Source organism: Cupressus sempervirens, chromosome 11 (assembly GCF_028749045.1).
Source record: "Cupressus sempervirens isolate cs-2001-9-10 chromosome 11, ASM2874904v1, whole genome shotgun sequence".
Lineage (NCBI taxonomy): Eukaryota > Viridiplantae > Streptophyta > Pinopsida > Cupressales > Cupressaceae > Cupressus > Cupressus sempervirens.
The window spans coordinates 698,418,499-698,490,587 of record NC_143128.1 but is presented as its reverse complement, the minus strand read 5'-3'; the positions used below and the strand labels follow the sequence as shown (position 1 = coordinate 698,490,587).

At 37.6% G+C, this 72,089-nt stretch overlaps 2 protein-coding genes and 1 long non-coding RNA gene across 12 annotated transcripts; 1 reads left to right on the top strand and 2 right to left on the bottom strand.

Moving 5' to 3' along the window:
* Positions 1-33,671: 33,671 nt before the first annotated feature.
* Positions 33,672-40,262, bottom strand: LOC149531607 (uncharacterized). Of its 8 annotated transcripts, XR_016358765.1 has the most exons (7): positions 38,694-39,691; positions 38,310-38,575; positions 37,865-37,953; positions 37,659-37,724; positions 35,996-36,418; positions 35,824-35,898; positions 35,188-35,249 (listed from the first exon to the last, which is right to left on the bottom strand). XR_016358765.1 is itself a non-coding variant. In XM_089810064.1 (6 exons), exons 3-5 carry the CDS (start codon positions 37,919-37,921, stop codon positions 36,041-36,043), a joined length of 501 nt encoding a protein of 166 aa, XP_089666190.1. In that variant the 5' UTR covers positions 37,922-37,953; positions 38,310-38,575; positions 38,694-39,695; the 3' UTR covers positions 35,823-35,894; positions 35,996-36,040. The 8 variants fall into 8 exon arrangements, 6 of the variants coding, with proteins under 6 accessions (XP_089666192.1, XP_089666193.1, XP_089666191.1 ...); XM_089810064.1 differs by lacking the exon at positions 35,188-35,249 and having other exon boundaries at positions 35,823-35,894; positions 38,694-39,695; XM_089810066.1 differs by lacking the exons at positions 37,659-37,724; positions 37,865-37,953; positions 38,310-38,575; positions 38,694-39,691 and adding exons at positions 33,672-34,705; positions 35,576-35,627 and having other exon boundaries at positions 34,976-35,249; positions 35,996-36,219.
* A 7,166-nt stretch (positions 40,263-47,428) lies between these two features.
* Positions 47,429-56,193, bottom strand: LOC149531606 (uncharacterized). Of its 3 annotated transcripts, none has more exons than XR_016358763.1 (2): positions 54,928-56,193; positions 47,429-47,913 (listed from the first exon to the last, which is right to left on the bottom strand). It is a non-coding gene; the product is annotated as an uncharacterized LOC149531606 (long non-coding RNA). The 3 variants fall into 3 exon arrangements; XR_016358764.1 differs by having other exon boundaries at positions 55,556-56,193; XR_016358762.1 differs by lacking the exon at positions 54,928-56,193 and adding an exon at positions 48,769-50,952.
* A 380-nt stretch (positions 56,194-56,573) lies between these two features.
* On the top strand, positions 56,574-57,035 carry LOC149531605 (F-box protein MAX2 homolog A-like). Its single transcript, XM_089808370.1, has one exon. The coding sequence runs from the start codon at positions 56,574-56,576 to the stop codon at positions 57,033-57,035; it is 462 nt and encodes a 153-aa protein (XP_089664496.1).
* The last annotated feature ends 15,054 nt before the right edge of the window (positions 57,036-72,089 follow it).

The following is a 72,089-nucleotide window of genomic DNA, read 5'->3' as shown; positions in this document are numbered from 1 at the left end:
CTCCAAGGAAGATCTAAAGTTGTGCTTGCAAGCCCACCAAGCAATCTCCTTATTTCCTAAGTCTCGGCTACTAGCCCTTCTCAAAACTCGCTTCTACACTTCATCCTCTTCTCCAAGCTAGATGATCTACTATCTCATGCCTTAAGACTCCACAAAATACCCCTACTTATACCCAACTAACCCACAGGTCAACCTAGCCCATTACAAATTAAAATCAACCCTTACATTAAATGTTTCCATAAGCCACAAGTTGGTTGCAACACAAATTAAATACTCATACATTAAAAAATGTCAAAAGTTGGCTCACTAACAACTCAAGCACCACAAGAACAAAGACCAAACTGGCTGTCAAAGAAAACTATGCCAAGTGTTAGCATTCCACTAGACATGACCAATTTCCTTCACTAACTAAGCTAACTTGGGAAAAACTAATGTTGAGCTTCCAATGCAAACTGAGCTCCCAATATCTGGAAAGTGCCTAAGCATCACCAAACATCTTCATTAATCAAGTCACTTAGGTAATAAAACAACCAAACTAACTCAATATCAACCTAGTCATCCTTCATTCTTTGACTTAGTCCTCCAACTCCAAGGTCAATTCATGCCAACATGTAGGATTTCTAGCAAACCAAGGATGCTCCTACATCACTTTCAGTATGCTTATGTGGAAGAGAAGAAAGTAGAGAACAAGTGTGTGTTTGAAAGAGTTTCAAAGATTTGAAGCTATTATTGATGTTTTTGACTAGCAAATCTAAGTAGAAGGCTAAATTGAGTTGTGAAGAAGTGAAGGGTGATTTCTTGAAGAGTTGCCAATCTAACATTGAGATGATAATGGAGCCAAAAAATGAATATGTATGAGGAGTTGAACATAGATTTGAACATGCAAAGTTAGTTGTACTAAATATATCAAACCTACTAGTACTTTCTAACCATTGTGAATAGTTTTTAAAATCCTTTAATCAAGGTTAACCTAACAATCATAAGGATTGAACAATCTATGTAAATCCTTTAACCAGGTGACATTCTAATGGAATGTTTTAAATTCCTCTAACAAGGCCACTCCTAATATGCTGATTAAATCCTTTAACAAGGTTACATTTAATAGTATGTATTGTAACCTTTAACAGGGTTGGCTCCTAACCAGGCTCACTTCAGAAGAGTGAAAATTGGTGACATATTGCTGATGGTTTTCCCAAAATTAGGTTTTCATGTAAAATCTTAGTGTCAAATTTGTGTGGAAGTTATGTAGTGCCTCTCGTGTTTGCATTTTGTACCTTGTTTATTTTTTATTTGAGAGATACTTGATACTCTTTTTTATGTACTTTGAGATGATCTAAGGGTTGAATGTTATACTTTGATTTAGTACCATAAATGCTTTACTGCTATGTTGTTTAGTTATCATATTTGCATGTTGATGCCATTTTGAGATGACACTAGATCTATGATGATATATGATTATCTAGTATTTGGACACATTTTCTAATTATGTTATGTGATGGATTTTATGTTATGGTTATTTACTTCATTCTTGTCTCTTTATGCTTTATTCAAACATGAGTGATGTAAATGGATTAATTAGGTATTTAATACATTATTGCTTCAGCTATGATATTATTATGCAATTGCACTTGATAGTGTGTTTTAGTGTGTAGGAATCATATCCTTGGTAGTGGCACATGGAGTTAGTGATTCAACTATTCATGTTTTACCAATGTCATCCATATATGGTTGACGTATCCTTATTTTAATTGTTTAATTAAACCTTTTGGTGATTATTAAATCCAAACTCATCTACATTATGTGATTAGACTAGTGAGCACGTCTGTGCATTTAGAGGTTCACATTGTCACAAAAGTTGTTAAGTGATTTTCTGTGATTTTGGGTTTTTGGGCTTTAAATCTTTTCAAATTTAATTTATGGTAGCTTTTCCTTAGGTGAATTCCCATTATGAGGAATAAGTTGTTTTCATGGGTTGATTTAGAGTCTAGCTAATCTAACTGGCTATTTTCCCTAATTGACTATTCACTCAAAAAAGTGAATAAGTATTGAAAAAGGGATTTGTACTCTCACTTTTCTATTTTGCAAATTAGAAAATTGAAGAGCTTTTATGAAATCCTCTTTCTGAAGGATTGGTTTTCTTGTCATTCTAAAAGTTGTAAGCATGGGATTTTCACAAGATCAAACTTGTTGGATCCAGCTCAGGGATACCTTGTTTTGCTATGATTTCTAGCAATTTTAGCAAGCAGATTATTTTATTGTGTTGTTTTCAATTTCAATCCCTTTTTCTGTCAGGTAGGACTTTCCTATTTTCTTGTTTTTGTTTTATTTCAACTTTTGTTTCTGGTAGCAGTTTTTTAGGAGGCTAAGAACTAGTGTTCCCCTCCATTGCCATTTCTTGGTTCTGCCTAGTTGGTTAGCTATGAACATTTTCCCTATTTTTAGGATTGGGGTTTGGGGTTTCGCACCGTTATGCTGGCCATTTTTGCATACTATGTTTAAACCTAAATATTATTGAATATTTGGAGTTTTTGTACCGAAGGACCAAATGGTTTTTAATTTTGAAGTTTTTCAATATTTTGGGGTTTTTACCTCATTTTGTGTGTCAACCTATTTTCTTAGGTCTTCTTGGCATGAGTTTGGTCATGGACCTAGATCATCTATTTGGATGTTGTTCAAACCTTTATTGTACTTTTATGTTGCATTGGGATGTGTATTACATCCATCCTCCTGAGCCTATTTTTGGTTGAGTGACTTTCTGCTTTGTGTTCTTGTCCAGTCCTTATGTTACGATCTTTGTGATGGTTATGTGCCACACATTAGTACATTTGTGTACATTTTTTGAGTGACTTGCAAGTCTTGATCTTCCATGGTACTTTCAAAAGTTATGATCATTTGGGTTGGGTTGGGAATTTTCATGCCTATGGGCACTCATCGTTGGATGAGCTTGGATAGGGTAGGGTAGCACATGGAGGGGCTTTTATCTCACAACCTAGTGACTATTTCCCACTAGTTGGCAAAGGAAGTTTTATATAAGTGATAACTAAATTAAAATATTGGGTGGTAATAAATATAAGATAATTAAAAAATTGGGCTCATGTGCCTTTTGTTGGGAAGAGCTACCGCCTAGAGTGTGCATTTCCTGTTTGGGAGTTCAGTTGCCAATACTAGCTTGGGCTTTTCGATGTTAAGTGACTCTCCATGATATTAACCCCTACTTAGTAGCCCATTGAGTGTCTAACTAGGACCTGTAGTTTATGCATTGTTTATGTTTTTTATTTCAATCATATATTGTCTAGCATGTGTGTTAGCTATGGACATTTTCTTTCTATGTGTTTGTGGTTGGATCATTATCTACATCAGCATGATGAGAGTGGGCCTACAGGTTCCATGTGGTTGGGAGGTCTAACTACCTATATCACTGTTAGGGACTAGTGTATAGAGATGGTCTATTTTCCTAGTACAATTGTTGATGGATGTTTTTACTTGGTACTTTAGGTTCTAGAGTATGCTTTCTTATGGTTTATGCTTTCATTGGAATGCTTGTATACCATATTTAGATGTTATTAGTTATTGAAGCATTTCTTTATTATGTCGATTAGCATATGATAGATAATGTTATCTAGATTTGTAGGATTATCTTATGCTTTACTTTTAGCATGTTAGATTTCCTTATGCTTATGTTATAGCATGTTTTAGTAGTGATGTCCTTATATGATAGTACCAACAATCTGATCAGTAGCTTGGGATGTTATACATGGGGGATGGCTAGGGTCCACAATGGTCTTATGATGCTATTATGGTTGGGAGGAACCATGTACTTAGTTTGGTTGTATTTTTCATTGTGATGCTATTTTAGTACACTACAATGTTACCTTTTGTACTTTCCCTTCAATGCTATGTTTACTCGTTAGATTAAGATTTTGGCTCTCCATTTTTCAGTTATTGTTTGAGTGTTTATGCCTCATAATGTGGATCTAATACTCCCTAGTGTGGAGGAACTTCATTCCTTAGTTTTTTATCTTTTTGTTTTCTAGTTTGGTGTCTTGGGATCTCATGTTAAATCATCCTTTCTCATGTGAGAATGCAAGATCTCACATAGAGTGTTGGGTTTCCTTGCATGGCCTTTGGCACTTTCTCATGCAAAACTCAATAATAGTTTTGGGTATCTTGGTTGTTTGGTCAAGTACTTTCTTGATCTGTATGGTGGACATCCTTTGCATGGAAAATACTTCCTCACATGGCATGTTGCACATCTTTGCACAAAAATATGTCAGTTTGTGGTCCTCATGCGAAAAAAGGAGGCATCTCCACTAATTTTTGGGATCAATTTTTGGTGATTCTAGTACCCTTTGGGTTTACTTAATTTTCCATGCCTTAACAAATCTTAGATTCTTTGTTTTATTTTCTTTTTGGGTTTCTATTTTCTATTGTGTGTGTGTCAATTCAGGTAGTGGCATTTTGAAATTCATTATTGTCAGGATGGTGGTTAAGTCTTCCATTGTGATCTATGTGATCTGAGTACGATGTTGTCATGTGGACTCATACTTGTTAAAAAAATCTTGGCTTGTATTTCATCCTTGTTCCAAGGATCTCCAAGTGGGGCATTACATGTTATTATGATGCTTTATTGTTTAAATGTTTACATTCAGCAAGTCTGTTATTTTTAAAAACAATGGATAGCCAGTTAATGTTGCTAATAGTTTACAGTAAAGTCTAAGCAATGGAATGATAAGATATGAAATTGTATGTTTTTTCAATTGGTACATTTGGAACTCCGATAACTAATTCAACCCCCCCTCTAAGCTATTTTAAATATTTTAACAATTGGTATCAGAGTATTGGTGCATGTAAAGAAGAGTTTTAAGGTACTCAAAGTTAAAGATCATGGTTTACAAGAGAGAGGACCCAAAGTTGAACAAAGCTAACTTTTCTGCATGGAATAAGTTGATGAGATTACATATAGCCAACATTAGTGATGTTGCACTGGAGTTTCTGGATAATGCATATGTAGACATTACAACAATCCCTCTGACTACCCAACAACTGAAAGATAAGAAAGAACATAATCACTCAATGTTGGAGATTGTTTTAGCCCTAAGCTATAATGAGTTTGATGACCTAAAGGAATGCAAAAATTCAAAGGAAATGTAGGATAAAGAAAAGACTATATATGGAGGAGATTATAATGTCTTGAGAGCCAAATTAGAAACCCTAAGAGGTAAGTTCAATGAGATGAAAATGACAAAAGGTGTGAACATAGTACAATATTGTATGAGAATCAAAGAATTTGTCAATACTATTAGAGGAGCTCATGGAAAGATTGTAGATGAAATAATAATCAGCAAGATATTGAGAACTCTACTTAATATTTATGCTATTAGTGTTTCTTCAATACAAGAGCTAAGATGTACACCAAGTAATAACCTAACTCTAGGAGTAATTAGTAGGCTTGCTACTTTTGAGATGTCACATATTCATAATTACACTCTACTACTATTGAATATTCTTTTAAATCGCAACTGGTTCTTAGAAACAAAGGAAAAAGGAAAATATGTGAAAAATGATAGTGATACTTCTGTGTGCTGGAAAAATGTGCAAATTGCTGGAAGCCTAAGGAATCAAGCTAATTCAAAAAAAAATCACAAAAGAAACCAACAAACCAAAATTCCAACCACCTCTAATACTCAACAAGGGCAGCTATGTGTAGCCATTGTTGGTGTATCTCTGATGGAGGGTATGTTTGGTATGCTCTCACAAACACAACAATAAGTAAATCCCTTGTGTGGAAGTGCAAATGTGAATGTGAGTGCAAAATGGATGTGCAATATGATCCTAGACTATATGATAGGACGAATACATTCAAGATATGACTATAGAAGAAGTCACACTCAAAGGTACTCTATGATGCAATGAAATGACGAAAACTATCTATGAATACAAGCTAATAACTAGAATGCAAACTAAAACTAGAAGTGAATGTGTAAACTAAATATGAATGCACCACAAAAACTATAATGCAATACAAAATGTAAACCTTACCAACTAACCAATCACCAAGATGCAGCCTATGAACTCCATATGGAAATGTACCTATAATGCAAGCTCTCAATGTGGTGATTCTAGACTCAAAGCGACAGCGTGTCAATGCAATCCAATAATCCTCTCTATATGCAATGCTTGAGACAAGGTTTCTATTTAAAGACTCTCAGGAAACATCTAGAGGGTGTCTAGAAGATAAGGATAAGGATAAGGATTAACGATTAAGCATCTTATCTCCTTATTTCATATCCTTGGTTAGGAGGATAAAATGATGAGGTGGCACATGTGTGTAGAAAGTTCTCAAGTTGTAGACACCATGTGCTTAAAAAGAAATACAAATCCTTATGATGACAACTCATAAGAGTACACGTACTCTTAGGCTCATAAATTAGGACAAAAATTAAATTAAATAAAATTTAATTTAATTTAGGTCTAGAAGAAATTAATAGGATATGGAGAATTTTAAATAAATAATATTTATTTAAAAAAGAATATGTGGAGAATCATGTGTTAATTTAAATTAACACATTAGAGCTAGGAAGTATTTAAATTAAATTTAAATACTTAGGCAAAAAATGAACTCATTTAATTAAAATAATTTTAATTAAATAAGTAGAGGAATGTGACTAGTATTAATTAAATTAATAAAGTCATTCAGGACAATTTTTGGTGTATACATTTTGCCCCTCTTTGATGTGATGTCAAGACGACATCATATCAAGAAAATAAAATGTAGGTTGCCCCAGAGAAGGAAGGAGAATCCTGAAGCCCCCTCACAAAAATTGAGCAAAAAAAATACAAATTTGGGTAATTTTCGTGAAAAGGTCTTGGAACGGAAAGAAGGGAAAGAAAGAAATGAAAAAAATAGAATGAAAATATGGAGGAATCATGGGACAGACACGACTCAGAGCGGAGAAGGGTGCAAACGGGGTCCATGGGGTCTACATAAGCCTCCAATGGACCTATAGGAAGGTCATTATCACACCACGAGAAGAGCATGCAGAGCAGCTATGGACCCGATTGAGAGATTGCAGCTTGGTGAGCGCGTTCGGGAGCACTAGAGACCAGCCGCGATGGGGGCACCAGTGAGTCATCTGATCCTTCTGATAATTTGATAAGTAGATTAGGTTAGAAGAATTTATGATGTCCTAAATGCAGTGAAAACTGATCTCGGGCGGAGACGACAATCTCCACCTTGTCGTCTGCATAGACGACAAAGAAGGGATACTGGCGCCTGCAGAGATGACAAGGAACATCTTGTCATCTGTGCAGACGCTAAGGCTGCGATAAGACCCACGAAGACGATAGACCATAGTCTGTCGTCTACGCGCTAGGTAAGTGGCCTCGGAGACAACAGACCTTAGGCTGTCGTTTACACGAGCAGAGCAGAGATGAAAGACAGGTTTTGCGTAAGCGCAGACCAGCGTCTCTGTGAATTGGCGTTTGTGTTGATCAGCGTCTCCACCGATCAGCGTCTTTGTCGGACGCAATAGACATGAGAAATGGCAAGCATGAAATGCCCCATTCAGAAAATGAAATGACTGACTTACTGCATGTCAATGCTGCAGGAGGGCACGGTGTTGTTTAGGTCATGGGAGCACTATCCACCGACCATGGTGATACAGGAGAGACTTACAGACGCGGATTGGGGACACGTTCGACTATGTGGACTGGAGCATGTCCACGAGTGGCTAGACTTGAGAGCTCACACAGCATAGCTATCGGCTCTCATAGAGCGATGGCACACACCTACAGGGAGCTTCCATCTATTGATAGGGGAGGCTACCGTCACTCTCCTGGATGTATGGAAGATCCTAAGAGTGCCTATCAGAGGCACATATCTAGAGTATGTAGTTGAGGGAGCTGATCCCTTCCTAAGAGAGTGTTTTGGTAGGCGACGACAGAGACTACCAGTATAGCGATCCTGGTTATTCTGGTGGGGAGCCTTAGAGCAGAGACTATCGAGACTGGCGGTATATCTAGCCTCTTTGATATGGCAGATGCTACCAGATCATGCAGGACATGGGTGGCCTATTGGCTGGGCACGGGTGTTGAGCACCCTATTATAGGAGGACGGCGAGGTCTACTGCTGGGGACATACCATCCTAGCAGAGTTATACCATGATCTACACATGTGCGCATACCAAACACAGTGCACTATGGGACCAGGACTGACACTATTGATGGTTTGGTCTTGGGAGCACATCGGGGTTACTCGACCCATCACACAAAGAGAGACCAGGCAGCCTAGAGAGCCATACGCATGTAGATATCGGCCTCCTATCCAGTATACATCGATAGAGTCAGTAGGATTTTGGCGCAGGTGCCTAGATGAGATCATCATGTTTGACTGGACTCCTTATGATGGAGTGGAGCACTGGGGGAGAGTACAGGCAGCAGAGGGTGAGGATGATACAGAGGATCAGATGTATCTCCCATTTACTCAGATTGATTACTGGATTATTGGTCGATCCGTGCACGTGATCATGCGATATATGCCTTCTTGGGTGCGACAACAGTTTGGGCATAGCCAAGATGTGGTTCTAGATAGATTCCTGTATCTTGTAGTGACCCGCGAGTATGGTTGGCTGTGGGGTCAGGGGATGACACTGCAATTTTCTCGGACATCATGGTTACTACTGGATAGAGTGCCATGGGTGCATGGTCATGACAGGGGCGATGCTGGTATGACAATGGCATATGCACAATGGTGGGCAGCACACCAGCCAGTCAGACTGATAGTGCCTGGAATAGTTCCACCAGCAGAGCAGGCACAAGGAGAGGGAGATGGTGCAAGAGATGGGGAATAGGCTACTATGGTAGCAGTGCCAGCTCAGGGAGCACAGCAGGGACCACATGGTCGCAGGGCAGTTGCTAGGAGGGGTGTCGTAGCAGCACAGGTGCCGCCATATAGGGGACCTCAGATACATGCATAAGGACAAGTACCACCACAGAGGGGACCTAAGGTGCAGGCACAGGAACAGGTACCACCACAGGTGCCTCCACAGAGACAAGTACCGAGAGAGGAGCCAGACATAGTCAGAGCTGAGCGGGATAGTCTATGGGCAGAGGTTGCCAGGCTACAGGCAGAGGTATAGTTGCAGAGAGTCAGAGAAGATAGCACATAGGAGGCATTAGTAGCCTTACAGGCACGAGTGGATGCCAGGGATTTTGCGGATATGGCAGTGTGTGCTGATGTTAAGGAGCGAGCGAGGTTACAGGGAGAGGTGGCTACCTTGCATGCCGAGCGAGCGACATATCAAGCTCAGGTCGATGAGTATTGCAGGCAGCGAGACATAGCGAGGCAGATGGTTATGCTGGGGCTAGCATGATAGTGATGCAGGAGGCCATCTCAGCCAGGCGATTTGAGGCACGGGCAGTACGAGAGGCAACCTATTATAGGTCACTGTATCATGATGTCGTGCCTGCCGACCAGCAATAGCCTAATTTTGAGAGAGGGGCTAGTTCCTGGACTACTGGTGGTAGAGCCAGATCAGAGCAGTCAGTAGGGCAGAGCCGACCACCTCGAGGGGGTGACATAGGAGGAGCAGGACCCTCATAGCATGGCTCCTGGATTTTGTATAGAGATCCAAGATTTTGACAGATAGATGCAGATGATGCATTTGTACTATATGATTCTATATGTATTTGGACTATACAGACAGTGATTCTTTTGTGATATATATACATGACATGAGTTGATGATTCTATATGTGTATGAGTGTTTATGATGCATATGTATGGATTTTATGTGATGCTTATGAGACTAACGTTTATGATGCAGGATGTGATGTATCTTTTCTATTTACTATATGATGCTTAATATGTGTGATGCAGATTGGCTGGCGATTATGAAACTTATGCATCATGATATGTATGTGCCCCTAAATGTAATGCTAATGCTAAAATGAATTGGACTATGTAATGAGCATTAAGAAACTTAATTTGACGAATAAATTAATGCAATCTATACTAAAATATAACTTAAAAGGATGAAAAATGAACACTCCATCTAAAGATGCAACCTAATGAATATCTGTCAAAATCATCGCCCATAAAGATCCAGGAGCATAGCATAGGAGTAGGACATAAATAGAACCTTGTCTCAAGCATGACTTGAATGCAACCCTATACTACATGGACCCTAACTAAGTGAAAACAAGGGATTCTATTGTATTTATGTGGAGAGCACACCATTGTTTTTATTTTGCAAAAGAGTACATACATTATATGCTATAGAAGCATAAATGTTAAAAACTCCTTTGCGTAATTGCCTCCATTGTGGAAGGCATTAATATCCGAGGCAGACACACAGTAAAAACCATAAAAGACATAAAGAAAATATGACAAACCAAACAAAAGAGACCTCATGACCAAGTAGTCATTTATCTCACAGTTCCTGCCAAGAGCCTTAAGTCTGGAAAAGTAAAAGTCCCCATATTGCCTACAGGAAGGACTCAACCTATGGGGAAATGTTGAATCAAGTGTTTTATGATAATATGATTGTGTGATTCCGGCAGGGGTTTGTGAAATAAACAAACTTCCCGAATCATTAAGCCTCCAAAAGGTGATTTTATGTGTATCCAACTGTGGTCACTATCATAAAAGTGTGCAACAGAATGTGATTAAACAACCATTTGATAGGAAGCATGCAAGAATGGAAATGAAAATGAGGCCTCGCAGACAAGAGGTCTTTTGTTGGATTGAGCAACAAGCGAAAGACTAAGTACTACTTCTGCACAAAAGGAATAATGAAAGAAATGGTTTGAATAGACAATGGATTGGCATTTTCCTTTTTCTTTTTCTTTTCTTTTTTTTTCTTTTTTTTTTTAGGACTTTTAAAGACTGTATAAGATCTACAACTGCTCAAGCATAAAAGCGCTTGAGATGCTGAATATTTATAGGTTCAGGGAGCGGATCTCCCTCAAGTGTAGCAATCTGATATGCCCCAGAACCATATTTTGCTGTAACAACGAATGGACCTAGCCAATTTGCCTCAAATTTTCCTTTCTTTTCACGGTTCTGCAGGTTCCTCATATTATGTTGTAGCACTAGATCACCCACTTCAAATTCCCTCGATTGGACCCTCTTATTATATTGTAGTTGGAGGCGATGTTGATACACACGGAGGTGGTTAAGGGCATGGAGGCGTCTCTCATCAAGGAGTGCCAACTCTTGCAAGCGAGCAACTCGGTATTCTTCATCAGATATGAGGTTTTGTAGAGAGACTCTAAGGGAGGGTAACTCAATCTCAATGGGTAAAATGGCTTCAGAACCATAAATGAGGGAGAATGGAGTGGCTCCTGTGGGGGTGCGAATAGAGGTTCGATAGGCCCAAAGTGTGGTAGCAATCTGGAGATGCCAATGACGGCCAGCTGCATCAACAGTTTTCTTTAAGATTTTCAGGAGGGTTTTATTTGTGGCTTCAGCTTGATCATTGCCTTGAGGGTAGTATTTGGTGGAGAAATGATGGGTTATTCCAAATTTCCAGCATAACGTGGCTACCTCTTGGTTTTTAAATGGGGTTCCATTATCAGAGATAATATCTTGAGGTATACCAAAGCGGAAAATAATATAGTTTAGGATAAATTTAGAAATTTTCTTGCTGGTGATTTAGGTTAAGGGAATGGCTTCAACCCATTTCGTGAAATACTCAGTTGCGGCAATAATATACTTGTGGCCATTAGAGGAATTAGGATACACTTGACCAACAAGATCAAATCCCCAGCAAGAAAAGGGCCATGGTGTGATGGTAGGTTACAAGTCTTGGGCAGGAGTGTGTATCAAATCGCCATGTTGTTGACAAGGGATACATCTTTTCACAAAATGATATGCATCTGCTTCCATAGTGGGCCAATATTAACCTGTCCTAAGAAGCTTTTTCGCTAACATAAAGCCACTAGAGTGGGCACCACAAATCCCTTGGTGAACCTCTTCTAAGGCCGTTTTGGCTTCATCTGAATTGAGACATCGGAGGAGGGTTCCATCAAAGTGTTTTTGAAAAAGGGTATCACCTATAATAGTATAGCAAGCGGCTCAGCGAATAAAGGTCTTACTTTGGTTTGGAGTGAGGGTTATGGGAATAGTTTTATGACATAGATAGGCAAAGATATCGGCATACCATGGAGACTCAGGACCAACAATCTCGCACACCACTTCAGAATCATTCTGTTCATAAGCAGGAGTAACAAGATTCTCAATGAGAAACTCACATTTTGGATTATATTCTGGCATGGCAATCATAGAAGCAATAGTGGCCATGGCATCTGCTACTTTATTGTTAGCCCTTGGAACCTGTTGAAAGACAATTTTTGAAAAGTGTTGCTTAAGATTCTCAACTATTCGGCGGTAGGGCAACAATTTCTCATCTTTGGTGTGATATTCATCAGTCACTTGTTTAATAACCAGTTGTGAGTCTCCAAAGACAAGAAGAATCTTAATATTCCATTTAATGGCCTGACGCATTCCTGTCACTAATGCTTCATACTCAGCTATGTTATTTGTGCAAGGGAATGAAATTTTGTAGGACTTAGGAATTAAATCCCCTTGTGGTGTTACAAACAAAACTCCTACCCTCGATCCCTTTTGTGTAAAGAATCCATCAAAAAATAGTTTCCATGATATACTAGGGGCTATAGTCATAATGGTATCATCTGGAAAGTCTGCCACAATAGGGTGACTGCTTGGAAGAGGTGCTTCAGCTAATTGATCTGCGATTACTTGTCCCTTAATAGCTTTACGATCCTTATACACAATGTCAAATTCACTTAGGATTAAGACCCACTTTGCTGCTCGACCAGTGAGAGCAACTTTTGACAATAGGTATTTGAGTGGATCAATTTTGGCAACGAGAAATGTAGTATGATTAAGCATATAATGGCGTAGTTTTTGTGTACAAAAGACTACGGCCAAACATTCTTTTTCAATAGGAGTGTAATTCAGCTCATAACCAACTAGTGTTCGACTGAGGTAATATATGGCTTGTTCATTTCCATTATCATCTAATTGTGCCAGGAGTGCTCCTAAGGAAACTGAAGTAGCTGAAATGTATAAGATTAATGGTTGTCCTACTACTGGAGGGACTAAGACTGAAGGATTAGTCAAATATGCTTTAATTTGTTCAAATGCTTTTTGGCACAAGCAATCCCATTGAAATTGATTTCCTTTACAAAGTAAATGTTGAAGGGGATGAACTTTATCAACTAACTGTGACACAAATCTTCTGATTGATTGTAATCTTCCTTGAAAACTGCGAAGCTCTCTTAATGTGGAAGGAGGAGGCATATCCATGATGGCCTTTACTTTTGCAGGGTCTACTTCAATTCTTGTTTTGGATACATTGTAGCCTAATAATTTACCAGATTTGACCCCAAAAACACACTTTTTTGGATTAAGGTGCACTTTGTACTTTTCCAATCTTTCAAAAATAGTAGTAAGGACATCAATGTGGGCTTCTCTAGTCTTTGATTTTCCTAAGATGTCATCAACATAGTCTTCCATTATGATGTGTAGAAGATCATGGAATATGGTAGTCATTGCGCATTGATATGTGGTGCCAGCATTTTTCAAACCAAAGGGCATGACTTGATAACAAAAGGTTCCCCAAGGCATGATAAATGCCGTCTTATGTTGATCTTCTTCTGCAATCTTGATTTGGTTATAACCAGAAAATCCATCCATCAAAGACAACATCTCATGTCCACCTGTCCAATCCACTATGATGTCTATGTTGGGTAGTGGAAAATCATCCTTAGGACATGCGAGATTTAAATCTTGAAAATCAGAACAAATGTGAATGGCCCCAGACACTTTTCCTACAGGAACAATATTAGAGATCCACTCAGGATAATCAATGGGTCGAATGAACTTTGCTTCTAGCATCTTTTGTAATTCTGCCTTGACTAGAAGTGCTACCTTAGGATGCATTTTACGCAACTTTTGTTTGACTGGCTTGATTTTGGGATCAACTGTCAAATGATGTACCACTAAATCTGTATCCAATCCAGGCATATCCTTATAGGTCCAAGAAAATTTGATCTTTCCTTTTTTCAAGAATATTGTCATCGCTTTTTGTTCTTCAAGACTCAAGGTGGCAAAAATGTAGGTAATCTGTGGATTATCTTCTGTTCCCAAGTTTATTGCAATGGTGTCTTCATTTTAAATGGATGACTTTTCTGGCGGCAAGGATCTGAATGGAAAATTCAACTCTTTCTCTTCTGGTGCCTCTACGAGGTTTTCACCAGAAGATGCATCCTTTATTTTATCTTTTTCATCATCCAAAAGCGCCCTAGAAGGGTTTTCACTAGAGGATGTTTCTTTGATTTTTTTATTTTCATTTTCCTTTTCATTTTTGCGACTAAGAGAGTTGATTTGGCTACCAAAGTAGGCTTTTTCATCATATTGGATCTCATGCTCATAATCTTGGAGATTCTTAAGGCCAAAGAGTGCCATCACTGCCTCATTAGACTTACAATGTCCAAACTTGGTGGCGTATCTTGAAGGTCCTAGTCTATCATGTAAGGGTTAGTGAGAGGCAGATCAACAGATGAAAGGTCATTTATGGTAATGGTATGGACATGATTTTTTAGGTCATCTTCAACGTATTGGAAAGGCACTTCGAAGAATTCCTCCTCTTCAGTCTCAAATTCAGGTTCGGCCAAATAGTTGTCAGCAAAGGTAACCTTAGGTTTGAGGGAACCAAAACCACATCTTTTAGGATAGCTATTAGCTTCTAAGGGTTGTCTAATTCCATTTTCATTTGGGCCAAGACCAGTACCATGATATCTCATGTTTTCAACAATGGGAAGTGTTTTGACATATTTGTCCTTAGGAAACTCCACAGGTTCGTCTTTGCCATCATAATATAGCCAATCCAAAATGTTATCTTCCATGTGTTCATCACTAAGGGAACCCCAATGTTCAAATGTCATTTTGTTAACTTGCATGGTTTCCTTATTAGTAGAAGATGGAAATTGTGAAGGCTTTCCATGGGAACGAGGGGAAAGTAGTAATTGTCCAATACACAAGGCATTTTCGAACTTATACTCTCCCATTCCCAAGTCAGTAAAGGTAGTCTTTTTCCCTGTAGTGCTAACTTTAACATCTTCAACTTTCTCTTTTCCTTTACGGGAATTTGAACTCTCATGGGCTACTTCTGGTACTGTATGGGAAGCGGTTTCTTTAATGACAAGAGGCTTAGGTATGATTGCAGAAAACTCACTTATGGGACAAAGATTTGCCGGAGTACCTTCCAATCTTCTACAAAATTCAAAAGGTGTAGGATCCCCTAGAATTGTAACTTCTCTCCCTTGGTGCAGGAATTTCAAACATTGGTGATATGTGGAAGGCACTGCTTTAAGAGTGTGTATCCATGGTCTACCAAGCAAGATGTTATATGGCAAATCTAAATCTAGGACATGACATTCAGTATTGATAATGGCTGGTCCAACTTTGAGAGGCAACATAATAGCTCCTTTTGATTCCGTTTCTCTTTCATCATATGCCTTTATAGTAATTCTTTTGCTAGAATCAAGGAGATCCTCTGGAAGTCCCAGGAAACAAATCATCTTTAATGTACAAAGGTTTAGACCGGATCCATTGTCTATGAGGACTCTTTTATTTTATGTCATTGTATAAGGACTTCAATATGGAGCGACATATTATGGTTGGGAGCTTGGAAATCTTTATCTGTAAAGACCAAATGTTGTTGAGTGGCAAGGTTTCCAATTATGGCAGTGAATTGGGCGGCATTAATATTATCAAGGACATGGGACTCTAAAAGGGCCTTTTCCAAGATTTCCTTATGTACAGGCGAGGTGGTAAGAAGCTCAAGGATAGATATTTGTGCAGGAGTCTTACCTAGTTGGGATAATACATCATAGCGTGAAGCGGGCCTTTTTGGAGTGGATGGCGCAGCAGGCGCGTGTGGAGCTGGTGAATTACTGTTATTAGGAGTAGCTTCTTGCAAAGTGAGTCTTCCACGTCGAGTGGTTGCATCACAATCAGTTGCTTGTAAGACAAGGGTATTCACATGAGTTTCTACCCTTTCGATGTGACCACACAAGGAGTCAAAACCACATATATCGTTGGTATCTATTTTACCACACAAGGAGTCAAACCCTGATATGTGGTTAGTAATCACAAGGTACAGCATTTGATGTGGAGGCTTGATTCGTATTATTGTTACCATCATTGTGATCGGGAAATGGCTTTTGAAATATTTTCAACTTAGCATTTTTAGAGGAAGGACCTCCTTCCACTTCAATTTCTCCATCATCAACAAGATTTTGGATAAACACCTTGAGTTTGAAACACTTATTGGTATCATGTCCTTTGACGCAATGGTACTTGCAATATTCATTTTCTTGATACCACCTAGGTTTTGGTCGATTTTCATCAAAAGGATGTGTATTAGGAAACACCATCAAGTTATGATCTACCACCTTTTGAAAGATGGCTTCCAATGGTTCACAAAAGTTGGTGAATGTCCTATTTTGATCATAATCATGATTGTAATTGTTACGCAGAAAGAATCGAGTTTGTTGATTACCCTGGTTGTCTTGATTTGAGTTATTGTTGTTACGGTTGCGGTAATTATTGTTGCTACCTCCTCGAAGGTTTTTGACATCCGTAACACCATTGTGTGTAACACCCCTATTCTTAGACCATGATCTAGGCTTGTTATCATTGTTCGATTCATTATGGGAAGATGAAGAACTATAATGTTTGATGGTGCCTTTTTCTAAAAGTCCACTTTCAATGTTTTTACCATTTTTAATTAGAGTAGGAAAGTCCTCAGGACTCATCATTTTCAAGTGAAAAGACATTTCAGGTATCAAATTTTTGATGAACATATCTACAAGATGAGAGTCCTCAATTTTGTATGGCATACGACTAGCAAGATGTCTCCATCTTTGCAAGAAATTGGCAAAAGTTTCTCCATTTCGTTGCTTAGTATTACACAAGTCACTTAATGAAACCTGATTGTCTATGTTGTAAGAGTATTGTGCTATGAACTTATTTGCCAATTCATCGAAGGTAGTATAAGAATCCTTAGGCAGATTTATGAACCACTCAAATGCAGGGCCTCCGAGACTTCGTGGAAAGAGTCTCTTAAGGTAATCATCACTGTATGCCACTTCTTGACACAAAATATAGAACTCCCTTACATGTGCGACAGGGCATGTTTTTCCCATATATTTGTCAAACTTTGGAATCTCAAAACCAATCGGGAATGGAGTAACAAGAACAGATTTATCAAAAGGACAAATCTCATCAAGAGACAAGTGTTTTACCCCTTTATGGTTTGTGTTGCGCACCTCATTTTGTAGTTCATGAATCATTTGAGTGAGATGTGTTACGTCAGAGTTTGTTTGGGCTTGTGACTGTTGGGGTGGTGGAGTTGCTCCATTTGAACCACCCTGTCTATATGCATTCGTTGCATTTGGCGCTGATGTTGTTACCATGGTCGTAGGCACATGCAACTGAGGTGAAGGTGTAGGCTTTGTAGAAATGACCATTGGTTGAGTTGGTGCTTGACTAATACCAAGGCCTCCTACATTTGAAGTTGTTGATATGTTTTGTGGAGCATTAGCATATGTGGCAAAGTTTAATAGAGCATTGATGAATTGTTGAAAGATATCAGGGTTGGTTTGAAGCGTTGGTTGTGGTAAAGTGCTAGATGTGGGCATTGCACTAGTTGTCACCGTAGGTCCTTTTCCTTTGCTTGATATTGGCCTTGCACTTGAACTAGGTGCTAAGGGAGCACCACCTTTCTTGACTTGGGTAAATAGGATGTTCTCATCAAAACTTGTAGGAACATTAACACCATCCTTGATCCGATTTAAGAATATGTCGGTCTTGTTTGCCTTAATGGATTTCTCCATCATCTCTACATTGTAAGGGTCTACAAGGAAGGTCTTAACCTCACTAGAAATATCACCAAAATCAATAGGGTCTTCATCTTGGTATACTTCTTCATCATTATCACCTAGATTGCTATTATGAAAATGTTGTGGCTCTTGGATATTAGGCATACCAAGGTTCGGATTAGAGGGAAGCACATCCCCTAATGAAGTTGCTGCTGAAGGAGGAAGATTCTCCATTTCTGATTGCTTTTTTGATTCCCACAAATGTGTTTTGGGGTTGAATGTAAACCTTCCTGATCATGTGTTTACCATACAAGAATGGCCAAATGATGAATGAAGGCTTATGAGAGAAATAGAAAATGAAAATGAGAGCTCTTAACCTTAGATGATTAGTGGGTCAACTACCCAAATTTGAACAAGAGACCTTAGTTTAGCAAACAAAATGATATTGAAAGATAATAGTATCCTTTTCTTACCAAAGATGGTCAAATATGATCTTGTAGGAAAGATAAGACACCAAATGGATCACTTACTATTTGGAGACTGACTTGTGGTCCCAAATAAGCAAGGTAAAGTATTGAGTAGACTGCTTACTATTTGGAGATTGACTTGTGATCCCAAATAAGTAAGACTTAAGTATCTTTCTCTTACCAAAGATAGTCAAATATGATCTTATAAGTAAGATAGGACACTAAATGGATTGCTTGCTATTTGGAGACTGACTTGTGGTCCCAAATAAGAGAATGTGATTAGGATAAAGTGTTTGCTTATGGATGTAAGGTCTAATGTCAGGATAAAAAGATGTTTTTTAGATTTTTAGCTCTCTTAGAAGAAATTTTGGAGATGGAAGAAATGGAAATGAATAAGAAAGATGAATGTATGATGGCCACTTGTACGGTTGATTCAATTTTCGTTGACAGGAAATAAAAACCTTGGGTTTACACCTGGGAAAGCAGACTAGTTCTGAAGTTTTCCGTTATAGGTGATCCTATCATAGCAATCTTGCCTAGCTTCTTCTTTTTGAATGTCCTTGATCGCGTAGCTAAACTATTTGTCACTGTGGGTTAGTCTCTTCCTTTCTTTGTAGACAGGGGGTTTGGACAGTTTCACTTTCTTAAAGCTTGATTGGGTTGACTTTTTTTGGTCATGGCAAGAACAAAACAAGACTCAAACTTTTTGACATCAAAAATAAACTCAACCAAAACTCAAAATGTGACTCTAGTGCAAAGCTTCCAAAAGATGATTGTGTGTCAAAGAGACCTCACCTAACCTATCTTACTGTAAAAGGCTCCCTCACAATTTCACTCATTTTTTGGCTTGTTTGAAGTTTTTGTTTTGTGTTTATTTATATATATATATATATATATAATTTGAACAAACACACCAAACACAACAAAAATCCTAATAAGGCTGATACTAGGCTGTACAAGGCTTAGCTAAAGGGGCATCCTCGATATACACTAGGTACGTGAGGCCCAATTTTGTAGATGAAAAGAAATACTGCCACACAGCCGGGGGGAAACAGTAACCCAATCTCCTCCTTCACTTTCCAAAGGTATAAAGTTCTTTGGGGCTTAGCTAAGAGTGACAATATTTACACTTCCAAGAGAGGTGTCTTTCGATTCACCTCCCAATTTTTATACTCCGCCAGAACGCTGGAGTTGAGGTCGTCCCAAGTGGTGATGAAATCCCCAAGCAGGCCTCCTAATAAAATGAAAAACAAATCCACTTATTTCTTGTGCACCCAAGGTCGCCCAAAGGCACGAGGGGAGAGAATACGTAAGTGGACTTGGGGTTTAAAAGACACTTGTTCGTTATCCACAAAAATTTAAGTTTGCTATTCTAATTGAAGACACGCATGTTTAGAGCATACAAGGTTCTTTCCAACTTTAAATAGCAGAAAATAAAATACTAAAAGAAAATGCTGAAACGAAAATGTTGAAATGAAAATGCTGAAAGGAAGTTAATTTTCCTTAAGGCTTTGAATGTGAGTTCATTTTAAGGCCCAAATCCAAATGTGCTCTATACTAAATGTACCCGTTTAAAATGCTCCAATTTCAAATGTGACCCAGTCTTTTGCCCTTTAGTTCGTCCTCTAACACAAATCCTTGACCTGATTTTTTTCGGCAGTGGCGCAGACGATTGTTCTCGGAGACGTTGACCTGCGGAGACGCGCAACGTAGACGACACTATGACTATCAGAGACGACAAAACGCTAATCTGAACTGCAGGAAATTATATTAGCAGACTTCTGAAGCGAGATCAGGGACGTGGGTCCCACCGGGTGTGCCAAAATGTGTGCTGGAAAAATGTGCAAATTGTTGGAAGCCTAAGGAATCAAGCTAATTCAAAAGAAATTCACAAAAGCAACCAACAAACCAAAATTCTAACCACTTCTAATACTCAACAAGGGCAGCTATGTGTAGCCATTGTTGGTGTATCTCTGATGGAGGGTATGTTTGGTATGCTCTCACAAACACAACAATAAGTAAATCCCTTGTGTGGAAGTGCAAATGTGAATGTGAGTGCAAAATGGATGTGCAATATGATCCTAGACTATATGATAAGATGAATACATTCAAGATATGACTATGGAAGAAGTCACACTCAAAGGTACTCTATGATGCAATGAAATGACAAAAACTGTCTATGAATGCAAGCTAATAACTAGAATGAAAACTAAAACTAGAAGTGAATGTGTAAACTAAATATGAATGCACAACAAAAATTAAAATGCAATACAAAATGTAAACCTTACCAACTAACCAATCACCAAGATGCAACCTATGAACTCCATATGGAAATGTACCTATAATGCAAGCTCTCAATGTGGTGATTCTAGACTCAAAGCGACAGCATGTCAATGCAATCCAATAATCCTCTCTATATGCAATGCTTGAGACAAGGTTTCTATTTAAAGACTCTCAGGAAACATCTAGAGGGTGTCTAGAAGATAAGGATAAGGATAAGGATTAACGATTAAGCATCTTATCTCCTTATCTCATATCCTTGCTTAGGAGGATAAAATGATGAGGTGGCACATGTGTGTAGAAAGTTCTCAAGTTGTAGACACCATGTGCTTAAAAAGAAATACAAATCCTTATGATGACAACTCATAAGAGTACACGTACTCTTAGGCTCATAAATTAGGATAAAAATTTAATTTAATTTAATTTAATTTAATTTAGGTCTAGAAGAAATTAATAGGATATGGAGAATTTTAAATAAATAAAATTTATTTAATAAAGAATATGTGGAGAATCATGTGTTAATTTAAATTAACACATTAGAGCTAGGAAGTATTTAAATTAAATTTAAATACTTAGGCAAAAATGAACTCATTTAATTAAAATAATTTTAATTAAATAAGTAGAGGAATGTGACTAGTATTAATTAAATTAATAAAGTCATTCAGGACAATTTTTAGTGTATACAACTTCTAATGATGAAATTGATGAACTTGAGGCAATGATAGCTAGGAGATTTGGAAGAGGCAAAGGAAAATACAAAGGTAAGCTTCCTATAATCTATTTTCATGCAACAAGGCTAATCATATTGCTACAATGAGTTCTAATTGATAAGACAAGGATGAGAGCAAGTAAAAAGGAAGAAGATATGACGAAGACTTCAAGAAAAGCAAGAACTACAAGGACAAAGATAAGAAATCTTATTATATTGCTAAAAAGAAATTGATAATGAGTCTAAAAGTAATAATGAAGAAGTAGTCTATGTTTTCATGAAAGAAGATTCTTATGAAGATGAGAAAACTACTTCAATTTCTTATGTAAACAAAAGTAATAGATTGATAATTGATAGTGGTTGCTCTAATCACATGACTGATGATAAAAGTCAATTTGAGGACATTGGACCATACAAAGGTGGATGTGTAAATTTTGGTAATGATATTCCATGTCTTGTAAGAGGTAAATGGACAATTTAACTAACTGATAAAATTAAATATGTCAATATTTACTAGGTTGAAGGACTTAATTATAATTTATTGAGTATTTCATAGTTAAACAATTCAGGTTACAGACTTGAATTCTATTACAGAAAGGCCAAAATATTTGATGATGATGGTAAACTGATTGAAAGTGGTGACCAAACAAGAAGTAAGTTGTTCTACCTAGATTTATCTAATGAGACATGCTTTATTGCACAATATGAAGATATTTGGTTATGGCACAAAAGGTTATGTCATGTAAATTTTAACAATTTGGTTAACATTTGTAAAATGAAAAGAGTAAGAGGATTTCCTAAACTGAAGAAACTTAACAATGTTGTGTGTAAAATATGTCAATTGGGAAAAATGACAGTCTAGTTTCAAGAGAAAAATATATTCATCCGATGACATTTTGGAATTGGTTCATACCAACTTATGTGGATGTATTGGAGTTCAAAGCTACTATGGAGACAAATACATCATTTTATTTGTAGATGAATACTCTAGAATGATGATTGTGATATTTCTTAAATAAAAATATGATGCTTTTAAGATATTTAAGTGGTTTTTGGCTATAGTTGAGAAGGAGACAGGGAATATTTTGAAGTGCTTGAGATCTAATAGAGGTGGTGAATTCATTTCCAATGAGTTCAACATATTATACAATGACAGAGGAATCAAAAGGTAGATGTCTGCACCTAGGAGCCCTCCTTAGAATGGAATAGTTGAAAGAAAGAAAATATCAATCATGGATTGTGCTAGAACACTAATGATGGAAATAAATGTGTCATAGAAATATTGGAGAGAAGTTGTAAGTACAACTATTTATACTCTGAACAAAGTGCAAGTCAAGAAAGGTACAAATGCTACACCTTTTGAATTATGGTATTGTTATGCACCTCATGTGAAATATTTCAAAGTCTTTGGAAGAAAATGTTACATACTTAAAAGACAATAGGAATGGAAAACTTGATGCTAAAAGTGATGAAGGCATATTCTTAGGATATTCTACAAAGTGTAAAGCTTATAAGCATTTGAATTTTAACATTAACAAAGTTGTGGAAAGTGCAAATGTAATAATAGATGAATTTATAGAGAAAAATGAAGTTGAATGTAAGACATAACCTAAATATTACAGTTCATTCATATATGTGAATGGAAGTGCTCCAAGCAGTCCACCTGAACAAGAAATCAAAGTTGTAGATCCTTAGCAGACTAGGAATACTGAGTTGCAATAACTAGTTGTCAAGAAATGGAATGTAGGTGTTGAGCAATAGATAGATGATGTTGAGTCACAAATAGAGGAAGTTGAACAATAGGAAGACAATGTCAAGCACACATAAACTAAATCTAAACCTATGTAAGGAAGAGATGATGAGTTTGAGATTATTTTTCAAAATGAATCCATTGAAGAAAAAAGAAGAAAAGAATCTGTGTTAGCAAAATATGCCAGAAGACATCAAGCACTTGAACAAATCATTGGAGATAAAGAGTTTGGTGTTATGACAAGAAAAAGACTATGAAGTGATACATGTTTACTTTGTGAGTTTGAGCCCAAATCTATGAAATATGGTTTGGGGAATGAAGATTGGATATAAGCTATGAATGAAGAAATTAAACAAATTGAAAAGAACAAAACTTGGTCTCTAGTACCCAAAACTAAAGACAAAAATGTTATTTGAACAAAGTGAATATTTAGAAACAAGTTGAATGAGAAAGGTGAAGTTATAAGGAATAAAGCTAGATTGGTATGCAAAGGATATGCATGAGAGGAAGATGTTGACTATAGGGAAAAAATTTCCCTTGTAGCAAGATTAGAAGGACACAGATCTATACTTGCATATTCTACTTATAAAGGATTCAATGTATATCAAATGGATGTCAAATCTGCATTTTTGAATGGAATACTAGAAGAAGTATAAATACAATAGCCTAAAGGGTTTATGGACCCTAACAAGAAGAACATGGTATGCAAGTTGCATAAAGCTTTATACGGTTTGAAATAAGCCCTAAGAGCATGGTATGAAATACTTCATAATTATTTGGTAAAGATTGGTTTTACAAGGAAAAACGATAACATCAATCTATATTTAAAGACTGGAAAGAACAATGAGGTATTGTTATATGAAATTTTTATGGATGATATCATATTTGGAGGAAAGCAAGCATTATGCAAAACGTTTTTTGATGAAATGAAGAAGGAATTTAAAATGTTAATGTTTGTTGAGATCAAATTCTTTGTTGGTTTACAAGTATATCAAATGAAGCAATGTATCTTCATTACACAATTAAAATATATCAAGGAGATATTAAAAACTTTTGTGATGGAAGACTTTAAACCATTAGGTACACCTATGATTACTAGACACAAACTATCTAAGAATGACAATTATGCTGATGTGAACTAGACACAATATAGATCATGATTGGTAAAATGTGATTTTTTTTCATAGCAGACCAGATACTCCATTAGTTGTTGGGATAGTTGTTAGATTTTCAGCAAGTCCTAAGGACAATCACATGATGATATTAAAGAGTATACTAAGATATCTAAAAGGAATAGAATTCTATGGATTATATTAAATAAGAATGATAGGTTTTAACTAAAGGTATTTACTAATTCTGATTGGGCAAGAAATGTTGATGAAAGAAAGAGCACAAGTGTTGGTGAATTATTTCTAGGAAAGAGACTAGTTTCAAGACAAGCAAGAAGTAGAACTAAATTTCCTAATCAACTATTGAAGCCAAGTATGTGGCAGCAACTATAAATTGTTCAGATATTATGTGGATCAAGAAATTGTTGAAAGGTATGAAGGAAAAAATTACGGATCCAGTGATTATCTATTCTGATAACACAAGTCCTATTAATATATCAAAGAACCATGTTATGCACACAAAGAAAAAACACATTGCTATAAAGTATTATTACTTGAGAGAGCTAGCTTAAGACAAAGAAATGAAATTAGAATATGTGAATATAAAAGAGAAAATTGCTAACATATTCGCTAAAGCTTTACCTAAGGATGCTCATGAATATCTTAGAGCTAAACTAGGGGTGATTCCCCTAAACAAAGTTTCTATCAGAGAATAATTGCATCAAATGTGTTGAACAAACTATATTACACATTGATGCAGATAGTTCTACTTTGGGAGTTGACTAAGGTAGTGGTGAAAAAGAAGAACAACATAAAAGATCAGTCATATGAAGGTGACAGATGAAGAATTGAGACCTAACATGCAATTACCTACATAATCAAGATGTATGAAGTAAAGAGATAGTGTCTTTGGCATTGTTGTAAAAGAGGGAAAGATTGAATAGAAATATAATAAAGAAAGAGGGAGAGATTGATTGCACAAAATACTTGAGGAAGATATTGCAATATGGGATAGATTATCTTCAAAGAGGGAGATCATTCAAGAATGATAAATTGATTACTTAGAGGGAGTTCATTTGTACCAATTGATTTTTCTATTTTTTATGTTTTTTTACTCACGTGAATTGAATATGCTCAATAAAAAAGTTCATGACCACTAGCTCACATAAATTTTGGGGCTTAAATTTTTAAGCCCTGATGAGGGAACAACTCAAGACAAATGAATACAATAGGAAAGGAAAATTTTATTATCTATATTAAGAAGCTATTACATATATTCAAATAACAATAGGCTCTGCTACATGTCTTATGGGCTATAATTTTATTAGATTCTAGAGAAAAACCCTTCCCACAGTACCTTCTCCCAAACTCTATTAAAAAAAAAGAAAAAAACTTTTAAACCTCAAGAATGGGCCTTAAGTAGCCTATTTTAGGTTTAGGATTAGGAATACATTTTATATTGTACCATTTGGTGGCCACCACAAAAATAGGTTTTAGAATTCAATTTAGAAGTCGGTGCAACATTACAAGATTCTAGAAAAGGTATTCCAACTTCCTAGAGACATAACTTTTCATTTGAGACTTCAATTGACAAACTATTTACATTTTTGGAAAGTTCTTTGAGAGCACTATAGTCATTTGAGAAACTTGGTGTGCCCCCGACTTTATGGGACCTTACAAGGTTTTTTAGTGCCTCAAATTGGACTACAAAGAATTTTTAGCAGGTCTCAGGGAAGCTTAAAATTATAATAGCTTTCAACTTGCAAAAACTTTTGACCTGATTTTTTTTCTAGAGCACTTGAAATCTTAATTCCAATCATATCTCCAACTTACACCCCATAACTCTTGATAATTATGGATGTATAAGAAATAACCCATTTTCTACACTTGCACTTATCCTAAGGTGCACAAAAAAACTACCAAAAAACTAGAAATATGAGAGTCATAATCACTATTTGGCCCAAATGGGTATCCATAAATACAAACACATTACATAAAACTATAACTAAACATATTTTTGGGTGACAAAGGATTTCCCTTACACCATTGGATAGACTTGGATTAGACACCTAGAGTTGTTTGAAATGTGATCTAGTCACGTTTGAGCTGGATGAGGAAAACCCAAGAAATCAACCTCTACCTTAGATAACTAGGTTGAGTCTTCTATGAGTCATCCTTTCCACTTCAAAAGATACTCCTCATAGTGTCTATTTTTAGTACTCCTTATGTGGTTTTCCAAGATTTCTTGAATCTCCTCCTTCTTAGAGGTAGGAATTGGCCATTGTTTAGCTATCGGTTCCTCCTCTATACCATATTCATGATATTCTATTAAATCTACAATATTGGAAAAAATAGAAATGCCAATTCAATCCAACAACTCCACTTCCTGAATCATGATTCTTTAAAATCTTATAGGAAACAAATTTCTTTCTTTTAGCTTGTTGTAAGTGCCCACTAAAAATTGTCCTTTTTCTCAAATACACAATAACCAAATCTCCAACTTGGAACTCCTTTATGTCTCCCCTTTTGATTTACCCTAACCTTAAACTGCATTTTCATCTTGATGATATGCTCACACACTTCCTCATCCAAGTTATTGACATATTCAACAAAGTTATGTGCCTCAACACAGTTATGGCTCCTTGCTCCATCTTCCTCAACTTTGGTGCAGTCCTTGGACTACTCACATACACAATTTGGAATGGTGACCTACCAACACTCTTGTTCATACAATTATTGTAAGAGAATTATGCCTATGGTATAATCAAATCCCATTCCTTGGGCTTATCCCCTACTAAACACCTCAATAGATTACCCAGACTTTTATTCACTACTTCAATTCACCCTTCGATTTAGGGGTGATATTTAGAATTTAACTTTAACTTTGTCTTCAACTTCTTCCATAAGGTTCTCCAAAAGTACCCAACAAACTTTGTATCTCGAACTAAAACAATACTCTTTGGAAGACCATGTAACCTCACCACCTCTCTAAAAAATAAATTTGCAATGTAAACAACATCATAGGTCTTGTGGAAAAGAATTAAATGAGTCATCTTCAAAAACCTATCAACCACCACAAATATTGAATCTTTTCCTCTTTGTGTCATTGACAAACCATGAACAAAATCCATACTTATGTCTTCCCAAGGATTTGATGAAACATGCAATGGCTGATAGAGTCTAGTATTTTGACTCACTCCTTTAGCTATTTGACACACTAGACAACTCTGCCCTTAAATTCTTCACATCTTGTGAAAATTGAGACAAAAAATAATATTCACTGATAATGGAAATTGTCTTATCTCGATCAAAGTGTCCTTTCATTCCTCCACTATGTTTATGTTAGAATGTAAAATCCACCAATATAACTGAGGGGGTGAGGGGTTTGAATTAGTTATCCAACTATTATAACAATTATCAACTATATTAATACTTAATCATATGAGAAATCAGCAACCATAACAAAATAATCATACACAATAACACCATATAGGTTAACTAGGGAAACCCATGATTAGAGGGAAAACCTCGGCGGGGATGGTACCCACAAAATGATGTGCTAATATAATATTCTTTGTTAAAGGATGGACCCTGTTAAGATCCAACGAAATACATTCAGTACATATCAGTTTCTATTAGGATACTTCAAATCCTTGTTAGGAGATTCCAACACTATTAGGATTTGTAGAATGTAGATGAACCAACTGTCTAAATAGCTTCAGGGGCAAGATCACTAAACTCACTATGCAACTGATCTTTGTATTATTCCTTATGCCACAGAATAATAGAATAAATTGTACTCGTTCTTCCTCTTCCTCTATCTTGTCAACTAGACTTCTACTCTTGATCTTGATACTAGATCACCAACTTTGCATCCAATAATCTCTTGGATCACTTACTCACGTTTACCAAATACTCTTCTCTTTCTCACTCTATCATGATCACAATGCATACTTACAATCAAGGAAAATGCCTTCCTTTATACCATGTCCTCAAAACAACTCCTTGAGTTAGCCTTGAGGCTTTCCTAATTAATTATAATTGGACCACATCAAGATACTTAATTATATTACAATTACACAACATTGTCAGCTCACAGTCTTTTCAATTTTTCACACATGCGACTCTAGACCTTGTGCACTCACTAACATCATCATCAGAATGTCTTCTATCACAATTTAACTTCACATATCATGATTCTATCTCAATAAAGATACATAATCAATCACTAGAAACTACTTCTTAGATACTTTGTATGTATATTGCTCTTTGTATATCAAGTATATCTTCTGCATATCTTCTCCTTACTTGATGTGAACTTAACCTCATCATCACGACATAGTTTAGAATATGTCCTTAACAACACTTGATCTAGCCACCAAACCTCTACCTGTACGATCTCATTCTCTATCTTCTACTCTGTCAGTCTTCACACAATTAATGCTATGTTCACATCAATGACAAACACAATCATGACTGCAACATGTCAATCATGTTAACAATCTGAACATGCTCTAGTAATGCTTGGGATACTCCCCCAAAGGGATAATATCAATATTCATGATAACAACTCCCCCTTTGGCATTGATGGCAACAAAATCTAAGTTCTAAGAATACCAACAACATTATGTTGCTATTGTTGTTGTTCTCATCTTTTCAAATCATCTTCATCAATCAAATCTGAGCCTCACTAGAACACTACTCTATTTTATATATCTTTCTTTGGGATCGACATCAATTTTTCATATTAAACAACTCTCAACTTCTCCCCCATTCAATGTATCTTCCCATTGAAATCTTATACATAGGAGATATCAATATCTCCCCCATTCATACATAGAGATGTTTTTCATGCATATTCTCGCCCATTGACATCAATGATAAAGGCTTCATTAGGTCAATCATTTGCTCCAATTCTTCAATCAGCTCAAGTGTCCAAAGAAATTGTTTTAGACCAATTACCAAGAGTCATAGATGACTCTACTCATCTCAAATACTCCCCATACAAAAAGCATCAACATTCACTCTAGTCAAACGATAGTGTTATGTACCACTAGACTAATGCAACCTCTACATCATCTACTCAAGAGTAAGCAGAGGCATAACCCCAAACATACCTTGCAAGTACTAAAATGTATCTTTAGGAAGAGGCTTCATAAAGATATCTACAATCTAATCCTTTGTACTGGCATACTCCAATCTGATTTCTATTTATGCAACTTTCTCTCTCAAAACATGATACTTAATAGATATATCTTTAGTCTTAAAATGCAATACATGATTCTTGGACATACTTGTTGTACTTGTGTTATCACAATGTATGATAACAGATTTTGAAAACTCTATCGCAATATCTTTTAGCATCTTCTTCATCCACATAATTTGATTACAATTGTTTGCTACTGCCACATACTATGCTTCAACTATACTCTATGAGATGCAATCGTATTTTTTGCTTAGCCAAGAAACCAATCTTCCTCAAAGAATAAATGCTCCACCATTAGTGATCTTTCAATCATCCATACTGCTTGCCCAATCCACATCAGTATAAGCACATAAAGTGAAATCACTTGATCTATTATACCATAATCCATAATCAGGTCTAACCTTCAAATATCTAAATATCTTGTTTAATGCTACATAATGAGATTCCTTAGGATCAACTTGAAATTGTACTACTATCCCAACTACATTTGTTATATCTTGTTTGTTGTGAGTCAAATATTGCAAACCTCCAATCATTGACCTATACTTCTTCTTCTCAATGATATGTGTCTCATCTTTGCTAGATAACTTGTGACTAGTTACGATAAGTGTACCAATAGGCTTACAACTCTCCAAGCCAAATCTTTTGAACAAGTCTTTCAAATGCTTAGCTTGTGATATGAAAATACCATCATTGTTTTGTACAATCTGTAAACCCAAGAAAAACTTCATCTCACCAATCATACTCATCTCAAATTCATTCTTCATTTCTTCAACAAATTTATGACATGCTTCATCATTACCTCCAAAGATTATGTCATGAAAAAATATCACAATGACCAATAAATAATTTTTAATTTCTTTCAAATATAGATTACTATCTGCCATACCTTTCACAAATTCAAGTTTTGTCAAATACTTATCCAATCTTGCATACTAGGTTCTAGGTGCTTGCTTTAGTTTATACACTACTTTCTTCAATCTACATACCATATCATTTTCTTCTGTCAAAAGAAATCCTTCAGGCTACTCAATGTAGACATCTTCTTCAAGTTCTCCATTCAAAAAGGCTAACTTGATATTCACTTGATACACTTTAAAAAAATTATTTGTTGCATAATCCAAGAACATTCTTACTGCTTCCATTCTGACTATAGGGGAAAATGTTTATTTATAATCTATGTCTTTGTGCGGTGAATATCCTTTACATACCAATCTAACTTTGTTCCTCACAACTTCACCTAATTCATTCATCTTGTTTCCGAATACCCATTTAGTTCCTATAACATTCTTGTCTTTAGGCCTGGGAACCAATTCTCATGTCTTGTTCTTCACAATTGGATCAAGTTCTTCCTTCATTTCTTAAATCCAATGATCATCCTTGCATGCCCCATTTGTGCTCTTACATTCAACTTGAGAAAACTTCGATAGTCTCTCTAAAAAATCTAGGATTATCTTCTTCCTCATCAGAATTATAATCTATCATCATTTCTTTAACTCCAAACTTTTCATCCACTTTTAGATTTGCACACACAACAATTATCTTAGTTTGTATGATTAAAACATCTATAAGCTTTTTTTTCAATGAATAACCAACAAACATACCTTCATTGCTTCTTGGATCAAACTTACCAATATCATCATCTCTTTTTATGTAACACTTCCAAAAATTCTATTCACTGAAGGTGTATGACCAAATCACAATTCATAAGGAGTCTTGTTTGTACCTTTTCTGATATGTACTCTATTCATGGTGTATATTGTTATATCAACTGCATCCCTTCAAATTTTTTTGGATACATCATTGGACTTGTTGCCTCTGATACAAATCCGTTCCTCCTTTTTGCTATCCCATTTTGCTCATGGGTCTTAGGTGACGATAATTGTCTCTTAATTCCATTTTATTCATAAAACATGTTAAACTCTATAGAAGTAAACTCTCCACCTCTATCTAATATCAAACATTTAATCTTTACTCCAAATTCATTCTCAACTCTATTCTTAAATATCTTGAACTTCTCAAATGCTTCAGATTTTTTCTTTAAGAAATGCTACCCACATCATTCTAGTGAAATCATCAACAAAAATCATAAAGTACGTTTCTCCATAGAAACCTCTTGTTCCGGTAGGGTCACTCAAGTCTATATAAACAATCTCCAACTTCTTTGTAGCAATGAACTTCTTGTTGGGAAAGGAAACCTTCTTCTTCTTAGACATTATACATTCGTTGCACACAACAATAGCAAGCTTCATAATTATAGGAAAATCTTTGACTACAAATGTACTACTAGCCTTCACAATGTTATCAAAGTTTATATGATAGAACCTTCTATGCCATAACTAACTATTATCCACTTTTGCAACCAAACAAGTCATCTTAGTAGGATTCAATTGAAACACATTACCTCTGGATGTTGTACTGGTTCAAATCAGCTTACCATCCTTATCTTTGATAATGCAGTCTTCTTTGTGAATTTCAATTGATAACCTTTGTCAACCAACTGTCCAATGCTCAACAAGTTATGTCAAACCAACAACAAAATAAACATCATCAATGTTAGTTTTTCCATCAAGAGTAATAGATCATATCCTTGTGATATGACAAGGCACATTGTTACCAACTCTAACAGTACCTCCATCATGATTTCAAAATTTAAAAAATTTGTTCATATCACCAATCATATGATGTGAACATCCACTATCTATAATCCAATCATATTTATTTTCAACTTTATAAATTAGGGCTTTTTCTTCTCTAATTTCAATTTCATAACTTTCTTCTTATATAGCCCCAAATCCTAGCTCATCATCACTTTCACTCTGAACTCTTTCCTCAGATTCATCATCTTCAATTGCATACAAGCAATCTCTAAGTCTTCTAGGCTTGAAATTTCTCTTATACATTTTCTCTCTTTTAGGACACTTAGAAGCATAATGACTAGATTCATTACAAGTCCAACATTTAAAGAACTTCTTACCATGTGGTTCTCTTCTCACAAGCAAGACTATACTTTTTTCAATCTTTCTATCTTCTTCAGATCTGGATCTGCCACTACTAGCATAGTCTCCATGGGTGCTTGCACTTCTGGATAAACAAGGACAAATACTTAATGCACTAAAAGTTGTTTCCAACTCTTGTCAATTTCCAAACTGCCTCCAACTAGATTTTGTTGCTTCCAATATTCCAAGCAAAGTCTCCTTGGTGAACTTTTTAATGTAGGGCATCAAAATTTCAATCATCTGTGCTACTCATTTGAATGGTGATGTCAAAGTTTTCAAAATCTTCCACACAATCTCATCTTCCACTTTAGATCCTTCACAAGACTTAATTCTTGCAACAATCTAAGATATTCTACCAGTATACAAATTCATCTTCCATCATTTTAGCCTCTTGAAACAAACATATCCAATTTTGTAATCTCATTCTTTTAGCATGCTTATCTCCATTAAATATAGATTCTAAAGATTTCCAAATTTTATGAGATGTCTCTAGTGATTAAATTTGATTGTATTCATTTTCAGGAACAGCTGACGGTAGTGCTTCTCTGGCTCGCATGTTACACAAACAAATCTCTTTCTGGTTCACTTCATTAATCAAGCTTGCCTTCTTCCACAATTGCTTTGTCACTCTTTGTGAAAAGCCAATATCCTAGACCCACACATAGCAAATGAGTCTTCATCTTTTCCTTCCAGCTGTCATAGTTAACTCCATCAAACTTGGGACTTTTTTTTCTGAAGTGACTCGTCATTGATCTCCCAAAGCTATTAAGCTTTATCTTCAAGGACCTAAGGCTGTGATACCAATTGTTAGAAAGTAAAGTCCACCAATATAACTAAGAAAAGGGGGGGAAGGGAGGGGTGAATCAATTATCCAACTATTATAACAATTATCAACCTTATTAATCCTCAACCTTATTTATTTGTTCTAAAGATGGAGGCCAGTACCAAAACTAACATCTGTAGCAACTACAAAATGATGATTTCCCATGAAGCTCTCACAAAATTCAGTCTTAAATAGAACAAGTCAGATAGAGAAGATGCAGCACATGACTTCTGAAACCAAGGCTAGGGATGTACAACAGAAAATGTAAGATTTGCAAGTCTAAAGAACTGAGTTCAAATGCATGTAGATTGTTCAGCTTGTAAGAGATGGCTAGATCAAAAAGCATGATAAAAAAATTGTTTATGACATGGAATGAATGTCCTATCCACTTTGCCTCCCATTCTTGTTTAAAAGCAAAGTCCACGATGGAAAGCTTGTCATAACCTTAGGTATTATGAAAAGTTCACTTGTACAGATCAAACTAAAGCTAATGCATTAACAATTTGCTACTTTGTTACAATGCGACCAATTCCTGTGATGACAAAAACCAATTTCGCTCCTAGTTGCAAAGCTAACTTGTACAAGAGATCTTTAAAAGAATTTAACTACTTGAATATGATACAAGCATCCGAAACAAAGATAACTTGCATCAGTGGTCAACTTCTGAGAACCACTTTAAAAGGTTTCAAGTTTTCAAGAATACACAACAGTAGCTCCACAGCTTCATTTTGTTCTCAAAACATGTTCAGGCCATCTACATCATCATTTGGTACAGCAAGACCCATGTAATCAGTGTCAGCATTTGGCAAGCTAATATCCTCATAGTTCAACCAATTTGCAAAGTCTTCTGCACTAGGAAGTTGCAAATGTGACAAATCTATGGGGATATTATCACCGGATGTATCATCATCAGCAATGGAATTCTGTAACACAGGCATTTCAACATTCACTTTCACCACTTTATCACTAATTTTTTCCCAATAACTTGAGGCCAATGATGGTGTTTGTTCTTTAGATGGCCTGCCAAGAAGGTCATTTTCTGCAGCAGACAACCAAGCAGTTTTGTGCCTTGGTTTGAGCTTGTTTCTCATCTCACCCTTTGCATTGGCCAGATCTGGTTGACAATTCCTAGTACAGCCAGATCTGATTATGATCTCTTTGGCCTGCACCTTGCCCTCTCTGTCTCTTTTACTGCATTTTCTTTTAGCCCCCCTAGGTAGAGTAGTCCCAACAGCTGCGGTACCCCTTAGAGTGCCACTTTTGTTAACTTCTTCAAGTAGACGTTCTATATTTTTCCCAGGTGTTGACCATGTCTCACCTTTCAGAACAGTTCACATTGAAAAAGAAGCTGTATCTTGCCTTGTGTTACATAATTCCCAATCTCCATTCTCCAGCTTCTGCATATGTTGTACAACAATATGAGAAGATTGTCCTGGAGGGACTATAGGATCAGCTGCAAACACAACAAGGAATGAATGAATTTAATTGCTATACAAATTGACTAATTTCAGACTCAACCCGCTACCTGTGGCCATTCAAATAATACAGTTCCTGAGGCCAGGTTAACAAGACTCTGAAAGCTTTAAGTGTAAAGTAACTTTAAATCAATTATCTATTAACAAAGGACTTTATGCCATTAGTACTAAGATAACAAGCACTAAAAGAGAATATCTCCCACAAAACAGAAAGAAGTGAATATACTCAGCACATGAATGTACAAAACCTGATGTTTTGATATCTGAGAGAGCATGTGCACTATCAGAAAGTGAATTTGCAGTGTCACCCTTGATAGCATCACCAAGTAACTTTGTATCCTTTTCCTTCAAGGATATTGAGAACATTCCTTCTTTTAAAGATGCATCTGAAAGGCACCTCCTGCCAGTTTCTTCAAACATTCTACACTCAGCTAGTGTCCCTTCAACAAAACTCTGAGTAGCTTGCTTTTTAACTTTGTTTTGTGCAATTTTACAACAACGTGAGTTGGTGCCTTGCAATCCCTGTAAAAGAAATAATTCCCTCAGATAAAAATAAAGAATGATATTCATTTCTATATGATACCTTTCTCTAAATATTTTATGTGCTACTAAAGGTTGAACTCTAAAGCAGTTTTATAGTTTCTCGCGGTGGAATTTCTTAGGAGGTGAGAGAATCTTGTGGTTTCTGTCCAGATTAATTTGGGCAAATCCAAACAACATTTCACAAGTTCTGCAGAATCCATAATGAATCTAATGAATTTTCATGATTTGAAAATAAACAGATTATAAATGTTTCCGTGTTCACTTGATACAAATCCTGACACTGCAAGAAACAAGTTTAATGCTACCTGAGAACCATGCAGATTGGGGTGATCTTCACATGGAAAATAAAAAAATACCCTGGAGAACGAAATCATTCACATTAAAAATTGAAAGCTGAAAGTGTCCTTTCACAAGAGGATTCAAGGATTTCTAGTGGATACTTAACTATATGCACTTTTCCATCAGCATTTATAATTTGATGAAACATTACAACTTTTAGGAAAGCAAGAAATGAGAAATTTGATTTACTGGAAGCAATTTTGATTAAAATCACCTGTTGCTCGAGCTCATCCTTAAGCTTACAAGTCTCTGTTTTCATTTCCTCATCTCCCCTGTTTTCTAGATCTGGCTGAAAGGGGAAATGGAAGCACATTACAAGAAAATTGTGAAGGAAACAAAAAATCTTCAAGACACAATGATAGAGAAAAATTAGCTAGAAAATATACCATCAATTCTTGAAATAGTCCAATAGTTTGGAGTTCCAGTAATATTCATTGATCTAGGTCCAACTCTTGTGATTGGATGCCATATGCATTTTCAGTATCAATTTCAATATGAGTACAATCACCACAAGGAGAATAGTCATTTGTGCAATGAAGACAGTCATCTTCTGGTCCAGCATCCAATTTTCTGTTTGTTTCGTCAGAGTTTTCCTCAACAATTAAAGCTGAAAGCAGTCTTTGATAAAGTGGAACCATCCTGTCATAAAGACAACTAGGTTTTCCAGGTGCCTTGATGTCCTCTTTAGCATTCAAATTGCTAGAAGGCTTCAAGGACTCATTATCCACAGACACATCCATATATCTTTTTTGATTACTCAAAACAATTGGACTTCCATTTGCTGGCAGCATACTACAGATAATATCAGCCTGGCAAAAGAGGAATTATTTATTTAAAGACAGCAAATATGAAATTTACGTAAAAAAAAATCCTCACAATAAATCAATGCTAAAATATCAAAGGCAATTCCAAACTGTCAAAATCTCTACATCTATTAAAAACGTTCAGCATGGGCCCTGGATGCTTAGTAAACAATATATAGTATATTCTACAGAAAATGAGCCATTTTGTGTGATAAACTAATTTGCCAAGGAGTCCACCTTAACTATTAATTAAAATTTAAGTATATGAAACTACTGAACTTTGTAGGACATGGTTCGTGCCAGTGCCATTAATTAAGCATCATTTATTTGTCATTTCACAGCCATTCATATTTACACGAGTTAAGCTAGTTCCTAACTAGTTTGCCTCTCTGCCCAGGAGCAACACGGGAGTCTACAAAAGCATTATGAATCAGAACATCTGCAAGAAGTTTGAGGGCATCTCCTAAGGATTGGGTCACAACCTTTCCGTGGAAGCCAGAAACCAACTAGCCACATCAGGTGAAGTGCTATATTGAGCATGGCAATGCATATCTCAGATTTCAGACCTTGTGTAGAAGAAAGGCATTGATACCAGAAGATAAGTATCACTCCCAGGCACTCCTAATCAGCATTCTGAGGCCAAACTACTCAAAGAGAAGCCTTGGGAATAAAGCTACAGGTGCCTGTAAGATCTGAATACAGTTCAAGAGTTCTTACAAGTTACATGCAATTGGTTTATATGCTGCTATTGTAGCCTGAGATAAAGTCTGGAAAACTAATTGCCTGTTTATTGGACGTATGAAATATATCTCTGTCTAAATCCTCGATTGACTGAGTCCCTATTCTGGGCTGCAGAAAGTTATTCAAATTGTATTATGGGCAGACATCCTGAGCAAGACAAGCATATGGTATTTGAATTGTATAATGGACGAACGGTCTAAATAATACTAGCATATGTTGTTTCTTGTTATCCAAACATTGTATAGTAGTTGAGCTGGTAAAGTATATAATCTGAATATATTTGGGGAAATCATTGCTAATGAGTAATTGGTTGATCTAAAAAGCTAAAGTCTGAATAAGCATGATTTCTTTTGTTTTCAAATTTAAGGAATATACTGTATATACTAGAAAACCTCTTTGCTTTATAAGCTGCTTTGTTTCATTTTGGAGACTAAAATGTCTGCTTTACTCTGAATCTCATGTATAATAAGACTGAGATATTCAATGAATGAAAGAAATGAATCACCTCTCCAGTTTGATTACCAGCAGTAGGACATATAAGAATTGCATCTTCATCCTCTACCTGTCTGACCTGCATATACCAACAAAAATGTCAACAACAGAAGATCAAACAAAGATCCAATTGAAGAAAATGATAAAATTACATAAGTTTCAAGAGTGGAATCCTTAAATATATTTATTGGCAGCAGTCATGCATGATAAAGCTGTTACCAGTTGCTTGAGAAATTCTTGGTTGTCTTGAGTAGCAGATGCAAAAAATGGTTCCATTTGCTTACAAAAGGATCCTGAGCATGCAACATCTGACACAAATACTTCTACGTCAAGCTACCAGATAGTAAAAAGAATTATTCTATGCAACTGAGATCATTTTCAGGAACCTTGGTAAACATATAAGACTATTCACCTCAAAGAAAAACTTACAGATATTAGGTCAAACTTCCTCAAAAGTTTCAATCAGGCTAACTTCATAGAAAAAAATTAGGAATCTAAACAGAAGCATCGCGTGCAACTTTTATTTTTCCCTAAGGGAATGTGAATTTAGCAAAATGATGAATTATAGCAATCAGCGGTTTCAGCTTCAGGCCTGAGAATGTATTCATATTCAAAATTACTTCCAATTTTCTTATCCTTAATCCAGTAAGACTCAAATTCATACCACTTGCGTTATTAGAAGCATTAACAGTTGCCAGGAGTTCTTCCCTATCATCCAAATCCCCTACAAAGATCACCAGCCAGCATTAACATAATATGACAGTAGAGAACAATGTTTCTCAATTTACATAGAAAGAAAATACTCAATTATCAAATAATAACTGCAGCATGCCTGTAAGTTTTGATAATCCATTCTTAATTGGACAACTTGGTTGGATAAATCCCTTTCGATTCAATGAAGAATTTCTGGTTGGAGATTGACTTGTCCTACTGAACAAACCGAGAAGCTGCTATCATTCATGCAAATATAATGCCCAATTCTTTAAAATTATTCTTAAGTATTTAATCATGCAAAAATTAAAATGTTTTAAATAATAAAATTACTAACCTTGCTACTTTATCAGTAACTAGCCTTGTGCTTCTTAGTTTCTTTCTAGGTGCAGGATTTTCAAGGTTTCCACTTATAGGACCATTCATTCTAAGAGAAGTGCTATCCTTCCCACTCCTTCCTGGTCTCTGGACACCATCTCCACTCTCTGGTTCAATGACATTTTTTTCCTTAACTAAAGGCAAAAGAAATAATCCAACCTTTTGACAAACAGGTGCATTTTTCTCAATTGCATCTCCTTGTTTCTTCCTCTTGTTCTTGCACTTGTCACCAGGTCCTGATTCCTCGCTCTTAGAAAAAGAAGCTAAAGAAAAGATATTTCCAGTCTTTAATCTACTGTGCTGGAAAGCATTATTGTTGGAAGAGCATCTTAGATTACTTTGGTCACTGCTTTCAGTTGAATTAGGTATTAAAGACCTCTCCAACAAATTTGGTAAATTGTCATGATTCAAAATTAGAGGCATCAAATTTGTTCTTTTTATATGTTGACGTTTTCATGGCTTTTGTTCAGACCAGTGGATAGTAGGGGTTGATGAGAATCCTGATGAGAATGATTGCTTGCAACTATTTAAGCCACCAGTGCTCTGAACTCTATTTGGATTTGAAGTCCATTCACGGTTATCAAATATTGGAGAGGTGTGTGGAACATTTGGAGATAATTTCACAAAAGAACAACCACCCTTTCCTTTTGCAGGGTTTGTTGCATGATTTTTGTTGCAGATATTGGACCTGAATACATTAACATACAGATATTGAATGTTAAGACATTAGCAAGACAAGCTCAAAATTGAGGAAGAATTCTGAGCATTGACAGGAGAGCTAGTGAAGTGTATAGCCTTATTTCCACACTTGACCAAGATCAGATAATGTACGATAACAGAATCTAGATTCTAGATCCATCTTCAAAATTGGCAGATTCAATAACTTATGAGCCTAAGATAATTAAAAAGTAAATGTCACCATTGATATTTTCATGATGATACAAAGTATTCTTCTTTTTGTTGAGTTATTAACAGAGACTGAAAAGTCCTAAATCTTTTGACCATTTCAATGAAATTTAGTGTTAAGAAAAACATTTGTAATTAACTTTCCACTAATCATTTGAAATGGAACCTCTTTTTGAACTTAGTTTAATACATATCATCTCTGAATCAATATATATGCATAACAGTTATACAATCTGAAGAATAGGAGTGGTAGAAACTCCTTCACAAAGCAAAGGTTCCTATGCTTTTGATAAAAGTCTTATAGAAACCAAACAAATTGGATAATATCCAAATCTGATTATAGGATTCTAATCAATATTAAACCAATGGTTTTCACTCTGTGAAAAAATTAGGTACAATACAGTAAATCTTTGCTGAGCACTCTGCTCCTTTTTCCCCTCTTATGTTTGTGAAATGTCCCTTTACTGATTTTTATTGATATTTCTAGCCTCAAATCAGAACTTTAAAATCAAACAACCAATATTACAAAGATCTGCCAATTTCCCAATAAAACCCAAATCGGGTATGTCCAAATTAGTGCCAAAAACTTCACAACTTCACAAATTATTAATAAATCTAAAAATGAACATTTTTACAGAAATTTCAGCAGCATAACAGCTTACAAAATGACATTTCCAGATTTGTATAGCCTTTACACAACAGCTCACAAATGTAGGGCAAAACTATGCTCAATCGGGCTCCCGAAATTAACACAAAAATACCCGGAAACACCACAAAACACTCATAAACTATCTCAGAAGTTTAATCACGACCCAATACATATATTCAGCTCTATTTTAACATCATAAAGTCTGAAATACAGCAGCAAACCAAACTGATATGAAACACTCAACTGAAAATCCAAACTCAAACAAAAAACAACCCCGAAAACACCCAAATCGGCACTATTCAGCACAAAGGCAAACTCTGTATGAGCATGCACATGGAATGGCTTCAAACTCCCGTCCTTAGCCTTCCTGGAAACCTACAAACTCTCGTTCTTGGGTCTCCTTCTCCACAGGTTTGGCAGCCTCTGAAGAACAACAAGAAAATTAGCAAGAATCAAGATGTAGAATGAGCCCAAAATGCCTCCAAACCCCTTTTAAAGAGGGCATAACCCTAACTCACGTCCAAGAGGGGTTAATAAAATATAATTTAATAATAATTTTTATTTATTAGTCCATTGGTTTCCAAAGATTAACCCCTTTTTCCGAAATTTCACCTTTTTGGAGCCTGCTTGCCTTAACAAAGTTTTTTTTTTTTTAATTATTTGAATAGGGGACATGACAAGTCCTCCCCTCCCAAATATTGCTTGTCCTCAAGCAATGAAGGTTGGAATTCTCAAGAATATGTTCTCCTTCCCAAGTTGCATCCTCTAGTGGTAATCCTTTCCATTTGACCAAATGCTCTATGATGCTCCTATTTCTCAACCTTTTCTCTCTTGTATCCAAAATCTCTTCTGGTATCAAAACTAATTTTCCTTCATCATCAAGAGGTGGTAATTCTGTAGATACTATGGTTTGCTGGCCTAGAACCTTCTTTAAGCAAGATACATGAAAAATATTATGTATTTTGCTGTTTGGTGGGAGCTCCAATTCATAAGCTACCTCTCCTACCTTCTTGATGATTTTATAAGGCCCATAGAACCTTGGCTTGAGTTTCTCTGCCCCACTTCTCTTCAAGGTGCTTTGCTTATATGGCTGCAACCTAACAAATACCAAATCTCCCACCTCAAAAGATCTTTGAATCCTTTTCCTGTCAGCATATATCTTTTGTTGATTTTGTGCATGTTGTAGATTATCCTTGAGGGACCTTATTATGTCTTGGCTTTTCTTAATGAAATCACTTGCTGCGGGTACTCTGCTATCGGAAAGTATTAGATCAACAAAGGAAAGGGCATCATAACCATAAAGAGCACGAAAAGGAGGCATACCAATAGACATGTGATGAGATGTATTGTAACAATACTCCCATAGGTGTAACCATTTCACCCAAGCATGTTGTTGATTTGAAACATAGTTCCTCAAATATCCTTCTATCCATTTATTAACTATCTCTGTTTGTCTATCTGTTTGAGGGTGATAGCTAGTACTGGGAGTGAGTTCAGTTCCTGCCAAATGAAAGAGCTCCTTCCAAAAAGAGCTGAGGAATCTACTGTCCCGGTCACTAACAATGTTTCTAGGCAAACCATGTAATCTAAAAATTTCCTTGAAGAACAATTCGGCCACTTGTGATGCCTTGAAATCAGATGTGATAGGAAAGAAATGTGCATACTTAGTTAGTCTATCTACCACCACATATATGCAATCCTTACCTTGAACCTTGGGCAACCCAGTGATGAAATCCATGGAAATACTTTCCCATTTTTGTTCGGGAATAGGAAGTGGCTGCAACAACCCTGCAGGAAAATTTTGCTCACTCTTGCTTTGTTGGCATACCATACATTCCTTAATGTGTTTAAGAACATCCTCCTTCATACCCTTCCATGAAAACTGCTCTCGAATTTGCCTGTATGTCTTGAAGTATCCCTGGTGACCAGCCAAAGGTGTGTCATGAAAGGCCCTCAATATCCTCTCCTTAGTTTTTGACCCTGGCACTAAGAAGATCCTGTTCTTGTAATAAATCAATTCATCAACAACCTTGTACCTGTTATCATCCACTAACTTATCCAAAATCTTGGTGGCAAATAATTCTTTAGCATACTCTAAAATTATGGAGACTTTCCAATCAGCAGAGATAGATGATAAGGAACACAAAGTGGGCTTTCTTGAGAGAGCATCAACAACCACATTATTCTTTCCTTTCATGTATTCAATATCAAAATCATAAGCTTGCAATTTGCTTACCCATTTTTGTTGACGATCATTCAAATCCCTTTGGTTCAAGAAGAACCTGAGGCTATTATGGTCTGTCTTTACAATGAATCTCCCACATACCAAATATTGTCTAAACTTATGAAGTGCATGCATGATTGCCAACATTTCCTTATCATAGATGGAGTACCCTTTCTCTGATTGATTTAATTTTTGACTCTCAAATGCTATTGGATGTCCCCTTTGAGTTAGGACAGCCCCTATACCTTCTCCCGAAGCATCACATTCAACAACAAAAGGTAAAGAGAAATCTGGAATTGCAAGCACAGGGCATGAACTCATTACCTCCTTAAGCTTATCAAATGTTTTTTGTGCCTCTTCTGTCCAAACAAAAGCTCCTTTCTTTGTCAAATCAGTCAAGGGGGCAGCAAGCTGAGAAAAACCCTTGGCAAATCTCCTATAGTAGCTACACAACCCGAAGAAACCTCTCAACTGTGTAAGATTAGTGGGTGGAGGCCAATCCAAAATTGCCTGGATTTTTTGTTGATCAACCTGTACTCCTTTAGAGCTTATAATATGTCCCAAATATAGGATCTCTGTCAAACCAAACTCACATTTAGATAGCTTAGCATAGAAGGATTGCTACTCCAAGATTCCCAAAATAGTGTCTATGTGCTTTAGATGCTCTTTCCATGTTTTACTGTATATCAAGATATCATCAAAAAATACCAAAACAAATTTTCGAAGATGCTGACTGAATACCTTATTCATACAAGATTGGAATGTTGCAGGTGCATTAGTGAGTCCAAATGGCATAACAAGAAATTCAAAGTGCCCATAGTGACATCTGAAAGCAGTCTTTTCCACATCTTCACTCCTCATTCGGATTTGATGGTAGCCTGATCTTAAGTCAATTTTTGAGAAGTATACAGCACCATGTAACTCATCAATGAGTTCATCTATGCGTGGTATGGGATACCTATTTTTTATGGTCTTCTTGTTTAGAGCCCTGTAGTCTATACACATTCTCATTGTACCATCCTTTTTCTTGACAAGTACCATAGATGATGCAAATGGACTAGAGCTAGGCCTTATGAATCCCATGTCTAGGAGTTCTTTAATAGTTTTTTCAATTTCTTCCTTATAACCTCTTGGATGGCGGTATGGAGTTGTTATAACTGGTTTGGCACCCTGTTCTAACTCTATAACATGCTCAAAACCTCTATCTAGTGGTAATCCTGGAGGCAAATCATTGAAAACTATACTATGCTTATCAAGAATATTTTGAATTTCAAAATGGAAATTACCTTGATTCTTTGGAGAGCTTGTTGGTTGGATTATGACTCCTGCTGCCCATGTTACTTGTCCTCTTCGAAAAGTCCTCTCCATCCTCTTTGCAGAGACCGCCTTAGGTGCTCCATTCGATAACCCTCTCAATATGACTTCTTTCCCATTGGAATGAAATTTAAACTCCATAGTTTGATGGTTCATGTAATAGCCTCCGATAGAGTGCAACCATTGAACACCCAATACAAGATCTGTCTCCCCAATACCAACCACATAGAAGTCATCACATAACTCATAATCTCCTAAGGTCATCTTGAGTTGTTTCACCACCCGTGTGCAAGGCATAGTGAATCCATCAGCTACAGTAACATTGAATCCCTCAAAATCTTCTGTTTTAAGCCCTCTTTTCATGACAAATCCCTCATCAATAAAATTGTGAGTTGCCCCACTATCAAGAAGAACAGTCAACCTTTGCCCTGCTAGTACCCCTCAAATTCAGAAGGGATGGTATCTTGGGACTCCTGATAATGCTGCTAAAGTGCCATCCTTGTTGATTTCTTTTACTTTCTCTTCTTCTACCTCCTCCTTAGTATCATGAAATTCCTCATGCTCATCTGAATCAGATTCTGAAGCAACTTCAATATAGTGCACTTGACCTTTCCCCAAACATCTGTGTCCTGGAACCCATGGTTCTCTACAAGTAAAACAAAGCTTTTTCCTTCGTAATTCACTCCTACTCTCTTCATCTACCTTCTTTTTTGCCACATTTGTCACATCTTTTGGTGGTAGTGTTGGGAAAGTCTTTTTCTGAAAATTTCTCTTATGTTGCCAAAGATTTGGGGGTTTTTGATTAGTGATTGATTTCATAGGCACGCAAGTTTCAAGTTGCAAGCTTCTTTTGATAGCTTCCTGTAAGGTTGAGGGTGAGAAAGCCTTAACCAAACCCTTAACAGAATCTTCTAAACCATCAAGAAAAAGATAAACGATCCTCTTTTCACTCATATCAGGTACCATAACAACCACTTTTTGAAATTCTTCTATATACTCATTAACTGATTTGGTTTGCTTCAACTTTGACAATTCTTTAAAGTACTCTTCATCATCCTTGAGGTCAAATCTATCTATCACCCTTTGACTGAAATCTTCAAATGTAGTTACCTGATCCTGACCTTGAGTAGTCATTCCATGATACCACCAATCATAGGCTGCATCTTCCAAGTGTAGACTTGCAAATTGAATAGCATCACTCTCTTTCATGGGGTTAAGTGTGAAGAAAGTTTGTAATTTTTGTAGCCATGCTCTAACTGAAATTTTATTTGTTCCATCAAAAGTAGGTGCTGTAAACTTGCTTATTTTATTTTTGAGCTCTCTTCCACTTGTGTCATGCTCCCTCCTGTTCTCTTTCTTGGGCATCAAAGCGTTCATCATATCCACATATTCTCTAAAAGGAACTGAACTACGAAAGTCATCATCTAAGCCATTGTAAGTAGCTCTTAATGTAATCAAATTACCTATAACCTCTTCCACTAGATTAATGGCTGGATTTGGTACTGGTGGCTCATCTGCAGGCAAGAAAATAGATTTGGTTGATTTAGATGGTGTGGATCTCCCATTTCTCGGCTCCTCTGAAGTGCTCCCTTTCTCATTAATAGATGCAATTCCTTGTAATTTTTCTGTCAATATTCGCAAAGCCTCTCTAGTTTCCGCCAAACCATCCACTGTTTGCTTCTGAGTATTTTGGATGTCTTATAAGAATTTCTTTGCCATCTCATTTGGATCAGCCATACTTTTTTCTTCCTTGGATTTTGTACTTTTGCTTTCAACTGGGGGTTTGATCAAAATTTCTTTATTCTTTTCTCGCTGCAAATATATTTTTTCTCTTTCACTTAGTTGCATGCAATCATAAAATATGACATGCAAGATCTGGGTAGTTATCAAAACTTGACATGCAAGATCTGGGTAGTTGTTAAAACTGACATGCAACTTCTACAAACCCTCAGGCTGGCAAGATCATAGCTCTGATACCACTGAAATGTCCCTTTACTGATTTTTATTGATATTTCTAGCCTCAAATTAGAACTTTAAAATCAAACAACCAATATTACAAAGATCTGCCAATTTCCCAATAAAACCCAAATCGGGTATGTCCAAATTAGTGCCAAAAACTTCACAACTTCACAAATTATTAATAAATCTAAAAATGAACATTTTTACAGAAATTTCAGCAGCATAACAGCCTACAAAATGACATTTCCAGATTTGTATAGCCTTTACACAACAGCTGACAAATGTAGAAAAAAACTATGCTCAATCGGGCTCCCGAAATTAACAAAAAAATGCCCGGAAACACCACAAAACACTCATAAACTATCTCAGAAGTTTAATCACGACCCAATACATATATTCAGCTCTATTTTAACTTCATAAAGTCTGAAATACAGCAGCAAACCAAACTGATATGAAACACTCAACTGAAAACCCAAACTCAAACCAAAAACAACCCCGAAAACACCCAAATCGGCACTATTCAACACAAAGGCAAACTCTGTATGAGCATGCACATGGAATGGCTTCAAACTCCCGTCCTTAGCCTTCCTGGAAACCTGCAAACTCCTGTTCTTGAGTCTCCTTCTCCACAGGTTTGGCAGCCTCTGAAGAACAACAAGAAAATTAGCAAGAATCAAGATGTAGAATGAGCCCAAAATGCCTCCAAACCCCTTTTAAAGAGGGCATAACCCTAACTCACGTCCAAGAGGGGTTAATAAAATATAATTTAATAATAATTTTTATTTATTAGTCCATTGGTTTCCAAAGATTAACCCCTTTTTCCGAAATTTCACCTTTTTGGAGCCTGCCTGCCTTAACAAAGTTTTTTTTTTTTTTAAATTATTTGAATAGGGGACATGACAGTTTGAATAAATTTTTACCCCTCCTTTAGTTTATAGAACATTATCCGTTGGTTTCCCTCTATCAATGACATGAACAAAAAGTGTCAATAGTTAAAATTGAAAATGTTAATTAAACAATGTTATAATTTAAGCAACAATATTAGTCATGGGTTGATGTACAAGTGACTTTTTTCACTTATAAAAATCTGATTTCCACTTCATCAAGATTTACCTTCAACATTTGAATTACCCAAAAGTATGGTCCAGGTGTATAATTTCCCTAATATCTCCATGTCATTCGACTAAATTTTTCAATCTTCTTCTATTTGCTAGTAATTGCATATATATACTTTTTATCCCACAAGATAATTATCTGCATTATCAATGAATAAATATTTTCTGGAGTTCTTTTCTTTGCTGTTTGTTAGTTTACATAATACAATGCTTTTATAAAGCCTTTTAGATTTTGTATAAAAAGAATTGATAAACTCGGGTAATGCAACCAGAGGCAGCAAGCATCCATGATAAGGATGTACATTATCCTCAATGCATGACCCAATTTTTGCAATACAAAGAATTCAAAATAAACATAATCAGTTTCTTCTGTAATGTTCAGAAAAGTATTAAGAGTGGTGACAACCAGTAGAGAGGATTAGCTGGGAGCCTCTGAACGTACTAGCAGAGAAAAACTAAATTACTAGAACAACATTTGTACTTCAGAGGCATTTCAACTAATAGCCTTAAACTACTGCACAACATCATTAGATCCTAATGAAAATCTTCATTTATTATCTTTGCCGAAAATGCAATACTCAAAATCTCTGACCACATCAATATTTGTGACACTACATTATGTTGACCCATCAATATTGAATGTAAACATTTTAGAACAAGTAAACAACCATCCTGAATAATTGAGATTAAATAATGTTAATGAAAAGTCCTGCCTGAAGCCATGGCTTTCACTTGACCTCGAGTGGGTCTCAGAGCTGGGCCTTTGCTGTTTACCCTGTTTATAATCTTTATCTCCATCCAGCATTCTATTTGCTTCTGACTTGACAGAAACATCTAACTTCATTCCAGAATATCTTCTGATCAATTTTGCCGTTTCCCAGCTTTCACTTCTAGCTGTCAAGGTCTTATCCTTGACTTTTGAATGAGTACTAACCTTTCTCGACCTCAATATATCTCTTTCCCTATCTATCATTATAGATGCTCTAGAAATATTGTTGGGATAGCCTGGCACCTGAGACCATTCATAAAGCATCAAGCAATAGATCAGATAATGCCTATTTTCTTTACTAGAGTTCTACTATCTATACTAGGCAGCACATGGACCTGTTCAAAATACAATTAAGAACAATCCTAAACTATAACAAGTTCCTTGAGAGAATGTGGTATTCAACTACAGAAAATTATAAACCCAAGATATTATCTAAACACTTATCTCTCTTTTTTATAACTACCAAGCAAAAGTGCTTGTCAAAAATTCCTACAGCATGGATGAAGGTACAAAAGAGAAAATTTAAAAATTTGAAAACACCAATTCAATGTTTACTGAATTTTCTCAACCTTCTTACCAAATTCTTGACCTTCTACAATCAACAGATAAAGGAAAACTAGCAAAAATTTTGAATGAGGAAAATGTTACAAAAATAGAAAATGTAATGAAACAGAGAAATGCAAGGATAATATACTATATTTCTGGACAGGCATTTCTGATACAAACCCTAATATTCATCATGGGGATGCAAACTTGTTTATGTGGAACAGGTGTTGGTATTTCTATTTGAGACCTCTTCCTTGGCAACATTAGTTTATGATATCTATCTAGTTTGTCTATAGCTTCATCCAAAACATTTATCTTCTCTCTGCACCACAGAAGTTTCACATTAACTATGATAAAAAAATGCTGCCCAATGGTATAGACATCCAACCTTATAACATTCTGCATAGAATCTAGGACTGGAAAATTGCAATAAACACTTATACTGTTTGAAAACACTTGACATCAAAACCCATGCGAACTACAAATTTTAAGAAAAACCCTTGCTACAATGAACCGTAATGAAATGTTTTGTCTTTGGATATATTACCCCACCTTGAGAGAACTTTGAGACAACTCCTTACTGACTTTAGCTCTTCTACTCCAAGAGAAGGAGGAGGTTCAGTCTGCACTGGACCCAATGATGGAACTTCTGCTGAGGTTCCTACTACAGCATTAGTCACCCTTTTCAGTTCTGGATGACGATAATATGTATGATTTCCCATTTGACAGTTAATCCAAAAGTAGAACTTGTGATAGAGGCAATTTTTCTCCATGTAATGACATATCCCTCAGGGAATGTTTTGATCCATCTGAGCTAGCAGAGAATATTTTAAACCTCAGATTCTTTGTCATCTTTCTCTGATATGTTCAAGATCTCAAATCCCAAAACTTAATCTATAACAGATAAATTCAGAGATCAAACACCAAGTAGCTGAAGTGTCTGACAAAAGCATTTAATTCAATCTTGTGTTCATTCAAGGAAACATCTGACTAAAGGTTTAATGTAATGTCCCCTTTTGTTATATACCTAAAATATTTCCCTAGGGCCTAAATGACAATAGCAACGACTATATTTATCGGCAAGAGTATTTTCTTATTAAATTACATATTAGTAATTGCATCAAGTAAGTTAATTATTTGGCATTGAATATAGCAATGAAGATTCCCACCTATAGACACACATATTAGAGTTGCAACCCTAATAGAAACTTGAGGGAAGAAGCACCATAGAACGCTAGGAGACAATCAACCCCAATTAAACCCATGAACTTTGAACAAGTAATTGAACTCAATGTGACGCCTTGGCCAACAAGTAACAAACTCAATCAGTGCCCACAAGGAACTAACTTGATAGGCATCCACCTTATGAGTAGGAGTTCATATCCCCACATTCCTTGTGTTTCACTTTTCTGTTTCTAATAGATTTTCTTTCTTAAATCAATGCAAAATTGTTTGTGATTAAAGTAATTCAAGCAAATCATCTAGTCTTATTAGATTCCACACATGGCATGCCAAATAGTTCAAAAAAATGTATGTAGGTTATGCCTCACTACTATATATACTTACTTATATACATACATAAATATATATGTGTATCTATCTGGATTCCTGATCCTATTCAATGATTTTCTCCAAATGAAAGTCTTCCTTAAATATCTGTCAAGGGGGATGAATAGATACTCCCATTACCTGTTTTCACCAAACAGGGTGTCTCCTCCAAGATAATTGAACCCTTTTTAATATGCATGTAGGTTGTATCTCACTGATGTATATATTTACTTACATGAGCGGGCACACACACACATGTATGTATGTGGATTCCTGATCCTATTCAATGCTTTCCTCCAAATGAAATTCTTCCTTAAATATCTGTCAAGGGGGATGAATAGACACCCCCATTACCTTTTCACAAAATGTGGTGTCTCCTCCAAGATAATTGCACCCTCTTTCCTCCCCTGCCTCTTCATCTCATGTGGCTGTTGGAAACCACCCTGTTTAGTGAATTGTTAAGTTTTACAAGTGCTCCTATTATGGAATAAACTCTAAATGTAGTGATCAGCTTAGAGAATAGAGAAAAGGTGAAGTTTTATGAATAAGGCCATTTTCTTCTCATAGATGCATAACTAGCAGCCAGAAGTATAAACTTTAATTATTTTATTCTCTTTTAGGGACAGTGCATGTATCATGCTGGTAGCATGTCATATTTTTCCCCTCTAATTGGTCCTAAACATTGTTTTAACCCAGGTTGGCTTTCATTCCTTTATTTGCTCAGGCTTTTAGTGCCGCAATCTATATTCGCAAATCTCTAGCCTTAGATGAAACGTGGCACTTAATTAAATCTTGTCCAAATCATAATAATCAATCTGATAGATACTGATTCTTGGCACATTCGCTCGCATACTTGTCTATGCAGTGATCACATTAAATTGTGTCCCAAAGACAATACAAATGCAGTTTTAAGATAAGAAGTTATATTAAGTTTATCAAAATGTATGAAAATTCTGGTTTGGTAGGTGCCCTCAATCCTAGTACACTAGAAGATTTGATTCAAAAGGCAACAAGATTAGAAATTACATCATATGAAGACTAACCCAACACCAAAAGTCTAGCCTCGCAACTTCCCTATAGAAAAATTGGTTTGAAAAGCATTTCTACCAAGAAATGACAACAGAGAACTACAAAAAGAAAAATTGTTTCCATTGTAAGGAAAATTTGGAGCACAAGCATGTTCGTAAACAAGAACACCTTACCAATATGCACATTTAATGGCAATAACCACTAATTATAGAGCTCCACAAGTAGTTGATGTCTTCTTCAAAGAAATTTTTAGGCTACAAGGCTCCTCAAAAATATTGTTAGTGATAAAGAGTTAGTTCTTTACCTTGTTTGCATTTCCTAATGATGGATCATTGAGTATGATCCAAAACCTTGATGCTAACAAAATCCACACAATTGAATCCAGAAGTGCATCCTCAAAGGCTATGGACTATGAAAATCTAATGTCTGCCATCTGAACATTGATGCTAACAAAATCCACGCAGTTGAATCCAGAAGCACATTCTCTAACAACTCTTTTGTCTAGCAGCAACCAAACTCATACCAAGCAAAAGCTATCATACTCACAAACTAATGAACAACTTAGATGAAATGACTGATCAACTGTTTAATTTCTTGTAATGTTCCCTTTTGAATTGCCCTAAATCTTGCCCCCTATACTTGTAGAATATAAGACTATTGTGGGTTATACGTTCTCAGACTGCTACAGTAAAGTAGATGGATTTCACTTGATTCCCTTTTCCTCTTTTGATGCTGATTTCTTCTCTTTGGATGAGTGCTGACACTGGTTGGTTTGTGCCTTTCTTCAATCAAAGTTCCTCCTTAAATTATAAATACCCTTCTCTTGTTGCTTAAGGGTTTTGTCCTTTATGGTGGCTACCTTGTGACGCAGAGCTTGGTAGACCCACAGATCTCACTGATCAATGTCACTTGGTTCAAAACTCTTCATGTTTTAAGCCTATATCCTTTCACTGGGCTTCTCTCAAACCCTCATACTCAACCACCAATTTCAATAATGTATTCCAACACCCTCTAGGGCCTTAACCAGTGTTACATGGGGAATCGCACCCCCCTCCCAAACCTCAATGTACCCATCCCCAAGACGTCCTGCACCCGGTACTCACATACCCAAGTACCCCCACCTCCGCCATTCTGCAACCATTCTGCTGTTAGTATGAGGACTTGGATTTCTATTTGACTTTTGTTTTTTGAATGCTACTATTGGGATGTAATTTGTTACTATGTTGAATGTTCAATGGTTCTAGTTCATGTTGCATTTTGGCTATGTTCAAGTATTTTAATTTGGTATGTTCTACAGAAACATCATTTCATAACAAGCATTTCAAGTTCTATATGTATACTATAAAACACTCCTCCCTGCCCTGTCCTTCCCTTGCCACCATCCCCTGGCTATCCCCTCACCATCCCAAAAATAAGGCCCATTTTCCCCTTGTCTCGAAAACTCGTTCCGAAGTCCCGCCATCCCAATGTACCCCAATACTAGGGTAACATTGGCCTTAACATGTCCCATTCAACAGATTTCAGTGATCCAGAAACTTGTTCTTTCTCAACTTGGCATTAACCCTCTTATTCAGCCCAAACTAAGCCTTTATGTCCTAGTAGCTCTACCCAAACTAGTTTTTCTCAGTTTTCTCAATTCCATCCCAAAACACTCAGCAATTAAATTAGAGTTCCAGACACCCTTTTGGAAGTTGTATAACATACTTCAAGGATTCATATCACTCCTTTCGATATTAGGGGAGATCCAATGCTGTTTGCACCAATTTTAGGCCTAATTAGGCCAATTTTGCGAGTAAGTACCCCTGAAACTTGTCACAAAGACCTGAAACTTGGCACAAAATCTAGTTATGACTCCAAACTAAGAATTCTGTAGGTATTTTGTACAGCCATCCTTGTTTGATGGATCAATCAGAAAACCATCCTTGTTTAAGCCCTATATCTAGGGCTTTCTCAAATGGCATGTACCTTCACTTCCAAGACCAAACAAAGGATCCTACAGCATGTCCTTAATGTCCTTATACACATTCAAACGTAAAACACTATCCTTATGTGGGCAGATGTTCCAATCCAATACCTGCTCACACCCTTCACATACTCTTCTTAAGCCTTCCTTGAGTACTTTGGTGATTACCATCCAATACTGCATCAAAGTTGTTAGCATGAGCATATTGAAGATGTTGAAGACCTATTCCACAAGAAACGGATGATACAAAAATTGGAATGGCCTTATTCCATTGAAAAACTTACAAATTTATCAACAACTTGTACGCTGTTAAAGATCAGTCCTACAGTCTGTTAAAAATTTTCATAAATGGATTCAAAATGCCATAGAAGGGACTAGGAAATGTTACCAAAAAATCTTCTAGAAGGTTCCAATGGAGCTTGTAAGAGAAACAATCAAAATGCGCTCAGAACTTGCCAAAAATCTGAGTTTTATTATTTCTTCATGAGTACAGTCCATACAACCAGATAAGAAATCCTCTCCAATCACTTCATCTGCCTTCCTTCGCATGTAATGTGACTTGTAAAGTTCAAACAAACTGGTTTGAACCAACTCTAACTTCCAAAACTTGTAAAAAACTTCAAACTAATGGTTTGGGCAACTAGCAGTTAGTTTTTTAATTAAAAATCATGATTTTCCCTCCAAACACAATTTAATCCTTTCTAATGACTCCAAAGGCTTGTAAATGCCTTGATCCACCTAATCCTGGTTTAAAACATCTGAAACTCCTTTCTATATCCATCCATCATCCTAATTTGTCAATTTGGACCATGTTGTCAACTAGCACCTATTGACCAATTTGGTCCTAATTGTGTGTTATTCACGACTTTATATGTTCCTGAACAATAAGGTTACTTTTGACTCCTATTGACCTATAACAACCCCTGGGATCATTCTTATGCCCAATTACATCATCTTGGATCGTATGGTCCTTATTAGGACCATTAGGATTTTACATTTACATTCATTGGTTTCATTACATCATATGCCATAACTAGCTTCAAGACTTCAAGTGGTCCATTGGACTTATTCTTTCCCTAATCAAGACTTCATGGCTTCATGGCTTTGCTTGTTTGGTTGGGTGCTCCTGCACCACCTTCTCTTCAAGAGTGATGTTTCTTCCAAACTTTTGTGTGACCCATAACTAATCGTAATTGTTGTTGAGCATATTTGATCACTCCTTAAATTTGGGAGTTGAAACTCAAGTTACAAAATCCATAAGACCACTCAGCTTACAAATTTCCTAAAAAATTTCAATGGGTGCAGCTCTATTTTTAAGGAAGCTAGCTTCCATGGGACCCTAGCCTAAGAAAAAACTAATTAGCCTCCTTTATTGATAATCACAGTTTTCAGAGAGTTCTTTGAACTTCTTTCTATTCCAAAGAAAGGTTTGGCCATGTCTGTTAAGTGGATCCTTCATGCCATTTTAGGCAATGAAGTTTGAAAAAAATTTCCTCAAAATTTTATTGATTCAAAATATCAAACCAATAAGCCATCCTAGAAGAGGATTGGCTTTCAAACCCTCCTAACAATAACAAATGTTGTTCATATTGAAGGCACTTTTATTGCCAAAAGTGTTTGGTGTTCTTGGGAAGCTGTCAAACCCTAGCTTTGGTAGGACAATTTTCACTAGAATTAGGAATCTGTGTTAGATAGCTTACTAAGAGCGTTGTTTCCTTTATATCAATCATTGCTTTCTAATGTATTGTTGCTATTATTTATTGTTATCCACCAAGTGGCTACTTTTGCTAATTGTCATCCTTATTATATCATTGTCTGGGCTGCCTAATCTTTGCTGGTTTAGTAGAGAAAATCACAAAGCCTTAGAACTAAGACTATTTTTGAGGGCATTGATATCTTATTTATGGTAGGGGTTATATTAGTCCACTCTTCATGGGATTGCTTGCGCTCGAGCAATTTAAAATTTTAACAATCAAGAAGATCTACTCTTTCTCAATTAGTGTCTTCTATAGCAAGGCCTTTCTGCATAACCATATACTTAGATGAATGATATAACAGCTTCATTGAACACATACTATTGTCTAATTTCCTGTACATATTAGTTTGTCAGTGTTTTCTTTACAATTCATTTCCAGACCTACATGTTGGAAGGTGGAGTCATTATGGCGTACCTTGGTAGGATGTTATTCCAGCAGTGAAAGATAGTCTTCATAGGGTTTAATATGTAGTAGTGCGAGTCATAATCACTATTTTTAATAAGTTGTCTTCAGTTAGGATTCTGCAACAAGAACTTTTTATACTAAGAGAAATCATTTTTTCATGAACTTTTGAATGTTGTTCCAACTGTGAAATTTTCTGAAAAAATACGAAATCTTTTTGGCCATCTTCTGTCTTTTCACATAAATCTGAATACTTGTATAGTTCTTCTTCTCTATATTTTTCCTGCTCTTTTAATTTTTACAACACTAACATTGACATCAGAACAAAGTTGGATGAGAAGTTCAAGATCATATATTAAATTTTAAAGCGCATTCATTCTTATTTTGAACGTCTGCAAAGATTTCAAAGCGTCATTTCTAATGATATTGTGAAACATGGCATATCTCCAATAAATTGCAGATCTATTTTAGAAAGAATGCAATTCACGTAATCGCCCCTCTTCAGAGATGCCAGTAGAGTCTCGTTTGAGTTAGTCAGCCAACATCGCTCTATCGTTCCATGAGGGCAGTCCAGGGAATAACTACTCTGTACACCTTTGTTTTTGCCTTAAATTTACTAACTTGAACAATTTTACTGCACCTTTTCCTTCTTTGAATCTTAGAAAGTATTATTTTCCCTTCCAACTTGGTTTGCTGCTAAAATGTTGAGATACAAAATTGCGAGGAGAGGCATGATGTCTTGTATGCAAGGTAGCAGCTGCTTCTGGAGGTCAAAGTCGAGTAATTTGGCTCGAGCCATAGCACCTGCCAAACGCTATCTGGCTACAACACTCAGGCAAGACTTGCGACGATCCCCGCGCCCTAACCAAGAAAAAATATATCCATTTCTCTGCATTTTGCAGTCCTCGCCTGAAAGGGCAGTGTGCCCTACTGCTAATTGTGAAAATCATGCCCATATTTTTCCAAATCGCGCCCATTTTCCTGTTGTTTCCTACCCGCCTTCTCCCTTGTTAATCGAATAGTGTCGAGCGATTCTCGTGAATTTCTCTGAAAACAATGCTAAATCCCTTGAGGCGTCGGTTTCTTAATGCTAAGTCATCTACTACAACTGCCCAGTTTGAGTCGTCGCCTCCCATCGCTACTGCCGTTAAGTGGCTCGTGTTCATTCTACAAGGATTTCCAGGTAGATTTTGGGTTTCAAACCATTAGAAGCTGCATCCGCTTAGATTTTTTAAGGAAAATTGTAAGAGTCCATGAATTTTATTTCACTTTAGAAGTTTCAGCTCCTTAGTTGAAAGAAATATTGCTAAAATTTATTTTTTGATAGAGATTGCTAAAATTTATTAGCCGATAGGCTATTATAGGTGAGACTTTCATCTAAACCTGTCATGTCGCTTAAAACAACTAGTTGTTTTTGTTAATGGTTTGCATTGATTGTGTATATTTCAATAACTGCGATATCTTTTATTAGATCACAATCTGATTTACAAACGAGATATGTGGTTCGATTGGAACATCTTTTTCATTCGTCGCCTACCTTTTGCACTTTGAAATCATAAATCGCACTTCAGTGACATTTCAGAAGTGATTATCAGTATCATATTCGGCCTGGTGAAGGATGGGAGGGCAAGGAATTGAATGGCCCTAGTTTGCGAGAAATGGCGGGAGCTGGAGCGAGCAACGCGAATGGAGCTCTGTTTGCGGGGAAACATAAGCAATTTGTATTTGATAGCATTCTGTTTTCAGGGCATGATGACTCTGACCTGTCGCAGATTTCGCCATGGGGTTACCCTGTTTTGGATGCCTCTTCTCCTGAGAGTCAAATAATTGGGCATCTTCTAAAGCAGGCCTTTCACGCCGTTCAGAGCATCACAATCTATGCTTGCAACACCCAAAATATTGACATGCTTGCGCACCTCTGGTCGCAAATCTGCCATGTCAAGCTGGTGAGATGGCACCAACCCGTCAATGATCCAGGGTCTCCTCTTGAAGAGTTGCTGCCACTTCTTCTCAATTGTGAATTGCTTCAAACCCTAGACCTCGCTCAGTTCTATTGCTGGACAGAGGACGTTGTCTTTGTTTTTCTCTATTCCCCTCTGTTTCTGTGTCTGCCTCTCTGAATCTCTCGTCTCTCAATTTGCTCATGCTTTCTACCGACGGTTTCAAGGCCCCCAAGCTCGTTGCCATTTTAGAGGCCTGCAGAAACCTCCAAGAGCTGTACGCTGTCTGTGTCATTGATTCGCAGTGAGCTATATTCCTTGAATTTCTCTCCTCTATTTCTAGGTACCGGTGACCCCTGCGCCGCTCACTTGGACCGTGGCACCTGAAACCCTAGAGTGAGAAAACCCTAAACAAAGTTTTCTGAAACCCTAGAGACAAAAAATTCCAGTGCAACCAAATTTGTTGCTTCTTCCGACGGTAACTGTTGTCACTTAGGTTTGCACCCTTGTCCAAGGCCTATGCGCGAGGACAACCTAGTGAAACATGGAAACAACCTCCAAGCTGTGGGGCTTGAACTGCGAGGTTGAGTCTCCGGATGTAATGATCCCATCTTTTAGCAGTTGACCAAGTGTGTGTGCGTTAGCCTTGTTCTACATGGTCCCGAGGGCTAACGAAGGGTTTAATGGGATCCTTGAGTGTTTTGGCCTAGTCATTTCCAGTTTGGGCCAAAACGAAGTTGATTTACTCAGTTTTAGGTATACATACTATTTTTAGTAAGTCATCAGGACACAGTGCAGGTCAATTTTGGTGATTGGATTCTATACTCCTCGGTGAGAGCTTTCTGATAAGCTATCGCTCGCATTATTCGGAGTCCGATTGCTAATACATTTTAATGTCTGAAGTTTTATTAAAGTAACGTCTAATTTAATTGTAAAATATTAAAGTGTTACTTTAATATTTATTTTATGGTGATGTGTACCCAAGGGAGACATAAGGGGTATTTTAATATATGTTTTATATATTACACATCTTTTATCCCACATTGCCCATATGAGTTGAGCGGACCCTTGGAAATAGAATAAAAGGAAGCATTTGTGGCTTCATTAGACAGGTTGAATATGAGAAGAAATTGGTGTGTGAGTTGCAGCTCCGTTCTTGGCATTTGAGGACGTCTATCCTCTCTTGTAACATTCTAGACGTCATTCCCTTGGGGTTTGGCCTTTGGAATTCTTTGTTATTGGCTTCATTATCAGGCAGTTTAGTTGCATTTCCGGGTACAGGCAGATTTGATATTTTGCTCGTATCTTCTTCACTACTTGTCCGACGCTTATGCCGCTTGGAGGGAATGGTATTATGAAGGTAGTGGACTGATTGAAGGACAAAGTATTGTAGCAGCAAGTTCGTAAGCATGGGCTGGAGTATTATGTCAATACTGCTAAAGTAATTAGTGAGTTGATGAATCTGCTATGTATTTGGTTTTATGAATTCTGAAAATAACATTTTATTAGCAGCAGTTCATTTCCACTTTGCATATCATTGTAGTTTCTTTCTTGTTTATGTTGTATGATACCAATTCCATGCACGAAACACAACAAACAATAAACGTTTGATTTTCGGAGTTATAAGGGGTTTAAAACATTAAACAAAGAAATAAGAAGTTGAATGCAAACTGTTTGACATAATTCCTTTCAGCAATTTGGTTTAGTTTTTTGGGACATCCAGGGGTGCCCATTACAGTGGTATCAGAGCTATAAGTCCTGCCATCCTATGGAGGTCTTATAGGGAATTTGGAACAACTGGATAGAGGGAAAAAGTGTTTGATGAAATGTCAAAACACTAAAATCAAAAATAAGTAAAAAGCACAGGCTAAGCATTTATGTTTGAGCATGCGACAGGGGTCTTATAATTTCTGCGATACCAGAGCAAGACAAAATAGGATTTCAGACTTGCAAAGCAAATAGTCTAGTACATCCGTGCAGGTGGACATTGAATCCAACCATACAGACACAGAGGAGATATTCTTTGATTAGGACAATAATATGGGTGATCGAGATGACAGGAATACAGGATTAGGCGGAGGCGAAAATGCTGGTCCAGATCAGGGGGAGGTACTATTCAGACAGTTACTGGATACGTTAGAGCAGGGGTAGCGTATGCAGCAGGAGCAGAATAGGCGAATGGACATGATGTTGCAGCTTATGGCTAGACAGATGGGCATCAATATTGACAATCTATATGTTGCTCTAGTGCAGAAAGAAGTTGTTTCATCAGGTGGGATCGAGACACATATAGAGCCACCTAGCTATGATGATGGTGATATGGAGTCCATCGATGTGGGATTAGAAGAATGCAAGGATACTATCATATCAGCAGCCACTTCTATGTCAATTGAACCATCCAATGAGGAGTTTGGCAATATGCATGCGGTTGTAGATGTGTGTTCTAATGATAGTACACTTGTTATTGCTAATGAGGTGAGCAATATAGTGACAAAGTCATATTATACTATCGATCAACAAAGTGTTAATGTTCACTCTTGGGATAGTACTATGTCCAACATGGATGCAACATTGTCTTATGACAATCCGATGTTTGAGGCTGATGTTGATCATTCACCTAAGTGGAGTTGGGCTCAGTTTTCACCATCTACAAAGATTTAGTTTTATGTTTCAGCAGTTGAGAGAAAGAGGTTTCATAGATCTTCTATGGAGCTGCCTTTTGGTGACATCCAGACCTATACTTCATTAGCACAAGTTTTGGGAGCTAACTTGCAAGACATGTGGTTGGTCTTAATGATGTTCATTTGTAGTTTGTTTAATGTCTATATGGATATCACATATTACTTCAATTGGGATCCAGGTGGAAGTTGGAGTTCATATTGTTACTAAATTGCTTGAGGACAAGCAATTTCAAGGAGGGCAGATTTGTAATGATCCCATCTTTTAGCAGTTGACCAAGTGTGTGTGTGTTAGCCTTGTTCTACATGGTCCCGAGGGCTAACGAAGGGTTTAATGGGATCCTTGAGTGTTTTGGCCTAGTCATTTCCAGTTTGGGCCAAAACGAAGTTGATTTACTCAGTTTTAGGTATACATACTATTTTTAGTAAGTCATTAGGACACAGTGCAGGTCAATTTTGGTGATTGGATTCAATACTCCTCGGTGAGAGCTTTCCGATGAGCTATCGCTCGCATTATTTGGAGTCCGATTGCTAATACATTTTAATGTCTGAAGTTTTATTAAAGTAATGTCTAATTTAATTGTAAAATATTAAAGTGTTACTTTAATATTTATTTTATGGTGATGTGTACCCAAGGGAGACATAAGGGGTATTTTAATATATGTTTTATATATTACACATCTTTTATCCCACATTGCCCATATGAGTTGAGCGGACCCTTGGAAATAGAATAAAAGGAAGCATTTGTGGCTTCATTAGACAAGTTGAATATGAGAAGAAATTGGTGTGTGAGTTGCAGCTCCGTTCTTGGCATTTGAGGACGTCTATCCTCTCTTGTAACATTCTAGACGTCATTCCCTTGGGGTTTGGCCTTTGGAATTCTTTGTTATTGGCTTCATTATCAAGCAGTTTAGTTGCATTTCTGGCTATAGGCAGATTTGGTATTTTGCTCGTATCTTCTTCACTACTTGTCCGACGCTTATGCCGCTTGGAGGGAATGGTATTATGAAGGTAGTGGACTGATTGAAGGACAAAGTATTGTAGCAGCAAGTTCGTAAGCATGGGCTGGAGTATTATGTCAATACTGCTGAAGTAATTAGTGAGTTGATAAATCTGCTATGTATTTGGTTGTATGAATTCTGAAAATAACATTTTATTAGCAGCAGTTCATTTCCACTTTGCATATCATTGTAGTTTCTTTCTTGTTTATGTTGTATGATACCAATTCCATGCACGAAATACAACAAACAATAAACGTTTGATTTCCGGAGTTATAAGGGGTTTAAAATATTAAACAGAGAAATAAGAAGTTGAATGCAAACTGTTTGAAATAATTCCTTTTAGCAATTTGGTTTAGTTTTTTGGGACATCCAGGGGTGCCCATTACACCAAAGAAGGCCGGTTTCCTCTTACTATCAGGGCGCACCTATCTACTCTTGGAGAGGAAAAGGGAGAAAGAGAGCACGAAAGCAAATCTACCTAGTTCTAATCTAAGGAGGTGATGCACCAAAATAGAGTGTTCGGACCAATTCTCTGCCCATACATGCGCTACTGAACCAGAATGAAACTAAGGATATTACACATCCAGACTTGCTTTAATCAAATAACCACATACAGATCAGAAAACCAAGACGAATGACACAAGGAAGAAATTCACTTATATATCATTCACAGGCCAGCAGAGATACAGTCATGCGAATTATAGATTTTCACAAAACAATGGCACAGGCAAAGAATTCTTGCACTTTAATACCAATGGCTGAAGGAGATAAATGGAGAAACAGACAGTTTAGAGACACAAGGGAATTCACACTACAATTGCAGAGCAAAACCAGAGGGAAAATCAGAGAGAAAAAGTCCCTTACAAAAACTACAAAATCTGCCTTTATAGTTCTGGCATAACTGAGATCTTTTGCTACTGAAGTGACCCTACAACTACCTGCCATTAAGTCCTGTGAAGGACAATCATGGGAATCTAAGGAAAATCTGATTTTTGTTGCAACAGGTGTCCTGAGAGGACTGAAAACGGTGCCATCGATGTTCTGACTGGGTAGATGGATCGACTGAGATGGTGGAGTGTTCTTCCCCATTCTGCATTCATTCCAGGTAGGTCGGGTTTGATCACGAAGATCAAATCGCACAACAAAATCAATCGCCCTCGCTTTTAAGGTTCATGAATCAGTAGGGTCAGTGAGGTCAAACGGTTCCACATGCTGACTAGGCCACGCGGGCCAATCACATTCCTTCCTTCTGCCATTTTGGACACCCTTTCCACGTTTGACCACCCTTAATATTGACTAGGAGCCATGTCACTATTGAAAAAGTCTTCGAAAATCTTGATAGCGCCATAGCGCCTAGTGGTCTTAACTTAACTGCGCCACCTTTCCACCATCTAGCCGTAACATTAAAACTAACCGCCACGTTGACCGCGACGATTGCACCGACTGCCGACCGTTAATCGTCAACCCTGGTTTGCCAGCGAGACACACATTAGCAAGACGCTATGTCGCTATGGTAAAGATTGCACAACTTTACCATAGTGAGATGGCGCCTCCCGTTGATCTGCCCTAATCTGACGATCCTGAAGACTCGTCATGTTTCATGCTAGCTTTTCAACTTCTGGGCTCGCAAAATGCTATCGGCACACCTGTCATCACCTCAGTGACTGCACCCTAGTGAGACCTGGCCTCACTGACACGTGGCAAAAGGGTGCCATGTCGCTATGGTAAAGATCGCGCGACTTCACCATGGCGACATGGCACCTTCCGTCGATTTTCCTTGATCTGACGGCAAGCAAGATAGATACTGTCCCCTGCCCCTCAGTGTATCAATCAATGGGAACCGACCACGTGCCAACCATCTGTGTTTCCTGTGCCTCCAAATTTGGACCCACTGGACACGTTTCATCAAGGCGCCATCTCGCTAACGTAAATCCCGTGCAACTTATCCATAGCGTGATGGCACCTGCCGTTGATCTCTGCAGATCTGATGGTGGAGATCTTAACCCCTTACTGCACTGGCCATGTTAAAGATCTAGTCCCGCGGTCTATCTGTATTTTGACCTGGCATACATGGTTGTTCCCCATTGGCCTAACGAAGCACCACCTTGATCTGACAAGGCACCAACTTGGAGGGTCCGTACTACTTTGATCCTACTGAGGGGACACATGGTGCCCAGGCGCTATGTTGCTGTTGATATCTCTCGAGCAGTTCCTCATAGCGCGATGGCACCCATCGTAGATCAATCTCAATCTGACGATTAGAACCACCCTGTACTCTGCACATCCTTCCCTCTGAAAATCGATGGGCCCATGAACCACATATGTGTTGACTCATACACTTGGCACCTCCCTATTGGCCTGTGAACCACATATTCGCCCAGCTCGACGCAAACATTTTCAGTGACGCAACCTGCCTGCCGTGAAACCTTTCTGTCGGGCGCTATGTCGCTATGAAAATTTTTTGGCCAACACACGATAGCGACATAGCACCCACAGTGCCGTGGAACTTTTTTGACCCACTGAAACATGTTGCCCCGCCCATTGGACCCACCGAACACGTGTCATTAGGGCGCCATGTCGCGAACCTAAATCTCGTGCAGCTTCTGATGGCGAGATAGCACCAACCGTAGATCTTCTCGGATCTAACGAAGGAGAACTTGCGGGCCGCAAAAAATATGTTATAAGGTTCGAAGCTTGGGCATTAAAATAATACTAACTTTGGTAATTAGTCGTTAGACGAGCTGGACATTTGAAATTTGAATCTTGGCGGGGCGAACAAAATGATAACATTTCTGGCGACTCATAGGGGACATGAGCCTGCTCGATGTATGACCAGTTGCTTGTAAAAAATCCATTGGGTCACAGGGTCAAAAAGTATGAGTCTGAGAACTGGAAAACTGTAACCCTTCTGTGAGGAGATCAAAACATTGAAAACCCTAGCTCTGCAACTGCAACTGGAAACAAAAAAAAAAACTTCCTCTGCAACCTGAGACACCTCAAAATTCACTACCTCATAGGGAGGCGGTTGTGCCCACGCACTTCTTGAAGCAGGAAACAACAGAAAAGAAACTAAACTACTTATGTACATGGGTTCTCAAATTTTCAGAAACAGGGCTTCAGATAGATCCCATTGACTGGAATGGGAAAAATTTCACCATTTGGCCTGCTCAACTGAAATGCATTAGTTTGCTTGCAACTAGCAATCAAATAGGGACCACTCCATAGTGCATCAAATTTGGAATGTCTTCCTAGTTTTGCCCTATCTGCATCCCACTTTAGAACTAAATCCCCTTCTCTGAAGGTTCTGACCCTAGTTCTCTTATCAAAACTCCTTTTCATCTGCTGCTAATGTATCTCTAGGGTTTGTATAGCTCCTTATTTCTCTTTTCTTCCAGTTCAATTAACTCTGCCATTCTTACTGACATGGCATTATCTTCAATCAATTCTAGCTGATGAGCCAATTCCAAGGATGGGAATTCAAATGAAATTGGGAGTCTGGCCTCCCTACCATATACCAGCACAAAAGGTGAATTCCCAACAGATCTCTTGGGTGTTATCCTATCAGCCCACAGAGCAATTCTTAATTTCTTATGCTAGACCCTCTGATTGTCTTCTATTGTCCTCTTCATGATTTTGATCAGATTCTTGTTGGAAGACTCAGCCAAACCATTACCCTGGGGATAGTAATTTGATGATGTGCTCAGGTATATATTGTGATTCATTGCCCATGCACAAATCTGGGTTCCAACAAAAGACTTGGCATTGTCCGAGATGATAGTAGAAGGAGCACCAAACCTAGATACAATTCCATCAAGGAATTCAACAACTGATGGTTCTGTGGCATCCTTCAAGGCAACTGCCTCTGTCCATCTAGTGAAATAATCCGTAGCAGTGAAAATCCATTTATGACCTGCACTAGATGGAGGATTAATGGGGCCTATAAAATCCAATCTCCACTAAGTAAAGGGCTGATCCACCAGGATAGGACAAAGGGGGAGAGCTGCAAGCCTCTGTTTGCCTGAGAAGAAAGCACATTTCTCACACTTTCTCACATATCCATAACAATCATGGAACAGAGATGGCCAATAATAACCAGCCCTCATGATCTTCATGGCAGTAGTTCTCACAAAGAAATGGCCACCATCAAGGCCATCATGAAGTTCCTTAATCATCCTCTTAGCCTGATCCTCTTCAATGCATCTCAACAGGGTCCCATTAAAATCCCTCTTGAATAGGATACCATCAATTACAACATAGGGAATGGACTGTAGTCTATATTGTCTCCTTTTAGTTCTGTCCAATCCCTGAGGGTATCCATTCCCTGATAAGAAGTTCTTCATGTCATTTATCCAGCTCCTTGGGCTGTTAATGTTTCTTAACTTTTGCTGCTCTATTATTACCATAGCAACCTCTTCATCTGAATCCTGACCTGCTAACATTTCTTTGCACAACCCCTTCCCCCTTACCAGCTTTGTAATATGAATATCAACATCATACTCCATTACCTTAGTGATCCATCCAGCTCTCTTTTCACTGATATCTTTTCTTAATAGGAAATCCTTTACACTGGCATGGGGCACCAACAAATGGTTCCTATTGTGGGATAAGAGGTGCTTGAATTTCTTCAAGGCTCTGATGACTGCAAGGGCCTGCTTCTCAACAAAGCTGTACTTATCTTCATATTCCTTGAGCCCTTCACCAAAGAAGGCTATGGGCTACTCCTCATCCTTGTCATTTGTTTGAGTCAAGACAACAGAGATACTTGACTTACCACCTAGAGTGTAGAGGATGAAATCTTTCTCAAAATTTGGGTTCATGAGAGAAGGGGCTGAGGCTATGGTTGCCTTGATCTCTTCAAAACTCTCCTTCCCTTCCTTGGTCCATGAGAAGACCATACCTTTCTTAAGCATAGCTATAAGAGGTTTCACCATGGTAACAAGATTAGGAATAAACCTTCCTACAAAATTCATTCTACCGAGGAAACTTTGCAGCCCTTTCTTGTGTTTAGGAAGAGGAAGGGCAAGTATTGCCTTTGTTCTTTCTAAATCAATGGTCAGCCCATCCTTAGATACAATGTGTCCCAATAATTTTCCTTGGCTTGTAGCAAAGACACACTTGGCTGGGTTAAGGGAAACCCCAAACTCTCTACATCTTAGAAATACCTATCTTAGATGATCAAGATGATCTTTAACATTTTTTGAATATACAGTTATATCATCAAGGTATACTAAGACAAACTTGTCAATTAATTTTTTGAAGGCCATCTCCATTGCCTTTTGAAATGTAGCACCTACATTTGTTAGCCCAAATGGCATCTTGAAATAAGCATAGGTGCCCCAATTAGTAGTAAATGTTGTCTTATATCTGTCAGATTCTTTAACCAACACTTGGTTATAACCAGAAAATCCATTAAGAAAAGAGAATCTCCTTGAACCACTGACCTTGGATACAATCAGCTCCATGGAAGGGAGAGGATGGTGATCTTTAAGGGAAGCCTGATTGAGATCCCTAAAGTCCACACATAATCTAATTTCTCCATTTTTCTTCCTTACAGGGACAAGGTTAGCTACCCATGATGAGTGCTTGATGGGAAAAATTATATTAGCCTCAATCAACTTGGATAGCTCTTTTCTCATTAGAGGCTCAATCTTAGGATTCACTGGCCTCTATTTTTGCCTTACTGGTTTGGCTCTATCAATTAAATCTATGGTATGCTAAAACAAACTAGGGTCAAACCCTTTTAAATCATCATATGTCCAAGAAAATACATCATTAAATTCTTGACATAACTGAATGAAGTTTTCTTGCTCAGTTTCAGAACATACCTTCCCCATATTTAGAGATTTTCCATTAGCAATTGTGACTGGGGCATGATCATCCTTTTCTGTAGCTAGATTCATCCCTTTGTGTCTTGTTTGATCATCAGGATTAAAGACACTCTCCAAGGTAATAAGACCCTTGGGCAACTTGTTAGAACTAAGATGAATGATCTGATCACCATACTGATCTTGCAGTCTTGATTGGTTTCTATCTGAGAATTCTGCCTCATTCTACAAGAAACTCACAATTTGCTCATTAGAATCAAACACCTGCCAATGAGTGTTCTTGTCAGGGATGGCAGGCCTCACTACCACCTTTATTTGTTGCTTCTTTTCTTCCTCAAGATTCCCTGGTACATCATAAGCTGCACCCACTACTGCAAGTCTATCATGTCTATTTTCTTTCCTAGGAATGCTCTAAATATTAAATGCATTGAACCTCTCAAGCAAATCCCAGACTCTGTATTTGCAAGACTTGAGCAGGCCATTTTTGGTGATATTCTGGTTTCTCACTTGGTTAACTACCAACTCACTGTCCCCATATACTCTCAAGGCTTGAATTCCTCTCTTTTGGGCAAGTAAGAGACCTTGAATCAAAGATTCATACTCGACCACATTATTGGTGCAACTGAATTGGAGCCTAAAGGAGAAGTAGTATCTTATTTGTGCAGGAGAGATCAACATAACACCAGCCCCTGATCCATTTCTATTCCTTGAGCCATCAAAGTACATACTCCATGTTCCACTTATATCATCATTAGTCTTGATTAGATCAGGAACTTGAGCATCTTTCTCTATTATGCAATATGTACTAAGGCCTGTCTCAAGAGTCTCTAACATAGGCTCAAACTGATATGCATTTTCCCACTCATCCAAGAAGAAATCAGGGATCTCTGCTATGGAAGTGGTAGGCTCATTTACTATGTTGTTTTCATCCATCTCTAGAATAGGGCAATTCATGTTGATGAAATTGGGGGTGTAAGATTTAGTGTGATGAAGGGCTTGAATTTTTGCTCTAATTGAGGCATTGGCTCCATATCTGGTCTTAAATGACATATATGACCAATCAGCAGATATGAATCCACCAATTTGAGCAGTGAAGTCTCTTGAAAGACAGATAGTAAAATAGGGTTTGACTTCAGCAACAGATATGTCTTGAATCACAGTGCAACCAGGGCATGCATGTAGGGCCATCTCCACATTCCTAAGGATACCTACAGTTTTGACAGTACTACCATCTAATTGTAACACATCCCTAACAATGGGCTCATATTTCATTCCTAAAGCATCAGCAATACACCTAGGCATTACTGAGCTACTAGCCCCTAAATCTATCATGCAATTGTGGACTAATTTGCCCCCTATAATCAGAGAAACATAGAATGGAGGAGGTCTAACCTTTTTATTTGTCTCCACATCCCCTACTGGTTGTACTAGACTTGTGGCACTTTCCATGATAGATGGCTGATCCTTGGGTTCAATCTTCTCCAACTCTTGCTGCAGCATCCTCTTCTGTATTGGTATGGTAGCAATAGCATCCCACATGGAGATATTCACATTGGTCTTCTTCATTTGCTCTACCACACTAAATGGTGCATTAGGAACTTTGGTAGAAACTTTGAGAGCTGCACCTACCAGAGGTTGAGATTGGGCAACATAAGGATGACCTGCATCTTTCTTTCTAGAATCTTGCCCTTGCTACTATGAAGTACTTGTTTGTTCATTTGTTGCATGTGCATGAGGTGTAGCACTTGAAGTTGAGGCCTGCTTAGGAGAAGGAGGGGCAGCATGTTCCATAGCTCTCCTTTTGCTTCTTGTGTTATGAGCAACGGAATCCTGGTTTACATTACAATGTTTCCCAATCTGATGATTCATGAAAGAGCAATCATCACGTCCTTGAATATATGAGGCCTCCTTGGGACGATCCTCCTTGTATAATTGCTTTGCTGCAAGTTCTTGGTCAGTTAGGGCCAAAAAAGATTCTGCCTTCTGGCACATGCAATAGGTATAAGAATAGTTGCAGGAAGGACATAAATCTTGATCTTGGGCCAAGTTATTTTGAGGGACTATAGCTCAATTCTGATTTGAGTTGGAAGCAGAAGCATGACTATTTTGCCTACCCTGATCAAAAGAGTTATTCCACTGATTAGGAGGCCTACCACCATTTGGAGCTTGATATTGCAATTGGGGAGGCTTATCACCTTGAGCTTGCTGCCTTTCTAAGGCCACCACCTTGTTACTCATTTTTTGTATTATAGAAAAACTATCCTCTAATCTCTTCCCTTGGTCCTTCAACTCCCTCCCCTGCTCTTGCAATTTTTTATCCAAGGTCTTCTCTCTTTTATCTGTATTCAACACTAGACCTTGGAGCATTTCTTTGAGTTCATCTATCCCATTTGAGGATGTAGAAGCTTGGGGAACTGGAGTAAGGGCTTGTGATGTAGAAGTTGTAGGAAGAGGGGCCATTGCTGGTTGGTGGTTGGGAACATTAGGAAAGAAAGGCATAGGGGGCCTTGGAGCCAACTTTCCTCCTTGTATCAGGATGTTCTCAGCTTTTATGGCTATATCATAAGCATTAGGCAAGGTATCTTCTCCCATAGTTTGGATTGTAGTGGCAATATCACTGTTAAAAGCTCTAAGGTAATGCAAGAATGCATTACCAGGGGTAGGTTTCACTGTAGTAGGTATTCTATCGCATGTCTTTTGAAATCTATAATTAAAATCAGTCATACATTCATGGGGGGCCCTTTTAATAGTAGTCAACTACTCTAAAAGTGACAGATGGTCACTCCTATCCTCAAAATGTTTGCATAACCCTGCTCCTAGTCCATCCCAATCAGTTATAGAACCATGAGCTAAGCCTCTATACCACTGTAATGCTTTTCCTTTTAAAGATGAGGCTAGAAGTCTGACAGCAACATCATCCTCTGTAATACCATGAATAATACAGACATTTGCTACTTCTTGGATATGCTCTAAAGGGGAGATGGAAGTTTCACTAGTAAAATCAGGTATACTTTTTAGTGCAGATACTAGTATATCATGTCTTTGGGCTAACAATAGAGGACTTCCACCATTAAAGGTGGCAAAGGCATGAACTCTTGGCTGTGTCATGTAAACAAGTGTTCTATTGATGAGTGTTGATGGCAATCTAGGCTGAGTTCGAGCAACATGAGGAGTAGAGACAGATCTTATAGGTATATTAACTTTTATTACACCCCTAACTGGTGATAATGAAGTTCTAGTCCTCCTTCTTCTAGGATTTGAAAGAGAAAGCTTATGATATTGAAATTTACCTCTAGAAGACACCCTTGTTTCAGCTCTGGGCATGAATCACTACAACTTTGGCCTGGAACTAGATTTGTTGATGTTCAGAGTCACCAAGTACTTGAAGAATCAGCCTCTTGAAGGCTTGAATACTGAAGCCAACACTACCTCTTCAACATTAATCTCTGAAACTCTTTCTTCTTGACACCAGTAGAATTTAAATTTTATTTGAAAAAGTGTCCCACCGGGCGTGCCAAAAACTGTTCTCACTTAGGTTTGCACCCTTGTCCAAAGCCTATGCGCGAGGACAACCTAGTGAAACATGGAAACAACCTCCAAGCTGTGGGACTTGAATTGTGAGGTTGAGTCTCCGGAGAAGGCCGGCTTCCTCTTACTATCAAGGCACACCTATCTACTCTTGGAGAGGAAAAGGGAGAAAGAGAGCACGAAAGAAAATCTACCTAGTTCTAATCTAAGGAGGTGATGCACCAAAATAGAGTGTTTGGACCAATTCTCTGCCCATACATGCACTACTGAACCAGAATGAAACTAAGGATATTACACATCCAGACTTGCTTTAATCAAATAACCACATACAGATCAGAAAACCAAGACGAATGACACAAGGAAGAAATTGACTTATATATCATTCACAAGCCAGCAGAGATACAGTCATGCGAATTACAGATTTCCACAAAACAATGGCACAGGCAAATAATTCTTGCACTTTAATACCAATGGCTGAAGGAGATAAATGGAGAAACAGACAGTTCAGAGGCACAGGGGAATTCACACTACAATTGCAGAGCAAAACTAGAGGGAAAATCAGAGAGAAAAAGTCCCTTACAAAAACTACAAAATCTGCCTTTATAGTTCTGGCATAACTGAGATCTTTTGCTACTGAAGTGACCCTACAGCTACCTGCCATTAAGTCCTGTGAAGGACAATCATGGGAATCTAAGGAAAATCTGATTTTTGTTGCAACAGGTGTCCTGAGAGGACTGAAAATGGTGCCATCAATGTTCTGACTGGGTAGATGGATCAACTGAGATGGTGGAGTGTTCTTCCCCATTCTGCATTCATTCTAGGTAGGTCGAGTTTGATCACGAAGATCAAATCGCACAACAAAATCAATCGCCCTTGCTTTTAAGGTTCATGAATCAGTAGGGTCAGTGAGGTCAAACGGTTCCACATGCTGACTAGGCCACGCAGGCCAATCACATTCCTTCCTTCTGCCATTTTGGACACCCTTTCCACGTTTGACCACCCTTAATATTGACTGGGCGCCATGTCACTATTGAAAAAGTCTTTGAAAATCTTGATAGCGCCATAGCGCCTAGTGGTCTTAACTTAACTGCGCCACCTTTCCACCATCTAGCCATAACATTAAAACTAACCACCACGTTGACCGCGACGATTGCACCGACTGTCGGCCGTTAATCGTCAACCCTGGTTTGCCAGTGAGACACGCGTCAGCAAGACGCTATGTCGCTATGGTAAAGATTGCACAACTTTACCATAGTGAGATGGCGCCTCCCATTGATCTGCCCTGATCTGACGATCCTGAAGACTCGTCATGTTTCATGCTAGCTTTTCAACTTTTGGGCCCGCAAAATGCCATCGGCACACCTGGCATCACCTCAGTGATTGCACCTTAGTGAGACCTGGCCTCACTGACACGTGGAAAAAGGGCGCCATGTCGCTATGGTAAAGATCGCGCGACTTCACCATGGCGACATGGCACCTTCCGTCGATTTTCCTTGATCCGACGGCAAGCAAGATAGATACTGCCCCCTACCCCTCAGCGTATCAATCAATGGGAACCGGCCACATGCCAACCATTTGTATTTCCTATGCCTCCAAACTTGGACCCACTAGACACGTGTCATCAGGGCACCATCTCGCTAACGTAAATCTCGTGTAGCTTATCCATAGTTTGATGGCGCCTGCCGTTGATCTCTGTAGATCCGACGGTGGAGATCTTAACCCCTTACTGCACTGGCCGCGTTGAAGATCCATTCCCACTGTCTATTTGTATTCTGACTTGGCATAGGTGGCTGTTCCCCATTGGCCTAATGAAGCACCACCTTGGTCTGACAAGGCACCAACCGGGAGGGTCCATACTACTTTGACCCACTGAGGGGACACGTGGTGCCCAGGCACTATGTCGCTGTTGATATCTCTCGAACAGTTCCTCATAGCGCGATGGCGCCTATCGTAGATCAATCTCAATTTGACGATCAGAACCACCCCATACTCTACACATACTTCCCTCTAAAAATCGTTGGGCCCGTGAACCACATATGCGCTAACTCATACACTTGGCACCTCCCTATTGACCTGTGAACCACATATTCACCCAGCCCGCCGCAAACATTTTCAGTGACGCAACCTGCTCACCGTAAAACCTTTCCATCGGGCGCTATGTTGCTATGAAATTTTTTTGGCCAACACACGATAGCAACATAG

Coding starts and splice junctions, on each gene's coding strand:
- LOC149531605 (XM_089808370.1), top strand. CDS start 56,574: ATGGCGGGAGCTGGAGCGAGCAACGCGAATGGAGCTCTGTTTGCGGGG.
- LOC149531607 (XM_089810062.1), bottom strand. CDS start 39,157: ATGCCTCTAATTTTGAATCATGACAATTTACCAAATTTGTTGGAGAGG. Junction 38,576..38,693: donor GTTACTGATAAAGTAGCAAG/GTTAGTAATTTT, acceptor CGGTTTGTTCAG/TAGGACAAGTCAATCTCCAA.